Below are 60,948 nucleotides of genomic sequence, written 5' to 3' on the forward strand. Positions count from 1 at the left end.
TGACGTCAGTCGTGGAGATGTGTCACCACGTGATGTTTCCCTCTGCCGGGGCCGCCGCTCGCGGGCACCCGCTCTCTCACTGCGCCGAGCGACTCCAGCAGCAGCCAAGTTACTGGAGATCCACAGTCAGACTGGATCTGCTGTTTACTTATATGACACCTTGAGTGGTTAGTACATCATTCTACTCTACAGATTCTACTCTACAGATTCTACTCTACAGATTCTACTCTACTCTACTCATCACATATTCTATTCTACTATATTATATCATGCTCAGCTCATCACACTTTCTGTTCTATTCTACTCTACTCTATTCTATTCTATTCTATTCTATTCTATTCTATTCTACTCATGCTCAGCTCATTACACTTTCTGTTCTATTCTATTCTATTATTATGCTCTGCCCACCATGTCTTCTACAATATCCTATTCTATTCTATTCTATTCAGCTCATCACAGCTTCTACTACATTCTATTCTATTCTATTCAGCTCATCACACTGTCTATTATATTCTAATCTATTCTGTTCTGTGTGCTCTGCTCTGCTCTTTTAATTAACTTGAAAAATTAAATAATTAAACAGTAAGTTAATGTTGATTTGTGCTTCATGTGAACTAGACCACCCCCCATTTGCTAACTGTAGTTCGGGCCCAGGCTGATAAGCTGCTTTGGGATTTTGAGGCAGCCTGAGGCTCAGGAAACTCTGCACAGACAGAGGGAAGAATGGATTCTGCTTAATGTCAACAGATTTAGATGAAAATGTCTGCAGTCATTCAAGAAGTGCACGGGCATGTTGTGTGGAGAGGATTGCCTAAAAATATCTCTGAACTCTGATGGTCTGCAGGATGAGAGGATGAAAATTCCTAAAGGATGAGTTGAAAGTCTCATTACTGGTGACAGGATGTGATGTGTGCCAAAGAGGGTGTTAATGACGTGTTGAAACTTTTGCACATGCCACAATTTCTGTAATTTGCCCCCTATTATTATTTATTATTTAATAAAATAAACACAGTATTAATATGTGCAGAAAAGCATTGTCTAATGAATCAGTAATTCTTTTTTATTAAGAAAAATCTACAAAATAAGCTATTATTTAGCCAGGCATTGTCTTTTCTGTTAGTTATGTTGTATTTTTACTTTATACATCAGTATTAAAACTTTATATTATTGTGCCTCAATTTAAGGAACATTGCAAACATTTTTCAAAATCAGAATCATCTACCTCTTACCCTTTTTTTCTGCAAACAGCTATGGTGGTATTAGGGGGCCAGCTGACCATCAGCCTTTCCGAAGGTGGACCAAGAGCTAACACAGAGCGTTTCAGACAAAGGGTGAAAGTGGCACCACTGCAATGTAAAGTTTGAGAAAAATAATGTTTATTTTGAACATTTAAGCATGTTAATCTATTCTAATAGATTGTCAAATTAAAACGATCAATCTGTTGAAAGCCAAAGTATGTGCCTTTTAAAGAAGAAGTCATAAAATTAAATCATAGGAGTCTATTTCTAATAGGTCACCCTTTCTGACGGATTTATGGGTAATAACCCATGGCTTCAGTAACGGCTAATAAATAATGTACTAATTCTTTATAGATTTGCTTTATGCATTGAAGAAGAACAGGTGTTTGGTTAAATGTGCTTTATATTTGGCCATAATCCAATTACAAATGTTAGTAATCCACTTACAATAAATTCTCATATTACTTTGTAATAAAACACCATGTCTTGTTGATGGGTTACACTAGTATTAGTTAATTATATCTAATTAAATTACTGGTCATTGTTTTTAAGCAATAAGTAATACTAATGATACAAACTATAACTGCTAGACTTATTTATAAATAGTGTCTACAACTCCAAATGTAAAAAACCCGAAATGTGACCATAAATAAAGGTTTATGCAGACAGAAATCAATGGCTCTTTAATTGTAGGCTTCCTTCAGATACTCGTGTCTATTCGGATGCTGTTAGAGTTCATTAAACACCGTAAAGCTTATTTGCTCTTTACTCAGTGACTCAGCAATAAATCAGGTCAAAGGAATGTTGTGAAAAGTACAGAAAGCTCCCTCTCTGCTCCCGGCACAAAGCAGGTGGGACAAAAAAGAGGGTGGCACCACTATGACACAGAGAGTGTGAAGCAGTTTGAGAAAGAAAAGACAGACGGAGGGAGGGCAGGGAGAGAGGGAGCGTTTACAAAGGACCAGGAAAAGAGTTGCATGAGAACCACATGACACGTGACACAGAATAGATACGCACATGCTTCTTCTTCTTCTTCTTCTTCTTCTTCTTCTTCTTCTTCTTCTTCTTCTTCTTCTTCTTCTTCTTAGTGTGGTCTATTGGTGGGCAACCAAAGTCAAGGTGCATCACCGCCATAAAAACACACATAAAAGCACATGCTAATACGCAGAAAAATCAAAGTAAAACCACAATGCCATGCTTTGTTGATTTTCTTTTATTTATAAATGTGCTGCAGGTGACCATTAAGAAGTTAATTCAATATTGTAATTATCAGGTTCTGCATCTGGGTTTTTCGTGTTTATACTATCAGATGTCCACACAGCTGTGCTGGTAAATGATAAATCTAAATTACTGCTGATTGCCAGTGGAGCTTCCCTCTTCCCTTGTCTTCTCTCAGATTGAGAACCGGCTGAGGGGATTTTCATGACCAATTTGACCAATCTCTATAGGTCACTGGTGCAGTATCAGAGAGCAAAGGTTGTACCCACTCCTGTATTTGTGTGTGTTTCTGCTCCCATGGGGGGTAATCCTATGAAGCTGGTATGTGAAAGAAGAAATTAGGCTGCATCTAATTATCAAGCCACTGTCTGGTCTGCAACCAGAGACAAAGTTAAAACCAAATAAAAGATGACGGCTATAACACGTAACAGGTGGTGGACAGACTGCAGCATTTCATAACATGCACCACGTCATGGCGGGTGAGAGCAAACACCAAACATCCACCTCAGCACAGAAACAGACTCTCCGCTCCCTCAGTCTGAAATGTTAAAGAAATGCAAACCACATGCAAAATGTTTCAGTTGAAAGGTCACGCAATATTTTGATGCATACTCACAACAAAACCACACAGCCCACTCTACTCCTCATCTCGCTGTCATAACCGAACATCTCTGCCGGATGCCGTTTGAATATCGGCCTCACATGCGTGCTACATTTGTTGTACTGCTTGCGTGTGGATAAAGCAGACACAGTTATATAAACTGTGTGAGGAGATGTCAGCATGAGCTCACGTATCCGTGAGCAACCTGGGCCTGTGTTTGTCAAACAAGTTAGACTTTGAAAAACTAAACTATAGAACTTTGACTAAACACACTGTGACAAAAAGTAGTTGTTTTAAGAGACTGGTGCATTGAAATTGACTTTATTTGTCTATGTAACCTACTGGATTTAAAAAAACAAGAAATAATGAGGACTTTATAAATATAAATAAATAATGAGAATTAATCGTCAACTAACGGCCCACATGTGGGGTCAAGCTGTGAAGGTAGTTTGTGATGCCAAACCACAACACATGCAGATAATCTTTTTTGCCCCTGAAGAAATAAATAACAGTCTTGTGAGCAGGAGACTTGAAAAACATGTGTTGAATGTGAGTCAAGCCTCTTTCCACACAAATGAGTTTCACCGGGAACAACTTTTACTGGAAATGACTTGATAGCACACACACACACTTGTGATATTAATTGTTTGCTAAAGTCATGCATGTAAGTCACAGTTTAGAGTTTCCTGTAAAGAAAATAAAATACAGCCGTATTGTGAAGGTTCTCTGCGATGAAAAATACCAATGTGACTGACCAAGCTATTGTTTTGTCATCAAAGTTTATCAGTTGTGACTAAAAACAGGTGACTTATCTGACACATTTTTCTGTGCGCTGCTTGTTTGTTACCACAATGATAGAGCCATGCGTGGGTTTGCCATGCTTTAGTGGGTTTCTGGTGCTTTGTTGTCTAATGTGGGGGCACAAAGGTCAAGTCAAGGGGTATTTCACTCCCTGGTATCATTTATTTGAATTTTAAAGGAGTTAGATACTTTTACGAGGAACACATGGGTGTATTACAGGACTAAATGAGTAACACTTTTTACCCGTGGACCATTTGCTTTGTGGTTGCATCTTTACACCAGTACTGAAACTAATCGCTTCCTACATATCTGAACACATCAATAAACAGCAGGCATGCAGGGTTTGAAGAGAAGCAGAGATGAGATCAAACATCGACGTCTGGTAAACTGGTGTCATGTAATTATGACTATCTTCCAGATCTAATTGAATTCCAATGTCCCCTGGCTGCACTTTTCTGACAAAACATATCAGGGTTAATCTGGACTTGGAGTTCAAGATCACAAGACGGCAGAAAAGCCTTTGATGGTGAGATGTGTGTCTACCAAACAAGATTAAAGCTGGCACTGTGGGAGAGGAACAAATCCCATGTTTTAAGTGGGGCAACACATAATTCTTCATTAAACGTAATAGAAGCTATAGCTGACAGGTTATTTTTCACATCCACAGTTTGTTCAGCTTTGGAATCACTGCTTTTCTTTTCTCACAGTTACTTGTGTGTGACTTAAATTTCCAGACAAGCTTTTCAAAGTCTGTCCTCACAGAGACCTCTCACCCCTGATTGTAGAGACAACTGTGTCACACGTCCCGACTCTGAGCGTGATTCTGTGTAATTCAACATACGTACAACTTGACCTATAAGGAATCAGCTGTGACTGTTTCCAGTACATTATAATTTTATAATTTACATTTGAAGTGCATGGTTAATATTTGCAACTGCCTATTTATTATATTTATTCGTATAGGTGAACCAAAGTATTTTACAGGTTCAAATTTGGCCTGCTGATGATGCGAGAGGAGAAGTCGGAAAATAACTTAAAGCCATGCTTGGTAATAATGGAAAAGCTAGTAAACGCAGGCTACCCTTTCGAAATCACATCATGCACATCCCCCCATCTTTCATCTGCCCTCTCGTCAAAGCTACACCCATATGAACAAGCACTGCCTGACATCTGCTAGATGCCAACTTTTTCGTGAGTCACTTGCTAACTTTTGGCTTTTGTCATTGCTTCAGTGGTGTATGCTTCTCTGCCTTCCAGGCTTGTAAAGACTTTGTTCTTGTACAGTGCGAGCACGGGCAGGATGTGTGCAGTCAGGTAGGTCGGTTAGTGACACACAAGTACACCAGCAAACCATTTCATCCAAATCCTGTGGGGAACATGAATGGTTATGCCAAATGTCATATCAAGTGAACTAGTAGTTATTGGGTAGCTCAAAATCGCTAATATGAACCTCACGATGACACTAGAGGAAAAGTCAGGGGAGCATCAAAATCATTAAGAAACAACCTCATTGCCAAATTTCCTAGACACCCATTCAATTGTTCCTGAGATATTTTCAGTCTGGACGAATTTCATACTCCGAGATTGCCACCCATAGAGACAGTCACCTGTAACAGCAACTTACTATGACCGATACCTGCTTTTTATTGTTGGGCAAGTTCTAATGACCATAGAAATTATGATAGGAACAAAAACAAGGAACTCAGGTGACATCGCTGTAGAACATGTAGTCCATGTTAGGAGTAGGTTTGGGATGGAAGGGTTAACCAAATACGCCTTTGACCCAGGAAACCGCTCTTTGTTTCATGTTTGAAACCTATATTCATCACTGATTCCTAATGTCAACCAAGGTGTGCCGAAATGTAACCAAGCCTTGATTGTTCCATTAGCTTAACAGCATGTTTATTATTGTAACCATGATGAAGAAGGTCTGGTATGCTTGTTGCCTTTGGCATTCTATTTCAAGAAATACCCACATGGGTTGTATCAGAGGGGATGGACAAACGACCCATAGGTGTTGCGATTGGAGGATCTGTTGCATCCATGCCATCTATAGCATAATCACCACAGCAACACCCGTCAGCTGATACAACATTAGCAACTACAGTAGCTCTCAGTTCAGGTCTGCTGTGAGGTCACGGGTGCTTCCTGTTTTGCCTGTGTAATTTGCATGAGACTTTCTCATTAAACATAGAAATAAAATCTATATTCAAGTTTAATTTTGCTGTATATTTGTGAAACATTAGGCAGCTTCTGACGATTTAAAAGCATATGTACATACACATCACTGACAGACCTGGGCTGATGTTTCACTTTCTGATCACCCTCCATTTATCAATTTATCTTACTCCTTGGTTTTATGGCCCCGACAGTCTGTGAAAAGCGCCTTTGTCTGATCATTTGGTGTCATTGTGTGGTGCGGAGGACAGGAGGGCTATTCTTTCTCAGTAATTAACGCTGGTCTGTCTGTGCTTGTTGACTTTGGCAGGCAGGGCTGTCCTCGTGAGTTTGTGCGTCAAGCTATCATCCAGGAGGGCCAGCACCAGCCCTCACCAAACAAACAATTCCACTAAAGAGGTCTCACAGATTTCTCACCCACAAATACTCGCGAATGTCTCACATATTTTGGGGTTTGTGGTCAGAATTCCTGTATAAATGATATTTATCAACAATAATCACAGATATTTCCAAGGATGTCCCTACATCGAATTCGAATTCCTCTAGGTTGAACTGGAAAATCACTCTATTTATTACAGAAAACCCATTCAGTATTATAATGTGGTGGAAATACAAAAGTTCCCCGAGAGACAGGGATTAACTAAATTGAAATTAAATTATTGTAATCAAGTGATCATCTGGTTGTTGTTCCATAGTTTGGTGGTACAGGCCTCGAGGGCGAAGAGTGCTGGAAAATGTTTGATTTAACATTGAAAATGAACAACTATATTCATCTTACTTGCATTGTGAGCTACGTGCAAAGATAGGCTAGAAATAGGCACAAGTTATTTTTTCCCGATAATCTTTGAGCTAGTAGAGTGAGCTTGTTGACAGCAGGGCTGAAAAATTGCGGACATGGATAGTAGAGAGAAATGAAAGTGTTGATGTTTTCAACTGTAGCCAACAGAGCCTAAAGGTATGTTTGTGTTGGAGTTGTTGTCCCCTAATGTCCCCAAAAACCAAGTAAGTAGAAAATAGACATCAAAATACTTTATAGCCTCTATTGTATGAAAGCTCTCTATTAGTGCACATCTATAGGCTATGAACAGCTATCTAAACAGGTATGTTTTCTTTCTTTTTGCAGCCAATGGAGAATTAAATGACAGGAAAAAAAAGGCTTCGAACAAATTAATGTGTTGTCAGACCACTGTTCACATATGGAAAAGATAGTAATGTGGTGAAAAGGGAGGGAAACATTGACATCATGGCTCTTTTGCTAGCATGAATATTCAGGACCCTGCTACTTGAACAAAAAGATCAGAAAACATCATATTGATCCAATTTAGGAGATTTGAAACATTATTCCCAGATGCATAACCAAGCTTTGGAGGAAAACCATTTAAATCACCTAAATTAGCAGCTTTTGTAGCCATATTTGTTGTGTTGCATGTTTATAGCTGTTTATTAAAGCACTAGTTCCTTCGTGCAGGATTTCTATTTTTTTGTTTCCAGATTTTAAGATAAGCTAAATTAAGCTAAACTGCTAGTGATAGCTTCATTAATAGCATAAAGACATGCGAGAGTTAGCAGTCTGCTTTTGTAGGGCTAACTCTCAGCAAAAAGCAAACACTGTAATTCCCAAAATGACAAGCCTTCATGAAGCATTATGCTGAATTGATTGTGTAGATTTGATTTAGCAATGGAGGCTTTACCTTAATTTTGCCAAAGGTTTTTAAAGCTTCTGTAGAGATATAGTGAGTAAAAAATTCACAGTATCTCTGACTCAGAATCACAACTGGGCCGTGAACAGTTTTTCACCCTGTCGCCTTGTCATTATGTTCTGAGTAATGTGACGTCAAAGGGGCCAAAAGCATGCAACCTATTCCTTTTATTAGTTTAAAGCTAAACTCTTAAACACAAGACTCAGAGAATTGCAAATTAATCATTCGATGCTTCCCTGCTTCTTCGACCCCTGGTGGCTATATCGATTATCAGTGTTTTATGTTTACAATTCATGAAAGTAACAAAAGCCCTTTCTGCTATAGAATGCAGAGTGTAATGTACTAACAGCAGGGCCGCTGATACAGTAATCCTGTGGTGTCAGTTATCTCAAGATGTAAATACCTGGCCTCTGCCTGTGTCTGCACACCAAGTCACACAGAGCCTTTATGAATGCTTGTGTGCGCAAAAGCCCCTCCGGAGACAGAGCTATGTGCGTCATACCACGGATCAGCCTATTATCCCGGGCTGAGTGTGGCAGGGGAAGGGGATGTGGGGTATCCAGAAAGGTGACCGTATGAGTGACAATGAGAATGAAAGGAAAAGTAGATCAAGCACAGCAGTTGGAAAACTCAATGAATTGATCAAATTTAAAAGTATACAAAGAGAAAGTAAAAAAACAAAAATGGGGCATTTCGTATAGAAGAGATGAGAGGGTACAAAAACAGAGAGAGCAGCGATGAGGACACGAGGAAAAGGTCAGCGCTGAGTGGAGCATGATGATGCACCTCTTGTAGTGATTTAGTGATGTAATGCTCTTATTCCTGCTCCAAATACATAGAGAGTGAAGGAATAAAAAAAAAAATTCTGGGTCACTTTTATTTGCCTTTCTCTCTCCCATCTATCCACACACACACACACACACACACACACACACACACACACACACACACACACACACACACACACACACACACACACACACACAATCTGAACTAACAGGGGATTTATTGAATTGACTTGCTCACGATGAAATAGATTTGATATATGAGACAGTGGAAGATCGGTGGAAAGGCATGACCTGATTAAAATCGTGTATAAAACAATAAAGCCATCAAAGCTCTCATCAGCCTGCAGCATGTAGACGGGGGATAAAGGGATGAAACTGAGGGTATTGGGGATTGAAAGACTCTTCATGTGAACAAACAAAGCTAGGAGCTAAGATGCTGACACGGTTTAAAATGCTCACCATCTTAGTTTAACATATTAGCATGCTTACATTTACTTAGTGCTACACAACAAGTAAAAATGAGGCTAATATGTTTTATCTAAGTTAATCTGTCCCTACAACACATATAACATATTACCAGCTGTAATCACACTCAGGATTGACCTTTTTCATCAATGTGAGTGCATTCCCCTAAACTACACTCGATTATCTTTATTGCTTGGCCCATAGACTGTACACATAGATGGATGACATGTCCACGTACTTTCTCCCATTGCACAAAAAGGAAGCTGCAGGTGGCACCATCTTGCACTGGTGACATCAAATCGCGAGTCAGTCTTAGCTACCAATTAGGACGTTTCAGCCCATTCTCATACCATCAACTTCAAACCAAGCTTACCAGTGATAGGAGCTACCTAAAATGACTGAAACCATCTTAGAGAAAAATGTATTTGACGTCCCATTTGCTAACATGGAGGGGGCAGGCTTTGTGATCTATACTGCAGCCAGGCACCAGGGGGCGATTGAGATGATTTGGCTTCACTTTTGGGGAGCTGTCATGTCGTCCATCTTTATATGCAGTCTCTGTTTTGTCCGTTTCCCTTGGGAAGTATGCCATAGTGCATCTATTTTTCTTGACAGGCTTCATGATGCTAGTCAGTGATGACATGTATGTTTCCTTCAACATGACCGTGACCTGACACATACAGCCAGAAGGGCCCACCGTGAAGGACATGTTGTACTATATTATGTTGATTTCATTTATTGCAGAAAATAATAAATGGCAGTCCTGATATTTTTAATATGTTTGTGAGTTCCTGAGTCGAATTGTTTCACGAGTCAGATCACATTGTTTGGCTGGCTGTATACGGCCTGGGGGCCAGTGCTTCCACAACCCTGATATACATAAACATTTCTAATGTCCTGCCCCACTTATTACCTAACAAAAACATGAACAAGGCACCATTCGTTTGACTTCAACAATGATTGGAATGTATGAGTGTCCATTCATTTAAGTGCTGCTGTCAAGGCTGTTGCTGGCCGATTAGTCTGAATCTGTTAGCGTTGTCACGTTAACTGTCACGCTGTCACACGTCTTTTCATAACAGCTCAAGGAGGTTCACTCATTTATTTTTAAGGTCCCTAGCAACAATAATGCAGCATTCATGGTGTCCATTGTGTTAAGAGGTGTGCTCAGTATGTGTATTAAGTGCTGAAATAATTTCCCTCTGTTCCAATGAAGACACCTGTGGTGCGTGCATTAGCACAAACATATGCATGAGCATGAACACGGGGGGGTTTGAACATATGGTCGCCCAAACTCAGGGTATTATCAAAGTCTGTTGGATTATCTTTTAATGATAACTGTCTGTACTGTAAGGCTACATCCATTTTTGTTTGAAAACACACCAATTGGCTATGGATGCGCCTGGCGTGCATGCTACTCTGGATTTTAGAGCCGCTAAACGGAAACGTTTGGAAATGCTGATGGCCCCATTTTAGTTTGAACTCCAGGGCAGCACTATAAGTCTGGACGGACAGAAACTGAGATGTTGAAACACGTAGACCCTAAGAACCTCTTGCTGATTGGGTCTTGTCTGTCATGATGTAAAAACCCCTCTGGAAGAAAACAACCAGTATCAGCCTCGGCCACCAGTGTAGAACACAACATGGATAATCAGTTACAAGCGTTGCTGACCCTGTTCTCTTTGCTAACAGCTGTTGTGCAGCTAAATTCAGCATTTACAATGATACACCCGCTTACATGCGGGCTGCGCATACCTGCCTATGTACACCGGCACACGCATGACCAGTGTACATGAGTGGTAATGTGATATGCATTTTCAGGCGTGTTACTAAAGACAGGGAATAAAACTGATACGGAGCCAAAACACCTGTGTGGAGAGAGACTGTTATAAAATGTAGCAGTATGGATGTAGCCTAAGAGTGTTTGACTTGGCAAACCGCTATACAGACGTAATTCTCTGACGTAATTCCTTAGAGGAGGAGACAAACATCAGCGACTTGAAAGTGACACTGCAAGTCACTTGCAGATGGAAGGAAAGTCGTAAATTGAATCCCTCCAGGTGATGCTGCATCTTGTGCTGCTGACCTCTCTGCTCAGAGTCCATATGGTCTCTCAGCTGGCTCCTAAGTCCAACAACAGCTTTGGAGAAGGAAAAGTGTGGCGAGAAGTAAAGACACATTCAGCTTCAGGGCTTCAAGTTGTGGCTGATGTTTTTTAAAGGAAGCAACATCTGGTATTAATTATAGTTAGGTGATAAATTTGGATGCAGGGTAGGCTCCGGCAGCACTCATCATCAGTGGTTCATCATCAGTTACTCGTCCTTGTCAGCACTCATCCAAACCGACCACTCACTCTTTTGGTTTACGCTAAAGCCATTGCGTCATAACTCACTTTACTCATTTCCTCATTTTCTTTGTTAATGCCTACCAGTTGACCTCCATCATCTCCCTGCACAGTTGCCAGTTCGGAGGCGACCGGCAGAAACGCTCGGCGTGAAGCGTAATGTGTTTTTGATTCAGTGCTGGAGACTTTGAGAGAAGTCTGCCAGAGAAAAGACCAGCTAAGCGTGGATTAAGAGACCTAAGCTGGGTGAAGGAGGGTGTCTGAGAGGCAGGAATGACATCCAGGACATCTGTGTGTTCGCCTGCTCTGGCAATGTGAGCACTGGACCTTCCCGACTGCATGGGCAGAGCGGAGGAGAAAAGAGGGGGCGGGGGGGGTCCGCTTCGGCACCAATGCCAAAAAAGGAAAGCTAGAGCCGGGGCCGAAAGGTCATTCCTCGTGGTTTGTACGATGAGTTCTACTGGCTATAAGTTCTTCTAACTTTCCCTTATATCCCCTTTCGTCCAACTGGAACAAACGTATGTGGACACACAGTGGCGCAACATTCACAGACAATTTAATTACAGACTATTGGAAGATTTATAAGTTTATTCAATTGTTTTTCAAGCCAACACCAACAGGTTAGGTGTTGTCTCATTTTCTTTCTGTAAATGTTTTAGATGAATAAGATGATGTGACAGAATGTGATGTAGTCATTATCTGAGACTCACAAAACTTTAATCTTCAGCTTCTTTCTTATCTTCTGCACAAAAGCACTTATGCAATCTTTGCAACACACACATGCACACACGCACACACACAGTCTCTCTCTCACACACACACACACACACAACACACTGCCACAGCTGGTGCAGGACATATTGTTTGTTTCTCCTCGGCCGTATGCCAGTGATTCTGATGTGCCAGAACAATAAATCCAGAAAATATGTCCCAGCTTACCGTGGAGCTGCAGGACTGTTAGATCATTCAGTCTGAAACTGTTTTTTCATTGTTTTTATGTGCCATACTCACTGGTGGTATCGGACTCCACATGCTACTGCGCAGAGCAAAAAAGGGAAGAACACAGTGTACTAAAACCACCAGACACATAAAGTGTGCATTCGTGAAGCGTGCAATTACGTGTCAGCGTGCAGCTCTTTCACAGCTTACTATGTCTGAGTAACTCTTCATTAGCATTTATTTTATTAATTCAACAGCTGAGTTTACATTATGCAGTGAGAGCACGAGTATAGTCAAATTTAGTTCTTTAAACATAAAAATACTACGTCCTTTCCGAAGCTGATTTCAGACACGAACACGAACTCTGGAGAATGTCCAGGGAATTGGGTCTGGTGTTTCTCTGTAGATTTAGTTTTCACGCAGCAGGAGATTCTCTGCTCAGACGTGTTCACAAGGAAACAGAAGTCACTGGAGTGTTCAGGTTTTTGTTCACAGCACATCCACAATGGCGTTGGCCCGAATCGCCAAAAGCTCTCTCGGCATCTTCTACATGTATGGTACCGCTTTTTTATCTTTAGACATATTTCTGCTTTTTTTTGTGTACGTTGGACATGAGAAACATCATCAACACGCCCACTTGCACACAGTGAATCCTCCAGAGGATTTCATGCTGTTTTGTCACATGGGATCAATTGGACATTCTCCAGAGTTTTAACTAGGGGCCTGGCAGGAGAAACCAAGAGTCTCTCACTTGGTTTTCTTACATATAGCCCCTCAGGAGAATGCCAGGAGATTATCTGGAGTTCAGTGCATGGCCTGAAAGCAGCTTAATTTGCACCTTTACCAGAGGGTCTGTCTAAAATGTTGTCAGACACACTAACAGACAGGAAGTGTCGGAGCTGGCCCCTGTCTGAACCACGCAGTGTTTAGAGTTGTGTTTGGCTTTGTTGCTAAGGGCTGCCGTGAGATAAAAGGCGACAGCAGATAGTTTGCCACGGTTCCTCCTCTGTTCCCCCGTCCAACATGACCTGTTCCCTTCATCCAGTACCAGGCCACCCACTGCTCACTTTAATCATTAACCTCAGATTAACTGCAGCACAAAGACCCTTCTTTGTTTCCAGGCTTTTCAACCACCCACACCCCCATTTATTTCCCTTCCCCCTGCTTTATCTCCTCGCACTACTTTCTGCTGCAGCCAGTAAATGTCAACCACTTAGGGAAGAAAAATAAATATCCAAGAGTGCGGAGCAGCCAGAGGAGTCACCTGCCACACTACGCAGCAGCATCTGCTCATCCACCTTAAAACGTAAAATTCACAGTCAGACCTGATGCCATTTATAGCAGCAGGGATAAGAAGCTGCTCGCCTCCAAATCCGCACAAAACTCTCTTCCATGCTCTCTATGATAAACACGTGATTAAAGAGGATGTGACTGATTTCATCCATAAATTATTCTCCTTTTGGCACCAGCTACAGCATGCATGACGTCAGCCTCATCGTCAGCAGTCGATGCTGCTCTCTAGGAAAGTTTCTCCTTTTCATGTTATCCATGCCTCCCACACTATGAGTCAAGTATCATTACCTCAGCGTGATACTGTGTATAATTAACGTGAGGTGCATGCTGACATTTCTGCAGCCCTTAATGATGTTCTGGATTTATAAAAGATGAAGGAGTGACAGTATAAATATCCTGGTCGTGCAGGTTGGTGGGTGGATGAACGCCTCATACCATCAGTTTTTTTGAAGCCAGCCACAGCAGGACATCTTCCTCTCTTCCCCCTCCTCATCGTTTTTGGTTCGATCAAATCAGTTTCTTAATATTCTTCTGCCACAATATAATTAATTCAATCTATCTTCCATCACATCAGGCTTCTTCTTTCATGGATATGAGAGTCACTGTCACTGCTCTCCTCCTTTTCTCTCTCCCCCATCCCTCCACCTTCCTCCTCCTCCTCCTCCTCGTGGCAGCGAGCAGTGAGCAGACTGCTTGGTCAAAGAGACGTATGGGCAATGATGTCAGCAGCCTGCGTCAAAGTCTCAGGGGCACGTTTACAATCTTCTTAACCGAACTGAGCCTTCCATCGAGATCACTGCACACTAATCAAATCTGCACTGCTCGCAGAGTCTTTGTGCATATCTACGTCAATTTCCTCCTCCAGCTCAACCCCTCAATTCATAGAGAGGCAGACTCTGCACATGTGTGGCGCCTTTGGCTGAACAGACGCAAGCACACATATGCTCGAGACATGTGGGGAGAAATAGCATGTAACCTTGAAATGGCTCCTTTTCTTCTTGGTTGATCAGTGGAAGTGACTGAGGTGCATCAATCCATCATAGTTGACCCTGTGAGTCGAGGCTTTTTGCTGAGAAAGAAAGAAAATTCTCCCCATAACAGTTTTTATTGAACTGCAGAAGAGAGCAGGTCTTCAGCTCCATGTTTAGGATCCACTTTGTTGACTGCAGGCCACGGATAGTGTACGGTTGTTGTGCTGCTCGTGTTGAGCTTCCAGCCACTGAGTCAGATGTTCTGTGGTTTGCATTTGTGCATGACTGCACCATAAATTGCCATAAACACGACATGTGCTCAGGTTTGGTTTCAGAGTTGGTAAAGACAAAGGGCGGAGTGGAACGAATCAACAAGGTCGTTAAATCAGAGGTCACTTTATGGTTACATATGTAAGAAAGCCACATTTTCATCAGCAAGGATGTTTATAAGACTGGGTTTAATATTTATTTACCCAAATTGCGTCACTCTCAATCTATTACATCCAGCACATGGACTCTGTTCTTATTTACAGCATGCAGGAATGTGTAGACGGGATTAAACCAACAGGGAAGTCTGTTCCAGCTTTGTGATAATAAACCAAGAGGTGGTAGGTTTATACTAGATTTCCTTATCCATATATTCCCATGTGTAGATCTATATGAACGGATTCAGGATGGAAGATGATGATTCTCACTTGTATTTAGGGTTTTGTGGCATCGTAAATTCCATGTTCATATGCAGATAGCTGTTATAGGGATTAGCCAAGTTGTCTGGAGCCTAAACACCACGTGTCTCCAGAATACAACTCCATTTCCACGTCTCATGTTGCTGGTGGGACTTTGAACAGTGTACCATGAACAGAAGATGGAGTCTTTGCCCGGATGTCCACTTTCTTCGCCCCAAAATATTGGTCATAGCCCCCAGAAACTAATTTGTCCGAAAATGGGCTCCGAAATTGAATCAAGAGTATTAATTAAAATAAACTGTGTGTGTGTGCAAGTCTGACCTGCTGACAAGGAGCATGTTGCTCAGGAGGTTGTCCTCAAATGAACAGAAGGTCGGCAGTTCGTTCCCAGTCTCCCACATTCCGCATGCCGAAGTGTCCTTGGGCAAGATACTAAACCCCAAATTGCCCCTGTGATGACAGTGTGTGAGTGATGTTAGATAGAGTGCACATAGAGGCACTGTATGTATGTGTGTGTGTGTGATGGGTTAATGGCAAAACTGTACTGTAAAGTGCTTTGAGTGTTCATTAGGACTATATAAAAAACTATAAACACAGAGCATTTACATGACAGGTCCAGAACAAAAGCGGAAGGATCAACAAAGTTATCCGTTAAGTAAAGTTGTCTGGAAAACACAACTGTCACAAATGTTTACATATTTCACAGGGACGAATGCAAGATCTGACCAAATGCCTGGAAAATTCAACTCTAACAAATTACATAGCAACCCATCCAGTCATTGTCAGGATGGACCAAAATGAATGTCTGACTGAAACTGTCATCCCCTAGAGCCATAAATATTTAATGAGTCAGGGTTATTCTGTGAAACTTTTGAACCCTCCTTTAAAGAAACAGAATATATTATAAATCTGCTTTCACAGGCAGAATATTACTCCTCATGAGGAATAAACCGGACCAGTGGGTTCTGTCCCTAATTGAGCTGCTGCCATGTGAAGGTACAGCCGAGTGAATACAGTGACTCTTCACAAATTATCTCAAGCTTATGTGCCCTCGGTAGGCTGAACTGGCATCATTACAGACAGATGAGGGTCTATTACTGTTTTCCACTCCGGTCGTCAATGGGCTTTCAGCAGCTGCTCGGGCTCGACTGCGACATCCATCAGACGGTTCAGCAACACTGCAGAAGTAGGTTGTTGGGGAGAGGCAGGCAGAGTGAGGTAACCCATTAACTGGTTAGAGCTGTCAGAGGGGCTGTGACCACACAAACAGGGCATTTGTGCTGCATTTACGTCAGACAGCAGCTGTGGTTCATCCCTTCCCCCTGCATTACTACGAGAGTCGGCCAGACGAGCATGCACGACTGGGAAAGAAAAACACAGCAAGGGACCATATGTTTGCGTTTGCGGACAAGCCGATACACTCCACATTGCACACACACACACACACACACACACACACACACAACACACAGACACACTAATTAGATTAAAGTGGTTGCCCATGGTCTTTCCACTAAGGTGACAGAGAGAGATTCATACACATGCATACATAAAGCTTTCATAATCCATGACATCTGCTATAATCTTCCTTGGCATTTAGTGCACGAGGGCTCAGCGATTATAACAGGTGTCATGTCTTGTTAAAGACTGGATTATTCTGGCTTTCACCCGCATGTGTAGTACAGCAAACGCAAGTGTGCATGAGGGTGTGAAATCACCCGGCTGCTCATAAATGGCGTTTATTGTTTTAATTGGGGAGTGTGAGGAGTGACGTCTACTGTTTGACATTTCATCTCCCCTCTGCAGAAACTGGAGTAGAAAAAATTTAAAGGAGAACTGAAAGAAAATGGATTGTACTGGAGCAGCACGGGGTTAAAGGTTTCAGTAGGAAAATAAATCACCAGGAGAAAAACAGAAAGAGAAAGAAAGAAGTAGTCGTCTGCACCAACTGCACTTCACACTTCTCTCATTACTATTGTTTTCCTTTCCTCTCATTGACGTCAAAGTAGAATAATGTAATAGGAGAGAATATATAGAACACATTTTTTTTGCTGTGAGAGTCATTGATGTGTGAAAGGGTGTGTGTGTGTGTGTGTGTGTGGTGTGTGTGTGCCCCAACTAACTGGGTCAAACTCTCAGTGTGTAGCTCTGCAGCATGGTTACAGCATTGTGCACAGTTGTAGCTCAGTAAATGTAAGCTTTCAATGTTACATAAAGTTTACACAGCACATCTTTAGTCACACAAAGTTAAGAGGAAATGGACTGGAAAATGACATGAGGTGTTGCTGGTCTATTATGAAGAAAGGTCGTGATAAGACCAAAACAAATGCATTAGTCTGCCCCTCAGTAGTTTTCAACTTTCCCAGCCCCTATGTGTTTGTTCCTATTGAAGATGTAAATAATGAAAATGATGAAAAAAATATTTTAAAGATTTTAAATTGAAATTGATTCGTGCATTACTTTCAGTTTTATATTATAACAGATTTGATGCCAAAGAAAGTATTTACAGCCAAATAAGTGGCTCATAATAAGCTACAGTGGCCATGTTTATTATAGTGAAGGAACATATCAGCAGATGAGGGTCATTATGTTGTTTAGCAGCTCTGGAAAACAGTTAAAGTCTATGACACAGAGGGAGAAGACTTAAGAATAACACCATTTTTAATGAGTTTTTTCAGTTTAGTCGTGTTAATGTATAATAAAATTGTCACAAAATGTTCTGCTCACATCAGTTTCTAGGTCGAATAAATCAACTAAATTCGACATTGCAGCAGATTTTTTGCAACATAACATTTGCCGATGAGGACATTTCATATTATATCTAAAGTTGTGGAACACTAAATGCTTTATTTTTATGGATCACCTTGTACAATGTAGAGTGTAACAATATGACGGAAACACTTCTTAGGGACAGAAGATGTCACACCTTGTGGAGATTGTTAAGCCCTGTGAGGCAAATTGTGATTTGGGAATATGGGCTATAAAAATAAAAATGATTTGATTGATTTATTGATAAAGCGATCCATCCAGCACTTCCAAAGCAAAAAGGTAAACCGCAAACGGGCTCCTGATAGACAAAGGAAGGAAGACAACAGGTGTTAATTTTAATCTCTGAGTAAGAGCCTCTGCAGCGCTGGCGTCAGAAGCAGCTGATGTCACCTCCAAAGCCGCCCCTCCACACAATGCATCACTGCTGAGCCCGATGATCGCCTTACTTCTCCTGGGAGAATACCTCACTGAGTGCATAGTGACTAATGAACTCCTCCCAAAGGTACATCTCTGCAGTCCTGTTGTCCTTTTTTTGTCACAGGCAGAGACAGGTGCAGGGCCTGATGTGTTGTAACCTGATGAACCAGAATGCTTCAGTTGCCCCAGGTGCTCCACAGTCTATTGTGGACTCATGTTCTGCAGCTAAAGATTCATAGCCAAACATATAGGACATGGAACAATGCGCGTGTGTGTGTGTGTGTGTGTGTGTGTGTGTGTGTGTGTGTGTGTGTGTGTGTGTGTGTGTGTGTGTGCAACAGTACCATCAGAGAGAAGAGGAATTACTCAGATGCTTTACGTACATTCGGTCAATTTGGCTCCAACACATGCAGCTCTGAGATAAGGCCGAAAAACAATCTGTCAGCCACAGTGATTGAAGAGGATCTCACATTCCTGCACTAGTATATGTGGGGGAAAAAACAGTCATGTGGGAGATATAACATGATATTCTGCATAATGTCTATATAATGCTTACGGGAAGATATAAGGCTCATTCATTATATTTTATGATACAATATTTTTTTAGCATCTGACTGCGCCTACTGGCTCCTAATGGGTTCCCTGGAGTTGTGTTGACCGCACTGAATCAACGGTCATTAGCAAGTTTAATCAACTAACCACCAACTATTCTCACTGACGTCAAATTTTAGTATAAATAAATTCTAATGATATGTAATAAAACAGGCTTGTACATTGTGCATACAGAGTCTGCGCAGTAGCAATCAGGGGATGGAGCAGAACAAAGCTCCACTTGAACCAACATCAGTGTGATAAGAACTACATAAAATGACAGAAACCATCTTTGGCAAGAATGTGTTTAATGTGACTTTTGAGTTCAGTCCATGTTCCATCCACTAACATGGAGGATGCAGTCCATTCTGTAGAAGAATGTTAGATCAAACAAAAAGTACTGGAAAAAGCTTGTAAGTTAGGTTTAGGAAACTCTCTTGGGTCACTGTATTTTATGTCTTCCTTTTGTCTTTTATGGTGAAGTGTTTTTGTTACGACTTCTCTAGAATGACCTATCACATGTTATATAAATAAACAGTAGGCCATTCCCTCCCCTACAAATATGGGACTATCAATTCTCATTTTTACTAAAGCATTTAAACAGTATTTACACAAGCACATCCTCTTTGTAACATGACGCATAGTTATCAAGAGTGAATTGTGGGAACAGTTCAGTCAGGTACTGATAAACAGTCCGGCCCTGATACTTTCAGTTCTTACAACAGAGACAAAGAACTCTTGTTCACTTCACAAATTACACAAAAAAAGGTCAAATTCACATTAATGTTCTGAATTTGATATATGTGGCCTCTGAATATGTCCTGAATTGGATGTATTGTTGCAATAATAATAATAATAATAATAATAATAATAATAATAGTAATAATTTGTTGGTGTGGTTAAATGCTACTCTGACAGCATCAGTGTAAATAATGTCAGGACATGATGCCGTTGTTCAAATGTTACCTCCCATCTAACCCAAAAGGTGGAACATTAAACTCGTGAGCTTGTTCAGTGGAGTGTAAATGTTTGTAATGTTGACGTGTGAAACACTGGTCAGACTAAGGCTGCTGGGAAAAGATTTACAGCAGGAGGTAGCAGTGGTCTCCTGAGCAGGAGTTTTACCTTTGACCCAGATAAAGAAAGGCAGGAAGAAAGAAGGAAATGAAGCATATTGCTCTGGTACTTGTGTAATGACGAACTGAGTAAGAAGTAGCTTTCTTCCAGTGTGTGTTGGAAATATAAACACATACAAACATACATGCTGAAAACACAATATCTTTAAGATAGTGACATTTTTAAATTTGTTGACAGAAGAGCTTTGATTCTGGCATGATGGTTGCATACAAGCACATACAAAAGGATATAAGGTACTGACAAATGCTAGGAGAAGCACAGAAATATTTATGGTAATTATTGTTTATTTCATTGTAACTGTCTATAGAGATTTGAAAAAAATAAACAAAAGAATGGGTTGAAAAAGGAAAAATAAACAGAAAGTTGTAATAAAACAATTCAAATTAGCTCAGGATTGCATCATGACTCAGACAAACAAAAAGTCATTCACTTATAATTCACTTATAGGTCTAATTAATACTTGCAGTAAATGTAACTGAACGTTGTACATACTTGTTCATTCCGAGCATATTTCAACTATAACCCTAATTAATGAGTTCCTCTATATGACAGGTAGAGACCCAGAAACAAATACATCAGCAAATTCTAATAAAGTGGCTGTTTTTAGGAAGTTTTCATCAATTGTAAGAGCCACTAAGCAACCTGCATTTTTGTGTTACTAAATATTAATGTTGGTTTGACATGTCACTTGTGTTTTAAAGTTATTCAAGTTTATACAACAGTTAAAGTATATTTTGTATTGTGTATTTGCTAATATTTAATTATATTCTGCTTTAGGTGCAAATTTACGGCTTATTGTTTACGACAGTCGAAGATGCCGTAGTGCAGTTTAGTGCACATGCGTAGCTATATGTTATTGACCGCATGGATATCGCTGAGGAGCAGTTTTTGACTGTCAAACCGTGATACATGAAACGTGCAACGTGCAACGGGCAGTGTGAATGGAACAATGGGTTTGTTATGGATATTTTGGCTATGTGTGTCACCAAGTCGGTAATGGGCCGAGCTAAGGTGTGTTAATAACCGTTTTGCTGGAACCTTTCAAATAAACCCTCTCAAGTTTTTCGCCGACTCCTGTTGAAGTGTGTTTACATTGGGTTTTCACAACAAGGCCAGAAGTATTTCTGTTGAACACGAGTCAAACTTAGTAATCACTCTGCAGGCTAACATTAAGTGGCCTATTGGAATGTGGAACAAGGTAAAACGGCCATATGTCCCCAATATTTTCTATAATTCTAAAGATTTAATGGCTTATTTCTGTCTTAAGTCTGCTTGAAAATCTGATGCTGCCTTATAACATCCTCCTTTGGCTTTAAAAGGAGTGAGCGTAGGGCTCAAGCAGCGTGGTGGATTCTCAATAAAAGGTCATAAACCAATTTAAGTGACTCGTAAACACAGGAGTACAGCACATTACCATGAGGTTGAGACCGGCGTAGAACCCTGTGTGTGGTTTTGTCCATGTTTGTGTGTGAGGGAGGGAGAGAGGGTTCAGCTAAATCATCTCACTCACTTCCACTTAAGTCTGACGTCCATAACCCACCAGTCCCCCTTCTGTTTGCCAAAGTGATACCTAACACCTTTGCGTCATTCCGCTTTCGTGTGTGTGGAGTTGAGTCAGTGCTCTGTTATCAGACAAAAGCAAACAATCCTTTGAAACGTGCAAACTGAAGACTGGGGAGACGGTTTCGACAAACGGGAGCCTGTTAATTAAATGGCACAAAGAGGCAGGGATAAGTGAACTGAGCTAAGCTTGAATGAAGAGTTTCAGGTCAGTGAGGCCGAGCTGAGCAAACAGACAGCAGTCAAGTGGGATATCGACCCAGGCTGATAAGCTATCAGCGGACATTCCTGTGCAGATGTGTATAGTCAGAGCCACCTACAGACATCAGGACACAAGACTTGGCAACAGGGACGTAAATTCGCATCAGAGTGACGCATAATCAGGGAGAAAGAGAACTCATCAGAATAACTTGACACTCAACAGAACCGAGTGTGATTCACCCACTAAGAGGCTTCAGTTCATTCTTTTTTCACTATAGTGACCCAACACACACACACACACACACACACACACACACACACACACACGTTTGTACTTCTTGAGGAAACTCATCTACATAATACATTCGCTAGCCCCTTACCCTAAACTTTCCCATCCAAACTAAATGCCTAATCCCAACCCTAACCCTGACCCTAGTCAGGAACTTCTATGTGGTATTGCATTATACTATAAAAAGGTTGTGCGTTTTCCAATTTAAAAATAAAAAATTCTGTGCGAAATATTTCATTCTCGAAACGAGGGGAAATAGGCTGTTTCCCACTTACTGCAGCTCAGCCACACACATGGCTAGCTTGTTAGCTTCATCACCAGAACACATTGAAACCTGGGATAGGTGAGCCCGAGCAGGATCCAGCTCTTGGATCTGTTGTTGTAGAGACCTATTTGTTAGGGCCTTTGAAATGCAGCTTTTAAAGGATACAGATCCTGAATTAGAAAAAATTGATAGTGACTAGAAAATAGTTTTGGACTCTTTGGCTTTCCGTCCCCTCAGAGGCAAACACCTTTTAGACCATAGACAAACAGTAAAAACGTGAAAGCAGTCGCCATATTGGACTGGAAAAGATAAGAATTGCCTGTAAATTCACATAAGTAAATAGGGGAGCTGCAGTTTTCCTGTATAAAAAGAAGGTTTCTTTAATGTTTACATTTCTCAGTGGATTTTAGTGACTTTTTGTCATATACAAAGTTTTATGATCTTTGTAGAGCACAAAGAAAATATTATCTTCAGTTATTTAGAATCTGGATTGTTAAAATGTAATGGCTGCTCTGCATTAGGCTGCATGATATGAATTACTGACGTGGTGGAAAACAGTTCATTGTCATAAGGAAGGAATACCAGCATAACCAGTTCCCCATTCTGGGCCTGATTTAGTCAGACGTGTCAAAAAATGGCTTCCTTGGCAGAGTATGATAACCTGAACATTATCTTGCATACCTTAATCTCCAACTGAACTGATTCAATATAGTTGCATCATGGGTAATGTATGCACCAGTAATGTATGACAACAAAGGAGAATGCAGTGGGGGGGAAAAATAAATTCAGGTTCTTCTGCATCACTTTTGATCCTTTTTTTTTTTTAACGGTTCAACATTTGTCTGGTAAAAGGAGAGGAATATTAAAAACGGTGGAAAACGACATGGAGCAGATTATACCCATCATTTCCAACATTTTGGTGCCAAAGGGAAACCTGACAGAGGACTTAAGTCAACAGTAAATTTCCACTGTGCACCTTTTCCTATTTCCTATATTTCCAGTGTTTGTGTTTCTTTATCTCTTTTAAAATACTCCTTGTTAAATTGCAGGATTTGAACACAGTGTGACTTCTTCAGTGTGGCAATACATTCCATATTCTGTTCTATATTTGGAGCACCAGTTGATTTTTTTCGCCCATGTTCATTTAAGTGTGTGTTTTAACTGTGTGTGTGAGTTACACAGTATTTATGCATAAGGAATAAGGACAGTAGGGAGAAGGGAGGGGTGCACTTGCTGTGAACTGGTTCCCTGCTGCTTAAAACATATCTTGCTGGCATTGTGTTGCTTCATACTAATTAGTGTCCGAGTCCATTAATACTGACCTATATGTCACTGGTTGTGGAAAGGTGAAGGAGATGACTCGGGGGAAACTGGGTAATGGAGTGCCTCCCACAGAATGCTCAATGGTTTGCCGGTGAAGTGGAGCGAGATATCATCACAGTGATATCGGTATGACGCACCTCTCTGAGGTTCATTAACATTCTCTTCACTCCAAAGCTTTTCTCATAAGAGAAAACGGCTCTGCAGTTCACCCAGTGCAGGCACAGGTTGACCTGGTTGGTGAAAATGGACATATGGTTCATGGATGGAGCAAACAGAGCATGACGGAAAAAAAACTTTCCAACACTGTCTCTGAATACATGAGATACTTCCACTCATTACGTACAATGACCCAAATTCTGTACTTAGGAGCAATTTCAAGAGTATTTCTATTCGTATTTTATTTTCTATCTCTTCACCACTGCAATTCAGGGTGCAGTTCTAAAGATATACTATAATGAATAAACCAATAGAATGTTTCTCCAGTGCTGGATAATCACATCTTCTTTTTTTGTCTGAAACCTGATGACGATGAAAACAGGTAAATTAAAACTCAATAAAGCTGCAAACATAGTGTAAGATAATGGATGTGAGACTACACCTGGACTGACCCACAGACAGTGATATGAAATTAAATGACGTGATATCGACCCATAACCGGTTACTTCTGGCTCAGGAGGGAAATCACCAGTGACCCGCTGTGGTCAATATCTCCCCCTAGTGTACATAAATAACAATTTAACACAAAACAGGCACAGCTAGTAAATGGTTTGTCATTTCAAAATAGCATGTGCATTGTTACAGTGTGTTTGTTTCCTGCAAACCGTAAGATGAATGATAATTATACCATTAATATGAAAATAGTGGGGAAAAGACAAGCAGATATTATCTTTTGTCACTGCTTGCGTCAATCTGTGTCAGAGCCTGTGTGCCAATCTTTTTATATACCTCTATGGTCAGAGCTTGTGTTTGACCAGTTCTTGTTGTATACTCCCATCCTGTGGTAAAAAAGAAACATTACATTAGGAACTTATAAATTACTTGTTTGCAATCAATTAAAGAGGCTTATTTCCTTAAACATTCAAAGATTACTCACATTTTTATTACAAGCATTAATCAATACTCTGTGTGATTCAAGCCGCTGATAAATATTCTCTTTTTTGGTCACCGAGAGGAATCTGATCGTACAAGGGAGATGTGTCAATGGATTATGGAGTTAAAGTTATGAGTTACTAGAGCTGTAATGTTTTATCAAATCTAAAATAACAGTAAGACAGCACATACAGTGAGATAAAAAACATTTTTTAGAACAGGGAAAAGTTGATACTGGAGAAAGAAATATAACATTGGGCGTCAGGGTTATGGTTAGTACTCACAGGTGCATCCCTACTGTTAATGAAGAAACATCGCACAAATTATAATCCTATTGTGGCCAGAATAGAAACATAGGTGAGCAAAAATGGCATCACTTTGCATCTTTCCTTTTAAAAATCTTTTATGATTGGATAATTTCACGATTGAATCTTACAAGCTTGGAATGGTAGGAGAGGGAAATGGCACGATGTAATCTGCACCCTCACCACTAGATGTCACTAAACCCTTCACAATGGTCCTGTAACGAGGCTGTATTTAGGCCCTGTCCCAATTCCTCTCCCTTGGCCCTACCCCTAGATATGAAGTGGCCTTCGCTGGGAGCGTCCCCTCCAAACAGAGCCACAAGGGAGAGGGCTAAACAAATGTTCCCCTAAGAATTGGGACACCACTCGCTACGTCATCAGCAGCCAAACAACAACAAACAATATCAACTAACGTTATTATATTATTAACCACTATCAACCAACATTATAATAGGGACACAACTGACAACTGCAGAACAGACAGGACAGATTGATCTATTGATCAATACGCAGTCAGTCAACGTGTTTACATCGGTTATTTCAATGTATTGTTAGTCCCGTCCATTAAACTTTGCCCAGCACTGAAAACGTTATACATGAGCAGGGACGTTTTTTTCAAACTTCATATACGGGACATGGTTGTAACGAACATTACCACGTTACTCACGCGTAGAAAACACCAACAAAGATTTTAAGAGAGTTTGAGGTGATAAGAGCCGACAACGGGGTCGGGTGCTGTAAACATGATCACATGATCATGTGGAACAGGATTTGATGCTGTTTTGAACGCGTCTGTACAAAGAACCTCTGCATCTGTGAAAGGCCAGCTACGGGTAAAGTCCATAGCCAATTCTCCGGATTTTACCCGGAGGTCATCTCGGAAAATGCGGTGTCATAGAGAAATGGGACAACACTTCCCCTTCACAGCCCAAAGGGGTAGGGCCAAGTGGTGAATTGGGACTTTTATATTCAGTCTATGATTGTGGCAGGGCATTACAGTCTATGACCAGAGAGAGGAGGAGGAGGAGGAGGAGGAGGAGGAGGAGGAGGAGGAGGAGAGCAGTCCGGAGTGTGGAGTGGAGTTTCAAATCCAGTCCGGAGTGCTAAATCCAGTCCTGACTGTAAAATCCAGTCCTGACTGTCAAATCCAGTCCTGACTGTCAAACCCAGTCTTGACTGTCAAACCCAGTCCTGACTGTCAAATCCAGTCCTGACTGTCAAATCCAGTCCTGACTGTCAAATCCAGTCCTGACTGTCAAATCCAGTCCTGACTGTCAAACCCAGTCCTGAGTGTCAAATCCAGTCCTGACTGTCAAATCCAGTCCTGACTGTCAAACCCAGTCCTGAGTGTCAAATCCAGTCCTGACTGTCAAATCCAGTCCTGACTGTCAAACCCAGTCCTGAGTGTCAAATCCAGTCCTGACTGTCAAATCCAGTCCTGACTGTCAAACCCAGTCCTGAGTGTCAAATCCAGTCCTGACTGTCAAATCCAGTCCTGACTGTCAAACCCAGTCCTGAGTGTCAAATCCAGTCCTGACTGTCAAATCCAGTCCTGACTGTCAAACCCAGTCCTGAGTGTCAAATCCAGTCCTGACTGTCAAATCCAGTCCTGACTGTCAAATCCAGTCCTGACTGTCAAACCCAGTCCTGAGTGTCAAATCCAGTCCGGAGTGTCAAATCCAGTCCTGACTGTCAAACCCAGTCCTGAGTGTCAAATTCAGTCCTGACTGTCAAACCCAGTCCTGAGTGTCAAATCCAGTCCTGACTGTCAAATCCAGTCCTGACTGTCAAATCCAGTCCTGACTGTCAAACCCAGTCCTGAGTGTCAAATCCAGTCCTGACTGTCAAATCCAGTCCTGACTGTCAAACCCAGTCCTGACTGTCAAACCCAGTCCTGAGTGTCAAATCCAGTCCTGACTGTCAAACCCAGTCCTGAGTGTCAAATCCAGTCCGGAGTGTCAAATCCAGTCCTGACTGTCAAACCCAGTCCGGAGTGTCAAATCCAGGCCGGGGTTTGTTGCTCACTCTGGGTATCTCAAGTTTCACTCCGGCGCGTGCTCTGCCCTTTCTGCTTTGTGTTGTCAGGCAGAAAGTCTGCACACACACACACACACACTCACTCACAGACACACAGCAGGCAGGGTGGCCCTGATACACACACACACACACACAAACACACAAACACACTCACACACTCACACTCCACCATCCACCATCCACGACCACAATCCGCTTCTCGCTCCGTCGTCTGTTCAAACCGCGGTCAGCCGTCGTCGGTCATCTCTGCCCCCGCGCTGCGACCATGTCGGCGGGAGTGGAGTCTGGATTCTCGAGCGAGGAGGTGCTGAACAGCCGCTTCCCTCTCCACCGGGCGTGCAGGGATGGAGATGTCGGCGCCTTGTGCTCCCTGCTTCAGTGCACCTCCAACCCGGCTGACCTCAGCGTGGAGGACACCTTCTACGGCTGGACGCCCGTACACTGGGCCGCTCACTTCGGGAAGGTAGGTCGGGTTCTGGTCTTTGTTACAATGAGCGTCGCCGGGGAACGGTCCACAAAGAGCGGAGGAGCCCTCTCCGACGTTGAGCCTGGTCTCGGCCATTTCCTGATGTTAACTGTTCGCTGATGAGACCAAGCAGCAGCCATGGTTTTCTGGAGGCAGACAATGGACCATTAACACGAGCACTTCGCTTTCACAATTAAAACAACACAAAACACCGTGTTCTAGCCTCATAGGGTTAAGTAGCTAAAAGATTATTATGAGCGGGAAAATCCTAAACATCAACTTAATGGCCGTTTGATGAGATGTTAACAATGAAATTACAACGTCACGAGAAAAAACACAAGTTATCTTAAATAAATATGCGAGTTAACTTAGAATTAACCTTAGAATAGTTTTTTTTTAAACTAGTGAGAACAAAGCTGGAGTAATTACTTTTATGTACGTGTGTAGGCTTTTTATAGAAAACATGGCGGACAAAAACAAGTCCCTTCCATGATAACTTTATACGCTAATAACACGTTTGTAACGAACTGTTTATGGGCCTGAGCTCAACGCGCTCAGAGACTCGTAGTAAGATTAGTTTCACACTTGACTACTCTCTGGAAAAAGGGCAGGGCTATACTCTGCAGGAATTGGATCAATGCCTAAAGCAATAAAAGCCCAAAGCAGACACAGTGAGTGTAATGTTGCATTTGTGCCTCTAAGACACTTTGCTTGACTTGTCTCCACCCGCCCAGTGTCACGTCTTCTTCCAGAGCAATTAACGGCGATCACTGCAAACATGCTGTAATGTGTCGGACTTCCTCATTCATTCATTCTTCTTCCCCTGTCTCCGCACAGCTGGAGTGTGTGATGCGTCTGGTTCAGGTGGGATGTGGTGTGAACGCGGTGACCTCCAGGTTTGCGCAGACGCCCACTCACATTGCTGCATTTGGGGGCCACCCTAAGTGCCTGTTATGGCTACTGCAAGCTGGTGCAGACATTAACAGACAGGTAAGGCATCAGGCGCACACTCAACACACGATCTGCACACTTAGAAGCAGGTTTCAGACACCCATCGAGCTCTTGGACTCTTTCCCAGTTGCTTGGGACGTTTTGCTAAACTTTTCCTCCCAGCCCCCTCGTAAAAAGGTCCAGGAAATGTCAGGCTGTGGGAGAGTGCAGCAAGAAAAATGTCCAGAAAATTCACTTTGAGTGAGTTGATTATGTTTCTGACTTGAGACAGATGCAAAACTGGAAAAACAATGCAAATATCTCAGGATGAAAAAGATTTGTAATTCACGTAAGGGAAGGCGCCAAGCTTCAACAGTTTTTGGTGATGCAGGCCGATGTTGATGTGTGAAGAAAAACATGGGATTTCTGCAGCAAAATGTATCCGTCGGGTGTGCACCACCCACGGCTGAACGTGACGGACATTTTCCTGTTGTTGTGAATGAGCTTCACCCAGAAAATCTCTTCATTTCTGCAAGGCAAACTCTGGACAATGTCCTGACCCTATTATCTGGAGTTCATGTGTGAAAAGTTTCTTATACGCCAGAGAATTTAATAGTTCAGGCTGGTGCTTTCAAAATCACCCCGCAAGTCAAGAAAGTTCACAGGAATTTCCCTTGTTGACATTTCCCAGAGAGACTCGTGGAAACATGATCGTTCACATAGTTGTCTGACTAATCTGTGATGAAAACTGCAATAAACAGAATAACCTTTAACAATAAATCCCTTTTACATTAAAAACAGAACAAAATCTCAACTATATACTGGCAGTGGCACAAATGCTAGAGGGAAAAGAGCAGAGCTGTGTGAGAGGCTGAGCTCACGCTGATCCCATCAAAGAGGATCATTCTAACTCGAGGTCATGATCCTTAGCATGCATTGTTACTACTTAGTCCCCCACTTGACCTATATTCAGATTATGTGTGTCAGCTCGACTGCCCTTTGCTTGTGACGTCATTGCCTCCTCATGTATTTTCATGCTCAGACTCTGGGGGTGTATTTTATGCTGCGCTGCACCGCTGAGAGAAATCAGATTAGTAGGTCACAATGACATAACATGTTGTCGTCACTGTGAAACACATTGCTAGGGATTTGGCTTTGAATTTGCTCAGCATATGTTGAAACACCTGGTGAAATTCTAGGATTTCCCTCTATTGGATTTATGATATTTTGACCTGGCTGTTGGGACAGAGACAGAGTGTGTGAGCACAAAGCACAGCCCATATTGCTTTGTGGTTGGAGACAGCCTTCTTGGTGTGTGCTTTTGTTCTCTCCCTCCCTTCCATCCCTCCCCTTCATCTGCACTAATGTGTAACTGTAAATGTGCGTGGGTGGTGGTGAAGTCTCTGAGAAAAGTTCAGCCTGTGTTACACCCTGTCATCGCTCATGGAGTTTATTTTTTCTGACTATGGAAACTGAAGAGAGGGTGTATTTGATTAAAAAAACTTCTTCATACTCATAGTCTTAATGTTTTTTGTGTGTAACTGCAGTCTTTTGTCGCCACTCAGGACTATGTGGGCGAGACGCCCATCCACAAGGCTGCTCGTGCGGGCAGTCTGGAGTGCATCAACGCTCTCTTGATTCAGGGAGCGAAAGCTGAGTAAGTCCAGCGATGGGTCCTTTGCCCACATTTGTTTTTCCTCTGTACTGTCCAACTACTTAGTTAACACCTTTACAAGGGATCACCACCAAACTCAAATCACGCAAGTAACACAATTTTAATGATGGATTTATATGCAGCTTCTAACTGTTGTTAATATTTCTGCGAATTACCTTTTACAGGAGTGAGCAAATTTGTACACAAAGTGAAAAAGTTTAAAGAAATAAATAAACTTTTTTGATGCCATGGCTGTCTCACTCACTCAGCCAGAAAGAAGCTGCTTTTATTAATGGTAAATTAACCATAACTACATTAAAGCGGTATGCGATACATAATTGTAAGTGATTATTTTTTTTAAACAAGCATACTGTGCTTTTCTGGTGGTAAAATTTGACACTGGAAAATGTCAAGAAACATTAACATTTAGTTTAGTTTATTTCGCATTGCATTGTGTGAAATACAAAGTTCCATAGATGAAATGTTAAAATACGTATAGGGTGTGATAGAAACCAGTAATGGCTTATGTGAAAACCACACTCAAATAAAACGAATAAATAAAATACAAAATCTTCAGTATAGGTTGTAGATTGGTATAAAAGAGTAAATTGGACATGAAATAATATCCCATCAGTGTAAGTAATTAGCTGATGGAAGTGCATTTCATTAAATAGTTGCTTTTGTGACATTTTGTTGCAGAACGGTAAAAGACAAAATAAACAGTGTTTATCGTTCAACCACTTCAGCTCAGAACAGTCTGATCATAAGATGTGTTGTTAGATAGCAAAAGAATTGATGGTGCTCCCTTGAAAATGTGACAGATTTTGTTAATCCTTGAAATTGTTGTTTATCATTGCAACAATTCACATTAAGTTGCCCTCCATGTGTAATAATGTTAACAATCAAACTGAGTTCATAGAGAATGATTAAGTTCCTTTTTATTTACTCTCATTAAACGCCTTTTAAATTTCCTTTGTAATTTGAGGAAGGGCTGTGTTATAATACAGTTCAATAATTAACTTGGCACGGCACCTTGGATCTTAACTGGCGCCTGTAAATTCAGCTCGATTATTACTCAGACATGAGGACAACTTAATGTAAAAGTTGATAAACTGTTTTTAGACTTGTAGATCATTTTGCATGATCTTTGTTAAATCTAGAGTGATTTTCTTTGTTAACGTTTGTTTTGGTTATTGTCTTAAATAAAGAGCCTGACTAGATGACCAAATGCACATTGACTCCTTTTTTTATATAACCTTTTACCATCAGGAAGAAAAAGTGTTATTTCTGTTGCACAGAATGAAACTGTATTTATTTCACATTGGACATAGCTCAAGAACTGCAAGATCAGATAATTCTCACCTTTTTCAACAAATACAGTGAGATAAATATAAGTAAATATGGACTTTGAGATAATAAGCAAAGATAAATAAGCAAAATTACTGAATGAACAAAGGCATTAGAGACACGACTCATCTTTCCTGTTTCCTAAATTTAGATCCAAGACCTGCAGGGCGGTGAAACAAATATCGGTCATAATTATTATTCCCCGAAGGCCACACAAGTCAGTCAAGTCAATGAACTAAGCACTTCATTTTTACCCTTGTCAGAATTAACTATTTTATAAAAGTGTATAAACATTACGTCTGTACTGCTTTATTACTAGTACTCGAGCATTGTTTAATTAATCAATTTGTCTTCGGTTTCGCCAGATTAAAAAGTGTTTTTTAAATGCAGAGATGGTGAGATATTAAAAGATACAGCACATTTAAAGATATATATGTAACAGTTCTGAAGGTTGATCAACCGGTTTTTCCTTCTCGCATTACTTGCAGTTTCATTTTTTACAACAAGCTTTATGCCTTTTCTTTCTGATCTCATTCAAGTAGAGAAAGTCAAAACGAGCAGGGAGATTACAGATGCCAAGTTTATTGTGTGTAGCTTTTTTATGTTTTTATGCCACCATCAGAGAAATGGTCAATATGTTGTCAAATACATCAGAGTTTACCAGATATTGTCATTGAAAAAAAAAAGAAACATTAATACCAGTGTGAAATAATGGCTTCATGTCAGTATGAAGAGGAAAAGCATTTGTATTTGATGATAATAAATCAAATCTGAGAATAGTATTGTTTACTTTTGGCCTCTGGTTACCTCTGGCATTCAAGAAAGAATGCAACCAAAGCTAACACACCTTTAAAAGGTTGTTGAAACCCATATAATCTCTTCCTCATTGTTCCAGAGACCACATGTCCCACAGACGCTACATAGAAATCAAAGATATGCTAAATATATATTTAATGATTGAAGGTTGAGCCTGAGGGCTGAGTCAGTCAAGTCAAACTTTAACAGGGTGATTTGCTTTTTACTTCCTGTTTAAAAGTTGATTTCCCCCAGCATATGAACTCCCTGTTTGCTTTGACTGTTTCAAATGTACTGCAATGCTTTTTGCAGACATATTTTTGTAATTACTTACAAAAAACCTTTCTTGTGGACATCATGTAATGTGCATTTGGTTATCAGCTGATGAGTGATATTTATGATAAACATGATATGTGATTTTCTTTTCCCTGCAGATTACAGATACTGTATTTAGTTTAGTTTATCATTAAGAAACGTTTTTTTGTTGTGACACAGAAATAGTGGAGCTCAACTGGGAAGGAAGAAACACAAGTGGGAATGAGGCTCATGACAAAAAAAAACTAACAACCTAGCTTAAAAATGTAATTGTTGTCAAAGGTCTGTTAATGATGTTGGATATATTCAAAAAACATATCCAAATCCTAAAATCATCCGAAAGGCTATATATAGACAATGTTCTTTGTGATTTTTTGTTTTCCTAATAAAAATTAAATTAATATAAAAAAACAAGAAATTAATATAGATTCAATTTGGAGGCTCAATATGTTATTGCTTGTGTGAAAATTCATGTTTTCATGGTAAAAAAATACCGTATTCAATGAATGATTTTTTAAACATTTTTAATAATAAATTTACATTTAAATAATTATTAAAAAACAATGAAGTTGATGCAGCAATATTTTCACATAAGTCATAATCCTAAATACAGGACCATTACTTTCCTATTATGAAATTGCAATTTTTTGTAGTTACATACAAGACAAATACAGAAAGCTTAGTTGGTAATTGATAATTAACTGAGACGAGTTTACCTTTCCACCTTTTACAACCCATTTTGAATTGTTGTAACATTTCAGCAGAGCAACAATAAGCATAATAATCTACTGTTTATATTAGCTTCATTATTCTTTTGTATGTATATATTTTTCCTGGCCAGTCAGAAAAACCTGGATCAGGTTTTGAAAGTGTCCTTTTTAAAGTTGACATTAACATTTTACTGGACACTTAAGATCTTTGTCTCTGCCACAATAAAAATCGATGACATGAAAACGATGAACAATCTTTGGTGTTATAACCAAGGTTAATTAATGTTAACCTGTTATAATAATGTTAATTTCTAAAGCTAAAAAAGAGCTAAGTCTCCTTTTGGCAAATTCTTTATATCTGCTTGTAATGTTGGTGAACGCCAGGCAAAAAGCATTCTGGCTCCCACTGTGGCTGAATCACAGACAAACAAATACAATATTTATTCGGTATCCAGTATTTCAGAAGATAAATTTCCATTTATAGTTCTACAGCTATTAAATGTAAAATATTTGTCTTCTCTAATGAAACTCTAGCGTCAACATTATCAGTCATGTTTTCAAATTGAAATCATATAACCTATATAACTTATGTCACCAAATAAAACAGTGGTATTACTATTTATATTGCTGCACACAGATTGGAATTGTAGTATCAAATGTAACGATATAAACTTAGCGCTCGTTGATTTCCGTTGTGAGGATTCTTGAGTATAGAGCTATCTCCTATACTCTTGCCTTGTGCCACCACATGCCTGCTAGTATCTTCTGTTTCCTTGGAATTTGAGGAGGCTTTGCCACCGGGACTCCTCCGGTTCTTTTACGAATCATCAAAGTGGGTGGAAGAAAAAAAGAAGAAGCCAAGTCGAAGTTCGGAGAAATCCCACTATTTTGATTCATCTCTGATTTATTAGGCGGAACAACAACAAGTCGACCATCTCTCGCCATCTGCCTCTGCCACTGATTCAATGCACTCAGTTGGCCGAACATGTGTAGAAAGACTCACTGTGGATTCATTTTATTTTCCAACAGCACCTGATGGCTGACCGTAGGTTTGTTGAGATCAGGGATCTGACACCTCATCTGTTTGGAAAATTTGAATGTATTTCATCATCTAAAATATGAAGTAAAGCTCTCGCCCTCAGATACTTTAATACATTCAAATGAAACTTCAGCGACAGAATTGTTAAACATTTTTTAAATTGAACAAGTGGTGTCATGGTTGGAAACTTTTTTCTTGAGTGGACCATTATCCTCATTTCCTCTGGCCCAACCATCTTCTTGCACTCTTCCACTGCAGAGACCTGGTTCTGGACTGAGGAATTAATCTTGTTCAGTGGCAACAATGGAAGACTCTCCTCATCCCCATGTGATGCTCATCCTTCTCCTATTACTGTAGATAGTGAGTCCAGCTTTCCATTGGGACAAGTATTTCACATCTGCAGTATCTTTAGCTGGATGAGACTGGAACCTACTTGTGGTCTTTCCCGGCCTTCATAAAGAAACTTGTCCCATTTGCCCACTTCCTCCTATCTTTTCTCCATTTAGTCTTAGTGACACAAAATCCTCATGCTGAAAAATCATCGAAAGTCATTGTTTCTGGTTCTGGTTCTTGTATCTGAACTAAATTCAAATTAAATCTTTAACAGACCTTAAAGGAATCTTTCCCTCAAACAGAGAAATATTAAAATCCATTTGAGTCAATGGGACAAAAACAAGCTTAACTTTATCGCGTGATTTTAAATACAAAATTTAAACCCTCAATATTTAATACATTTTAAAAGAATATCTAAACTAATAATTTTGTTTTCATCCAAAGATCTCACTTCATAACCCATCGCTTCCTAGATGGGTTCAAACAATTGTGGATTTCTAAAAAATTCACTATTTTCTTGAACTCCACCAAATATCAACATTTGGTCACAACAAAACGAAAAGATTTGATGTATTTGTCATGAGCCTCAGAGTGTAAAGGTGGCGCTCTAGAGAGCTAGCAGCAGGTAGGACAGTGTTTAGAGGCTGCCGGTGATGAGAGTAGTGCAGAGACAGAGGCTCAGGGCAGCTGAGTGAGATGGGTTAGATTTGCCTAGCAGCATGAACTGAACTATTAACTGTTTAATGCTAACACTCATCCTGTTGCAATGGTTATTCACTGTCATTTCACTGTACCAAGTATTTTTTACTTTCTACTTAGAAATGTTTTGTTTTGTATGTCACAGTATTTATTAACCCTATACAGTATCACAGTCTGTTTTCACATCTAATCTTTGTCACCTTATTCCTTTATGAAAGTGACAATAAGTTACAAAAAACGTTTTTTACACTGCTAACAGAAACAGAACCGTACCTCTTAATGTTTTGCAGCCATTGAATTGGAAATGACTTGGTTTTTTCAAGTAATCCTAGAAAGGGGGAGAATAGACACTGCTGAGTCTGCCCCGTTCCCTGGGATAGCCGCACTGTTGTGGCATTGAGTGTTCTCACTATCGCTTCCTATCTACACACTGGCAAACTGTTGAGGTATTTCTTGCGGTGATTGGTTTTAATGCTAGGTTTTTTTATGAATCAAAACTGAAGTTTTAGACCTGCATGCTTTGCTTATTATTCATAATTGTTCCTGTATCTAGTGTTTTTTATTTTTGTTATTATTTTATGATTTGTTTTTGATTTTGTGAACTAACCATAGGAGCCCTTTATATGGACAGGTTTAATCACGTGAGTCCCATATCAACATGTAGCATGATAATAGGCTGCCTCTGGAAGGTTAGACGATAGTTAGAGAAGATACATAATGTGTGCATAGGACGGAAAAGCAAAGCATACCAGGCATTTACAAAGAATTAACGCTTCCTTTATAAATTTCAACATTAAATCTTGATTAATTGGTGTTATTCACAGTTATCCATATTATTGGATCAATTCATACCGTAGGTGTCAGGTCTCACTAAAGGAATATGTAATGTAATTTTTGCCATTGATTTTTTTGTAGTTATCATAAAAGGTATTGGTGCATTTCAATTATGCAAAGGTCTTCTAGTTATTAAAGCTAAAAGACGGCAAAAGAAAGGTGAGTTGTGAAGAGGTAAATTAACAAAATAATATTGGAATTTAAGATGCAGATTAAAATGGAGATTATTGATAAATTTGGGGATTTACAGTAGACATGTACTGAGAGTGAAGAGAGATTTGCAACTGTGGGATCTGTAAGCATACATTTTACCACAGATTATGATTTGTCAGTGATTTAAGGTGGACACTCATGGACATTTTTAAATCTTAATTCATATTGTCCAGTTTGTCTCTTTTGGAGTCCAAAATGTTTGAAAACCATTATGACTGCAATAAAGAGTCTCTAGGAGTTTCTACAATGGCTAATTGGTCAATTAATGTGACGTATTTGATTTACTAAAATTGAGGAAGGGGGGCTTTAATGGCCATTTTCAAAATAAAATTCCTAAGTGTTGCAAAACTATGACATTAAATATAAGTGACAGCAATGGGAAGGTTGTGGTGGACTTTGTTCCGAGGTCAACACACATGTTGATGCTGCTTGTTTTACCACTGTAATTCCTGTGGACAACATGCACAACAATCCTCATTTAACAAAGAAATTATTATAAGTAACGTATCCGCTCAAATAATAATAAAATACTGAAGCAAATCCTTAAAACTGTTTTTTGCTTATGATAATTTTTGTATTTATTAATGCCTTTCTAGAGCGATACATTTGTGTTACTAAATTGTTGACCTGACCAAAGATTAAAAAGTAGCTGATGACATTTAAAAAGGAGAATTTCTATTCCTTGAAGTGAGACAAATTCATCTACCTTATCACAAACTGGTTCTCGGTATAAATGTAATTTCTTGGAAAAAACAATCCCTTGGAAGCGTTAATTTTGAAGGGGACGGGTAATGTGCAACAAGTTATTGTGTGATTATCTTTTTACTTTTGTTGCTTTTCATTTAAATCTTCAATTCTTTATGAAATGTTTTTCATGTGCACTAGTTTTTGAAATGTTTCTTTTTTGCACAATTGTTTAGAGAAAAAACTGCAGAGAAAGAACTAAATCTCAGCAAAATGAATGATCGAACAGCAACAGTGCATCTGAACTGAAATGTCTCATTGTGTGGACGTCAATGTACATGGCTTCAGCAACATAAAAGCAAATATTTCAATTAAATAGACCAGAATAAAGCAGGACCCACCAAGTATGGCAATGTATTCACTGCAGGTTGGCATTACTTATCCTCTAGTGTATTTTAATATTCAATAATTATTATGACGTATGGAACAGTTTAAATTATTTTCTTCACATTTTTTATTAAAAGTAGAAGCTTAGACATGGACCAGGAGTCCCACTTCTTCAACAAAGACTTGGCTGTTTGCTTTGAGAGCTCATTTTGCAGTGTGATGGCATCTAGGCTCAGAACAAGCACAGCATTGTTTTGTAACTGACCAATGGAGAGAAGTCTCATCATTAAGCTTCACAGGAATCTATTGGTTGTGGGATATTTTCCCTCTCAATCGCTGACGAGCAGATTTCACAACAGCAGGAGAAAATGGACTGTTTTTATCCAGCACTTTATTTAATAAATAACTACAGTAATAATATATAATTAAAACGATTATCCTTATGTAGTTTTAGTTGCATTGATATGACTAGTAATTGATTTTATTATCCAGTGGAGTTCCTTCCATACTGTACATGTACAGGTCTGAACATTGAGAACCGATGACACTGTATTGTTCGCTCATTCATTATTGCACAAAATCCACCTATTCCTGCTGCAACTGGATACGATTAACACAACTGTGTCTGCACAGCCTCTAATTAGAGTTATAGATGGTTGAACAAATGCCTCCAACAGTCACACACGGTCTCTTATCATTTCATTGTCTTCTTCATTTTTCTTGAATCAAGATGAAGACTGGGTCTTGGGAGTTTCATCTTCTTTGGAGACACATCTGGATTCCTGAAGTTTGCAGTTAGTTCTTTCTTCATGCTGTATAATAACCACTAACTCTGTGGTGCTTCTTCTGAAGATACAAGTGTGTTTCATGCTGGCTTCCTTCGGATCAAGAACATCTGGATCTTGTACTTGTTTGGAAGAATTCAACAATCTTGCCGTGCTGTGTCACATCACTCTTTCACAGATACATGTTATATTCGAGTGTATCCCTTTCATCCAATGTCTTTGTACACATCGTACAGTCATATGCACAAGTGACCTTGCTCCCTTTGTGCAGTACACATTTGGTGAATGTCAAAACCATTACTTGGAACTTCGATGCAGAAATTCTTTAACAGTATCACTGTTGGAAATCTGAGTGGACCGTGAACTTCAACTCCAAATCCTTAATGGTCTTGTCTTTCTTGAGCTCGAGGTCTTGTCACCTAGAGAATCGATCTTCTTTGGATGAAATCATCCTCTCCATGTTGTCGTTTCAGGTTAAAATTAACAGGTGCATCCCCACAGATGTCTTAGTCATGTCCTTTTGCAGCAGACGATTCCCCAATCATTTGGAAAGAGTAGTTCTTTGGAAGATCCAAATGATCCAAAAGGGATCAGTCGTCATCTCTCACGAAGATGACGAAGAGGAGGAGAGGTGGTAGAGCAGCACAGGCTATTTCTATACATCTGTATGTCTGTTCATTTGTGAATGTTTGCTTTATGAGTCTGTATGTGTGTGTGTGTGTCTGTGTGTGTGATTGGACGTGTCTTGTTTTGTTTGTTTTGGATTTGTGTGAATCAAACGTACAGTGCGAGATTCTAACACTCCCTCTTCCCGTTGTGCAGTGTGAGGAATGCCAGTGGGCTGACTGCTGCCGACCTGGCCCACGCCCAGGGATTCCAGGAGTGTGCGGAGATTCTCTCCAATGCCCAGAACTTCCAACAAAACATGGTTCTGTCCCATAACGGGACTATTCTGAACGGCATGAGCCAGAATGGTGGCCACATCCAGGGACGCAGCTTCATGAATGGCGTCCCCAACAGAAAGAGGTCATTCGATGGCATGGAAGCAAACCCAGGGAAGAAGGCAAGACCTAACGGTGGGTCACTAAGCCAATCAAATGTCTGTTTAGTTATTTTTCGATTTTCATGTCTCTGAAAGCAAAATAATATTAGTATGTTGACGCTTAAACATGCACCTAGGATGGTTTAAAATGTATTTTTATGCAGCCTTTATGTAGACTTAAAAGTAAATTAGTAGTATGAAAGTACGCAACTCTGCTCAACACAGTCCAGGTAAACTATGAATGTTCTATTATCGCTCTACTCTCTACTCTCCCTCTAAATAAGTATTACATATTTTAGGATTAGAAAGTGACTGTAAAATGCAGAGATTTTTATTGTACTCATTTTAGGATTAGAAATTGACTGTAAAGTGCAGTATTTTTATTTTCTAAAGTAAGAAAATGGATGCAGGAAGAACAAAAGATGAATTTAAAGCCATTGTGACCTAGTTTTCAGCAGACTTGTTCATTGATTTGTTTGCATGTTTCGAGAAATAAAGTTCTTTTCAAATATGTAACATAGCTTTATTTTATACATTTCTTTCTCTTAGGTATGAGCATGCCACCAGAAATGCTGAATGGGAGCAGGCCACTGGGTGGTGCTGGAGAGACCCAGATGGAGAGCATGAACATGGAGCTGATGGCAACTGTAACCTCAGGTGGGCCGGGACCCTTTGCTTTTGGGCTGAATGGGTTTGCACCTCTAGGGCCGGGGCCCATGGATCAGTTTGAGTGCCAGAGGGGCCTGGACAGGATGATCCCCGCAACTAAAGAGCTGGAGGTCATCACCGTGGCCCCAATGCAGACCCCGTGTCGCTGCACCAACTCTTATGCCTACCTGTAGAGGGCATGTGTGTCCATTCACACATTCTAATGCTCCTGTTAGTGCAGGGGGTCTTTTTGGTTTCGCTTAGCATTTCTTTCTATTATACATGAATAACAGAAAACATTTGTTTTGATTTGGTGGTAAACTACATTTGAAAGATGTATAGCTGTCTGTGCTGTATTTTCTACTTTGTGTACTCTGTGTACCTGATTATACTTGGATCGTTAAAAGTATTAAGATTTCTTTGTTTTACAGTTTATACTTAATGCATCTATCCAGTTATACAGATAATTGTGTGATCATTCTTTTTTAGATTTAGAATAATAAGACAAGTTTTGTTTTGCACAATAACATCCTAGATATTACAGAGTTATTTGCATTCTCTCAACACAGTTTAATCCTCTGTGAAAATGTAGGTCATATTGGATTTACAGAAAGAATAAGTCTTTGTTGTTGCTTCTCAAATTGTGCATTGTTCCATTGCAGTGTAGGAAAAGGGGCTAAATGATTGGTCAACTACAGATGTTGTCATGGGCCTTGTGCTGAAAAGTGGTTTTCAGTAGCATTTCTCATGTCACAGGTTAGAAAAAGATATGTTTCCGTACAGTTCTGTTAAGAGAGATGGCCAAGAAAGAGCTCCATTAATACTCACATAAAATCTAATACCTAAATGTTGAGTTGAAGGTTTTCTGTTCTTTTCCCCCCTGCTGAGTTGAATTGCTCTAATACTCTTGATTTGCAATTAACGTTTTGATTGAATACATTTACATGAACAACAATGTGTGCCTCAGCACTCTTTTAATGTACACTGGGGAACGTCTCCTGATGTAAACTGCCACCATGTATTAGCTGATGCCGTTTTATATTCCAGAATTACCTTATGCCAAAGCATATCCCAACATGAATGTAGCCTGTAAATTTTAAATTATTCACTGTGCAGCTTCTTTTTGTTTTGTAGTTTGTTGATGTCATGTACTAAGACATTGTCGTCCATTCATTCTGGCTATGTGCTTTATCGATCCTAAAGAGTGGTGTAAGTTTACTGTGTGCGTGTTAGCAACGTTTTTTTTTTAAAGGAGCTAGCCGGGCTTGCACATGTGTTATATTATACGTATGTTATATAATATTAATGATAATACCCAGTCTGATTTTGAAACAGATTTTTGGCCATTTTACAATCAGTAGTTGCGATTAAATAGTTCTGCTCAAGAAGAAAATTTGCATGGATTTCTAAACTTTGCAAAAAGCCTTATTTCTTGAGATGTATAGAATAGTTAGAACAGTAAATTACTGTATGTTATTTTCAACTTTTATAGCGAGGGAATTTCTTTCTGTATTTTGTAGTACTTCTCAACGTTCAAGGTGGTGTCTGATCATTTTGTTTTACGTGCCAGGTTTGAGTGTATAGTTGAATTCGCTTGGAGCATTCAGTGCTTAGTGGTGCACAGGTTTAGCTTTGTACTTGATTGTATGAATTTATTAAATGTTGATCAATTTTATAAACGTGACTGTGGTCGGCCTGTTGTTTTCCTAATGTGTTCTCATGCATCTGTAAAACCCAGTCCTGTTGGCATTTTTGCTGGTGTGCAAAATACCAAAAAAGGAGCAATTTTTTTCGAATTAATGTAAAGGAATAATTATAAACATGAAAATAATGTGTTTTAATATAAATCCCCTTGCTTGGTTGTGTGTGTTTTTCGTTAATGGCAAGCCAACACGTCTGGAAGATTTTCTTAGCTTAAATATCTTTGTGGATAAAGAACTAGCTCACTGTGTCATACAGCCCTCACTGTATGCTGAAGCACCCAAAGATAAGAATGTGACCTATTTAGAACCAGTTCTCGGGTCAATACTTATACGACTTAACACTCTGCAGTGGTTTCAGTGCCTTTAATTGATTAATATGTAACTTCTAGTGTGTTGAAATCTGGCCACAAATGGACCTTCATAGTTGTGCAAAACAAAATCAATCCACTAGTATCTTTTGGTTGCTCCTGCTCCAAAATTGTCTTGACAGAAGCAGGAATATGGTCACAAGTTAATTCTCTATGTGCCTTTTGACTATTGTCTCATTTTCAGTGGCAGGTGAAGGACCCTGCAAGGATCTTTGGTCAAACGGTCACAATGAACCGCAGCCTCCTCTCGGATTTGACGTGGCAGCAGAGATCCTCTACGGTGACTGGCCTGAGATCAACAGCTCTGCAGGCAGCCTGGTGGAGCACTGGAAGTCTGTTAAAGCACAGCAGCTGTATGACCAAGTCTTCTTCAGCACCATGCTCCTGCACCCCGGATCATAAAGAACAAAGGAGCTAGCTGGCTGTCCTTTTGTTGCTTGAATGTCATGTCAGCTTAAACAAGAATTAATTTGCCTTAAAAGCCAGAGTGGTCCAGTAATTAATTGATCCATTTATTTGTTGTTGTTGTAAAGGGCAGGCCCGTTGTTGTGCATGGATCTGAAATGTTTAAGTGATGAGGTTGATTAGCAAGTGGAATTTTGTTTTCGTAGTTTTTAAAAGTTTGATTAAACTGTAAATAACCTTGTTCTGATTTACACTAAAGTTGTTATCTAAAACACTGCCAGGTCTCCTGATTCTGGCTCAACTAGAAGTGGGGGTGATTCCTCTCTTGTTAACAGGAACAAATGCATCCCATGTTACTCATTGATAATAAAAAAAACGGTTTGCAAAAGTTAAAGCTTCCTCATTCTTCATTTCATCTATGACTCATCATCATATCTTATCTCGCCAGTGATCCATTCTAGGGCAGAGTTGTTTGTCTCCTTCAGGTCTGTATTCAAATGGGACCCAGTGGGTGGATGTGGTGCATCAGTCTTGCCACAGGGAAACTGAGCATTGGTGTTGATTCCCCCACTTTTGTAGATTGTCCCCGGTTTTGCCTACTTTTGCCCTTGCTCTGTGTAGTGTTGCTCAGTCCTTTCTGCTGAGGGTAGTCTACTAGAGTGGACATTCAATTTCACATGTGGAGCAGTCAAAAATACGGAATACTTTTTTTTTTTAACCACTCCATATGTACAGGCAACTTAAAGGGATAGTTCACCGGAAAAAGGAAAATTCACTCATCTACTCACCACTATACCGATGGAGGGGTGGGTGAAGTGTTTGAGTCCGCAAAACATGCACTTTTGGAGTTTCAGGAGTAAACAGCGTTGCAGCCAAATCCAATACGATTGAAGTAAATGGTGATCACTTCTTCAAACGTAAAAAAACAACAGAAAAAACAAACATAAAATGCCTCCAAGCCCAGACATTCATATTCAATTCGAAACACCGTCATTTACACCATGTTTTTAGCCTAAATGTCGTCTGATGTCACTTGGATGACACCACAGGAGCAGCATGGAGGCATTTTATGTTTTCTTTCTGTTGTTTATTCACGTTTGAACAAGTGGTCACCATTGACTTCAATTGTATTGGATTTGACTGCAACACTGTTCTCTATTTCTATCTCTATCTATCTATAATATATATCTACTTCTATATATGTCATTGGCCTCATAGGAAAGAAAGCAGGTATGTTCCCTCTCACTGGGCTCCACTGGTTTCCACACTCACGGGTCTCGCAGCCTGTTTGTCTCCAGTGCTCTGACCAGCCTCCCCCTCCTCGGCCTCGCGTGTCGGGGCACAGCTGCTGTGGCTGAACCCAGCTGTCAATCACCTGTCACCGGGTTCGACCTTCATCACTGCGCTGCTGCACAAACACCACGTCACTGTGACCACGCCCCGCGACACACGACGCCCTCAACAGGGAGGGGGGGAGGGGATACTGGAAATTACAAAAAACAATATAATACATTCGTGTATCTAATTTGTGCGTGATTTAATAAAACGTTTTAACATTTTGTCGCATCTGAACTACAAGCTTGCGCTGGTATTCCTATATGCAATTTTTGTAAAACGTGGCTCTTCTAAACCTCCCCCCCTCCTCTCATGACATGGTATGGTCCGGTAAACCTAGCTGGGCTAACCAGAGATTCAGGATAATCCTGAGAAACAGTTTGGCCGCTGAGGTAGAATAACAAACAAATAACACGTAATTCCTTTAAAAAGACAAACCGCCGACGGACCGGTGTTGTCACTACATTTATTCACAAGTTAAACCATGTCCACCCCGGCCAGAAGGAGACTTATGAGAGACTTTAAACGGTGAGTCGATGCTGAGAAATTACGCCGATGTTGTTGCTCTAGCTATGATTGGCCAAAAAAAAAGAATGGCATCTAGCATTAGCTTAGCTCGGCATAGCTAGCCAGTATGTATGTTGTTTTAACTTTGAATTGGCAAATTCGCCGGACCCCACAACAAACCACACTCTTAGCGTGAACAGTGCGTTGTTATCGTGTGTGTTTTCACGAACCTGAAACATTTAAGTGAAACAGTGTTAATCTGCGAGAAGCGCTTCGCCCGAAGCTAGAGGCTAACGTTGCTAACAGGAAGGCAGTAGCCACTGTTTACGACTGCTTCACACCAGCTTGTGTTTAAATGTGCGTGACAAGTGACCGATCGGCCAAACTATCCCAGGTCAGGACACATTTAATGCCACTTGTCTGATGTTAATGTAACCCAACATCACCTTTTCATGTTGATAGATGCTAATGAGCATCGAAGTTAGCTAGAAATGAGAAATTCACACGGTCTTCACTCATGTTAGCCAGTCAAAGTTTGGTAGGTGTAAGTTACTATGGGCGGATTTATTCTTAAACAAAGGGGCAATATCATAAAGTATTATCATCATATCTCATATGAACCAATTGTGTTGATTGTGAGAAATAATTCGCCACAATAGAAGCAGTAAATACCACACCATATGGTGTTCTTGTGACCAAATGTTTATTACCACATATTTACTGAGTTCAGCATCAAATACACCTTGTCCAAGGAAGAGGAAGTTAGCTTTATACTAAAAATCAAACCACCCTGTGTATCTCTGAGGAAATTCATTTCTCTATATCTCGGAATGTGGGAAATGATTGTTATTTAGAACAGAACTGAAAAAGAGACTAGTGACAGTCATGATTACGCAGATAGGTTTTTACAGTGTGTTGCAAAGGGTTTTAGTGATGAAAGTTTTCTATCCCTTGGGGTTAATATGTTGAGAGCCTTGATTTCTCTAGCATTAATACCCAATATTTCAGTGTTTATTGTTGTAGAAGGTAGCTCATAAAAACAGTACTGTTACTGTAATCGCAAGTTTGTGACTAACTAGTTTTATAATGGCATAAATGTACAGCACATCTCCAATCATAAAACTATAAAGATATTAGGTCATAGATAATTAGAACATTTAATCTGACAAATGGCATAACCAAGGAGGGAAAGTAACCATAATTCTTCTTTCATTATCATTTTATTAAGTCCACTGCCTCTGTGACCAGCCATGTTAGGGAGGTTGAGTTATGTTTATTTGAAATATAAAATTTGGATGTAAAACAAATAAAGATTTATTCTGGCTGAAGGAATCTAGGTCAATCTATCATAATTAAACTTAGAGCTCCTGTTATAATGGTTTGTTTTTTGTCATAAAGATTACAAGAGGATCCTCCAGCTGGTGTTAGTGGTGCTCCATCTGAAAACAACATCATGGCGTGGAATGCAGTCATTTTTGGGTAAGACATTGAAACACAGCCTTAATAATCAGTTCATATTAATCATAATATCCATTGACTAATGCAAATCAAAAAAGTGTGTGTGTGACAAATTGAATTAATGTGTTTATTTTCCCTCTACCCTCACAGCCCTGAAGGAACTCCCTTTGAGGATGGTGAGTAATTCAATGTAGTAAGACATAGCTGGCTAATTTAAAATGATGAAGTGAGTGACACAGTGGGAGAAAGTGAACCTATTTCCTGGAACTTAAATTCCAGAGGCAGAGGCACAACTGTAATCTGTAATTCATTTTTTGATGAGTATTTGTTTTAAAGTGTCACTCAACCCAAATCTAATTTAGTTTATCTTGTAAAAATTACCATAAAATTTGAATGATATGAAAAACATTTTGAATTGGCAGCAGGGTGATGCACAGTGGAATATAGTGGAAACGCGACAGTTTGTGAATGCACGTATTGGGAAGAATATCAACCGAAAAACCCACTTCAGCAAAATTAGGTTGGTTAAAAGTTATAATCCATCCACGGTTTTGATACATTTTTGGATTAATTGCCCAGGCCTAGTTTGACTATATACCTTCTTCTTCTTAATGAGACATGGACATAAACTGTAACTTGACAGAGATCTACAATCAAAAGTCAGTAATTCAAGTTAAACCTTTAAAACAAAACTTTTCATGGGTTTTACTCCGGTTCGGACAAGTCCCTCCTTCGATACACCTTTTCTGCCTTGAAAGATTATTTTATTTCTCCTGAACCAAATAGACAAGTTTAATTGTTCATGTTTTTTCTTCTTTTGTCTATGTCGCAGGTACATTTAAACTAATTGTAGAGTTCACGGAAGAATACCCCAACAAACCCCCCACAGTACGATTTGTGTCAAAGATGTTTCATCCAAATGGTAAGAATATTTACTCATGTACTTGCACATTAATGTTCTAGTGTTATTTGTGGGTAGATTATAACAGTTTTTATCCTCAGTCTATGCAGATGGAAGTATATGTTTGGACATCCTACAGAATCGTTGGAGTCCCACCTATGATGTATCTTCTATTCTTACATCTATCCAGGTAAGAAGTGTCATTATGCCTTATTTCTGTTTTATAACCAAAAGTGAAGGAAAACAAAGATGTTTCTTACTTTTAAATAATGTGAATCTGAGAATATCTGTCAGTGTATTTTTCAGGGTTCTTATTTTTCCACATATAAATGTATCAGTTGAGCTTTAAACAGGAGTCAAACCCTAATTGCTTGGGTGAGAATTCTGTGCTTGACCCATTCAAGCACCGTGACCTGCTTAGTAGGCAGACTCTGTGGTTCTTTATAATGCCTAAACTGATTTCTATGAACGCCTTCATTGATATAAATACATTTGTTGCCAAAGAAAGACATGACAGTAAGATTTTACATTAGTTGCTAACACAAAATACATGTCCCCTGTGTTTAAAGTACATGTAAGAATTAAAAATCACCTGGAAGAAACGTGAAAGCTTTTAGACATAAATAGACTGTGATAGTGGTGCACTTCAGCCTCTAGTGGCCAGAATTAATACTACAGAAACACAGTAATATATCTTGGCTCTTTTTCTCAAATGGAAAATCACTCAGAAAAATTCTCTTAATTTCAGGGAAAATACCTGATAAAATGATCAGTGTGAAAACAAACCTGAATTACATCTGAACTTGCTACACTTTCTGCAGTAATAAACATAATAAATAGTTCAAAATTAGCTTATTTACTTTACTTGAGAGGCTGGCATTTTTCTTTTGTTGTAATAAAAAAAAAGTAATAAACAATCTTTGCAACTGTACTATGGTTGTAGTAATAATGGTGATATAGTAAGCATTTGTTGAACATTTTGGTAAATGACCTTCACAGAGTTGAACTTTGAACAGAAATTCGATAGTCACAGAAGTCTGGTGTAGAACGTCAGCACAGAGCTGTTATTGCTTAATGAACCGTGTGTCTGTGTGTCTAAGTGTGTGTGTCTGTCTAAGTGTGTGTGTGTGTCTAATATGTCGATGCAAGTTTGGATGTTTTCCCCTGAAACACTCTCACTTTCAGTGTTTATCTTCTCATCCTCAGTCTCTGCTTGATGAACCAAATCCCAACAGTCCGGCCAACAGCCAGGCAGCTCAGCTCTACCAAGAGAACAAGCGGGAGTACGAGAAGCGTGTGTCTGCCATTGTAGAACAAAGCTGGAGAGACAGTTGACCTGACAATCCTGATAGCGGCTCTCTCCATTGTAAAGCTGTGTGTGCTACAATTTTTAGTGGAGTACCTCTTAATTTCTGGTCCCCTCAATCTTTTTGATTTAAAGCTTTTATGCACTTTACCTTCAACCTCCCTTCATAGAATGTCTTTTTGTTTTCTTATCCACCAGGAGGGATTTATTTTTTCTATTCTCTCCCCCTTTTCTAGTCCATCAGGGGAAATGTGCTGAATCTTGCCTTGATGTTTTGTCAATATGGACTTGTGAGCCTTTACCCAAAAATTCTGGTGCGTTCTAACATGCTGTAGTAACTTGTGACTAATTATGTGAAACATCTCAGAGGGTGTCATCAGTTGAGTCGTCTTTTGTTGTGCCCCTGATCTGTTTGTGTTCACAAGGCTCCAGTGAGATCCCCCCCCCCCACCTTTCCTCGGGAGAACGAGCAGCCTGAGTGTTTTACGGACTATGACGAAATCAGACATCTTAATACCGTGTATTTTGCTGTGTTGTGAACTCTGTTACATGCATGACAGTAAGAGTGTATTCACGTTCCTGTTCAGTACTCATGTATATAAGGAAACCTGCAACTGAATTTATGTACAGATTTTGCACTGGTTGTCTCCCATGTCATTTTTTTCAGCACTTGTAAATAAAAAGGCAATTTCATCCTTATGTGCTAAGTTGTTTTTATTTTTTTGCAAATTAAATGTGACCTAAAAGAGTCAGTGTAGGGAGTTAATCAGATTCACTTTATCCTGAGAAATTTGGAAGAGCATGACAGTTATGTTTTTAAGTCTTTTATTGGTTAGTTGAGTATATATAATGGCGTGGGGCAAGTGAAAACAAAGGGTTGGTTACAAACATGCAGTTGTACTGTACTGTGGCAATTCTTTACAGAATTTAGAGAGAGCAATCATGTTTCTCAGCTATGCAGCAGCTACAAAAATAACTATGTACAAGACCCCTCTTGTCAATGTTCAAACAGTGTTAACAGTAAATGGAAACCAAGACGAGACATAAAATAAAATTTAACGCAGCAGTGTTCGTAGGGTCGGGCAGAACGAGCTACCTGTTGTATGCCCTCTCCTTTTTGGCCCGTTCTAAGGCCTTGTCCATGGTCTTCTCATTCTCACCTCTACACTTAGGGCAGTACCACTTTCCCTTGGGCTTATGATGGAGCCCGACGCAGGAGAAATGAAACCACTCAATGGGACATTCGTCGTTATCACAACCAATCATTTCGCCGTAGGACACCTGCTCACACAGGCAGTATGTCGGCTCATCTGGATCAATGGGCAGGTCTGGAGGCGACACTTCTCTCTCAGACTTTCCTTTTGACCGCTTCTTCTTCTTGGAGGATGTTTTGGCACGTTTTTCCCGAGACGCCCCCACTCCCGCCTCTTCAGCTTGATCCACACCCCCGTAGCTTTCGCGAGTTTCTCCATTTTTCTGGCGCCTCGAGCGTTTCCCTCCGGATTTGTCCGCACTACCAGAGCCCGGTGTCACTTCATCGCGCTTCTTGTCGAGGTGGCTGGGTTTGCCTGGAGTGATGGCGGCTGATGAAGTGGGTGTCATGGCTGCTGCCGTGGTTGTCATGACTGTTGCTGTGGGAACTTGGCTCTCTGGGACTTCTTGAGAGGAGAGGAGAAGCTCAGAGTGCCAGTCGATTTGTCGTGTTCGATTTTCAACCAACTCCACCTGAAACAAAGCACGGTTAAGTTTTACTGTGAATGTCTCTCTTTTGATTTTACACAACATAGATGTAAAGTAGAAGGTTTATAGTGGGTCAACCCCAGTTTGAGGATATTAACCACTTCTTTGGGAGATAAAATGAAGTTGGAAGTTAAAATAAAATGAAAAATGTAACTATTAATTGTAAGCATTTAACACATAATAGACAAATCTCATTTCAACATCTCAGAGGAGAAGGTTAAATACGGAATTTTATTTCTGATAAGTTTTTAGTGTGTATCTGAAAGTGGATTCAGTGTTCACTATTCCCTAATAATGATTTTCAGTGAAATCCAAATGGGAAATATACAAGACACAATACTATTCAAATAAAAACAAAAAATGTCTCTGCTGAAGAAGCTGCAGGATGTTGTTGCTTACTCACCATCTGACCAGCAATCTGGATCTTTTCATCTCCGAGCTCTTGACTGCGGATCAGTGCCCTCTGAATCGATGACTGAAGCTTGCGCCTCTGAACTGAGTCGGATTCCCTGCGATACCGTTCGTAAGCATCATCAAGCTCCTTCAGAACATCTGCCAGGAAAGATGGTGGGAGAAGGAATACTTGAGTTTCAGCATTAGCATAAAAGGTAAAAACACGAATAAGGTCCTGTAGCTTATTCCTTGTCATAATGGATTCATTTGCTGATTACCTATTGTGATGAATGAATGGTGCTTTGATAAAGCCGGATACCACAGCGCTGCAGGAAATACTACTTGATTCAAATAATGCTTTCGATATATTATTAATGTTGATATGGTAAGCACATGCTAATTTGCATTGTAGTACCGAGAGCAATTGTTTAGCATGCATAAACAATTCATGTAAAATTGCAATGCACATCTTCACAGGGAAACAGATCCCATTGCATTACATTACATGTTGAACACTCACAAACATTCACTAAGCTACAGTGGGATTCTTTGAAATCTGCAGCAAGTCTTCTTCTATGATAAGTACCCAGTTAAAGGGTATAAATAAAAATGTACTATCTACTCACCACTATGCCGACGGAGGGGTGGGGGAAGTGTTTGAGTCCACAAAACACTTTCAGAGTCTCAGGGGTAAACGGCGTTAGAGCCAAATCCAATACAAATAAAGTAAATGAAACAAAGTTGTTTCCATCATGTTTTTAGCCTAAATGGCCGCTGTGATCCACACACGAATGTGACTGCAGATGAAATCCGAGGACATTTAGGCTAGAAACATGGTGTAGATGATGTTGTTTTGAGTGGAATTTGAATGTCAGGGCTTACAGACACTCGGATGACACCACAGGAGCAGTATGGAGGCATTTTAAGTGGGTTTTTTTTACGTATTAGATTTGGCTGCAACACTGTTTACCCCTGAAAGTGTTTTGTGGACTCAAACACTTCACCAGCCCCTCCAGCTGCATACTGGTGAGTAGATAATAAGTGACTGCCTTAAAACATCTATGTTTGAGGCTTTTTCTATGTTACAGTATAATATTTAGTATTTGGTGTACTGTGATCCACTGTGTGACTTCTTTACCTTGATACCTGGCATCGATCTCCTTCATGAGCGACACACTCCTCTGCAGGTCAAAGGGAAGCGATTCCACCAGGTCCAAATACTCCTCAACATAATTCACAACAACGTGGCCTGGGTCACCATTGGTCGGGTTCAACATTGCGGATCCCCAGGACTCTCGGACACATGCACCTGTTAAAACAGAAACGGTTATTAAAATGTGTGCCGTCGATGTAAAGTCACTCTGCAAGCTTTTTCACAAATGTGTATTTTCTTTGCAACTTCAACTTAATTCCCTTGTATCAGATGTCTTGTGTCTCATGTGTACATACAGCAGCTGCTGGCACAGGCTCCCTCTAACCATGCTCAACAATATTTAGAAAAAAAACCACACAAGCAAAAAAAAAGTAATAAAATATGCAATTAAATATAAATTATAAACTAAAATAAAACATTAAACTAAGTAGATAAATATAAAATATAATGTAAGTAATACATAATATAGAATGTAAGTAATACTGCGGTGCATCTCATGTTTTTGACAGGACTCACAGATGGTTTTGCAGTTATCTGAGATCAGTCTGGAACAAACGGTGTGTGGTGAAAATGTGAAGGTCCGAGGGAGCAAGTGTTCTGCAGTCAGCCATCCTGTACATGTAATAATAATAATCATCTACCGATAAAACAGAGTGCAAAGCTAGTTCGAGCAGAATTTAAATAAACAGCAAGTGATGAATACGCTCGGGGGAAGACAGCGAAGCTACTAGCTAAACAGTTAAGCTAGCTACATTTCCCGGTTCGCTGTAGCGTTAACGCGGATGCGGATGAATCACAACCCGACATGCTAACGTGAAAAATAGCCCAAACAGCCCCAGTGCTCAGCTTCACGTTACCAGCACTGAGAGACTTTAGCAGCAGGGAGCTCCATTACTCATGATTACGGATGCTAACTGCGGCTAACGCAGCCCGTAGAGTTTACGCTAACGTCAAGTAAACGCCAGCCAACTTTCTCCTCTATGCGAGTTTGAGATTTAAACCTTGATTTACTATTTGAATCCAGTTGTGGTGTTGGCTGCCAACGTTAGCGAAGAGTTCACACAAGCAACACAGAGATTTGACAAAGATTTACGAACACTTAGATTTAAAACGTTGCCACAACCGTTTCGTTCACACACAACGTAAACAACCACACACAACTTAAATCCACCCACTAATGTTACACACACAACTTGCGAGCTGGAATCATTGTAAATACAGTTTACAGTATTTAAAATGAGCTTTTAGACTTATCTCTACCATGTTTACTACAAAGTGACTGCTAGCCAAATTAGCGTATGCTAGCCGTTGACGTATAGAACCCGACCACGCTATTAAACGCAACAAAAACAAACAGTAAAACACGCCACACTTGTGTAGTTGTTGAAAAAGCAACTCGTGTAAGAACTCACCGGTTTGTCTTTAAGTGTATTTTTCCTGCAGCTTCTCCGTCGCTGACGTGATCACCGAACACTGCGTGATGCTCCTCTCGTTGTTGGCGCTGGCGCTGGCGCTAGCGCTAGCTCGTGTGTGTGTGTGTGTGTGTGTGATGCTAGCCCCACAGTGGCTAATGTTAGCTGTTGGCTAAAGTGCCTGAACAAATATCCATCAGTGCTAATGTAACTGCCGATGTAGACGGCTACAATAGACCCAGGCTGAATGAATTAATGAAATAACAAATGCTCCTCCTGATCTCTGATAGTGAATTTCAAACTGTTGTTTTTAGGATCACTGTTGTTACAGAATTATCTCCGCTTTACCACTAACGAGGTTTCTCTCTGGTTTCATAGTGACAAGTGTTTCCTTAAGTCAACATCGCCACCATGAGGCAACAACAACGAACTGTTATGATGTAGATTGTGTTGAAAACATTTGTTCAAAAAAAGCCACTCAAAACACAGATTATAATTTATTATTTATTTCAAAGTTCAAACAGGTTTCTGGTTTCTCTGTGTCTTTGATGGGCATGTTTGGTGAATGCATTAATAATTCTACGTGACGGACGGAAGAGATATTGTTGGTTCGTTTGTTTCCTGTAATTAATGAACCTCTTTCAACAAGTGAGTGTGTGTGTTGTATTTCCAGCGCTGTCTTTTAAAAGGAGACAGTCCACGCCTCTGCAATTCTCATTCAAATTCAACTAAATGACAACATCCAGTCCATCCACAGGCTCTACTACCAGTTTCTACTACCAAAGGAAAACTGTGTATGGATCTTTAGCTTTTTAACAAGTTTGACAGGATAAACATTGACATTGATTGTTTTCAACTTTCAAATAACTTTTTAAAAGCCGAGCCAATCTCCGGGATCATGTCCGAGGTGGTGGTGGATCTGCCGTGTCGCTGGAATGCTTGACTGTTGCACTGCCTGGTGAGTGAACAGGCTCCGAATGCTGCAACCACTGAAGGATTCATACTGCAAGAAGACAACAAATTATGGTTTAACTTAACATAAAACAACACAAATATGGAAAATGTATTTAATTCTACAATATGACAGAAAGCACGTTTGCATGTTTCGGCCGCCAACTCTCGATTTGCAACTCAACAAGATTCCTACGTGACAATAGCAATGTATTCGGACTGAAACTGGAGATTTCAGTTGCTTTTTCCATAGTATTCTTGAGTAATAACTTTATCTATAAATGTCAGAAAATTGTGAAAGAGTTTCCCACGGGGTCTTCTTTAAATGTGTCGTAATTTCTTTAATAAAAAAAAATAAGGACAAGCATCATCCTGATTGTTTGGGCTTGAAAAATGTCCTTTATCAAAACAGTTTAAGATAAATTCTTTGTGGATCAACAAATAAATCATTTAATCTCAGTTCCAAAATACACAAAATATTATATAGGATTACCAACTAAGTTTAAAGACGTAACAATTTGAGTTTCTTAACATAGCGAGTTGAGTGGAAACTAATGGATGCTGTGAAGGTATGTAGAAAATAAACCATTTGGAAGTAGTTACCAGAGGTTTTTAGTTTGTTCAGATACAAGGTCATGTTCTGAAACATGTACAGGCACTGGTATGGGTCTTTAAATGTGTTATATGCTACCATTAAAAGTTTGTAATGGTTTGTAAGATTTAGGTGAAAGGGATCGATTAGCAGAAATTGAATTAAAAATAATCCCATTGATGTTTTCTCGTGATTTTAATCTAAATTGTACGAATTGTTGTTTTCTTTATTGCAGAACGAGCCTTTTATATCTAAATTATTTTTATTTACATCAGGATCTCTACGGAGACTGCCATGTTTTTTACAGTCGTCCAAACTGGACAAACTCAACACCTTTTGAGTTTTTATGACAACTGAAGGCTGCCACAGGTTCTCTGTCGTGTTTGGAAGGAGAGGGTGAGGTGAGGGTTATTCAGCCGCAACATGCAACTTCACCAATAGATGTCACTAGATTCTACACACTGAACCTTTAAAACACAGAGCACACACAGCCAAACAGGTCTTCACCTTTTGACCCCTCCGGTTGCAGCAGCAGCATGAGCCCAGTGAGCCAGCACTCCCATAGATCCAGACAGGAGGTCGCCCTGTCCACCACATCTTCTCCCACTGCCCTCAGCACTGCACCAGATCACTGAAAACAACAAGTGTCAACTTGAGATGACAAAAACAAGAGTGTCTAATTACACGTCTAAGTAGTGATGGAAAATCTTAAGATCTGCTGGAACAGTTAAAAGATGGTCTGATGAGGTTGTGTTTGTACTGATGTGCTTGATACTAACCTTTACTGCCATCTGTGATGAGATCCTGTTCTCCTTTTAGCACCAGAGTGAGGTTGCCCATGGCTACACTGAGCTGCAAGGCATTGCGTTGATGGTCACTACTGTCCATGGGTTCATGGTGCTGGGACAGCGACACACAGAAAGCCACACACACACACATTAACATACAGAATCATGTGTTGATTGTCTGCTAGTGACCGACTGTACTCTGCTGAGAGACCTACCAGTGCCTCATATAGTCGGGTGAACTCCATTAGGTTAGGTGTGAGGATACCCTTGGCATACCCTTGAATAACAGATGGTTGCTGTGCAACAAGCCATAATCCATCCTGTTAAAAAAAAAAAACACGAGACACACACACACACACACACACACACTCAGTGACTGCATCCCATGAATCCAGTAAATCCCATCTGCTCAACAGCTGAAACATGATTTGATCAACTTACCGCATCGATGACTATAGGAATATCTCTCGCTTTAGACTTCTCTATCACCTCCTAAAAGTTTGGGAAAAATGTTTATATCAAGCCCACAAACTTTCTCCTTAGGCTTAACAAAATATTTCTGTATGAGTCACATTCCACAACAGACTGATGGGTCAAAGCTAAAAATGTCAGCAGCAGAGTTTGTGTGCTTCTTCCTCAAGCATATGGAATCGTCATCTTTCTCCCATCTCTCTGACAATCCCACACATCTACATAGTTAGTAAACATGTGTGCTCTTTGCTGAGGTTTTTCTGGGAAATCAAACCACACTTTCCTCAGTTATAAGTCACACTGCATCATAATATGTTATATTTTGGTGTGCAGGTTAAAGTAATCACTGATTTCGCTAACAATTCTTAAGCAGTTATGTTTTCACCCCAGTTCATTTGTCAGTAGGATTATGCAAAAACTACTGAACTGAAATCCATGAAACCTGATGAAAGGACGGGACATGAGCCAAGTAAGGACCCATTGCATTTTGGCGTGTCTCCCAAAAAAGGGGAGGATGCAGGAATATTTCAAATACTTCCTTTAAAATATTTAAATAGGGTATTTTTTTGACATTTTTACTTGATAAATAATACATACATCTTGATGAAAAACATCAGTAATGTTTTGGGGACTGTTATCTATGAGTGTGTGCAATTTGGTGAGGATCCACAAAAATCCGGATTGAGCAAATGTGGTTTCATCATCCGCTAAGATAATGATTTCGCGATCTGCATTGTTTTGTTGGCATAGCTATGAGGGTTGATTGGATTTAAGGCTGCTTGGTGGAGGTACGTGCTCTACTGAGTGCCATTCAAGTTGAAGATATGCCATGTTACATGCACAAGTAGCTAAGAGGCTGTTTTGAGTGAAAAAGAAAGAGTGAATATTTCCCACGTGCCTTAGCTGTTTTCAGTAATAAGTCTTCTCTCCCTAGACCTGGTCCCACCACAAGGCCATGCAGTGTCGGGAGCCATTTTTCAATCTCCTCCACTGCATTAGGACTGTCCCTGGATAGACACATACACAAACACACAAACGCACACATATTAGATGTGGTTGAAAGCAGACATTATTGTGTATTACCCTGGTTATGTTCTTATTCCCAAACGTTATTCACTTTCCTTCTTTCCTTTGTGTATAAATAACCTGCTTTTGTAAAAACAAACACTGATGGATCAACGTTACTATGACAACCATTGTACAAAATGCATTTTGCTGACTTTTAACAACAGTCATGAGGAATAAAGCATCTCCTGTCACTTTGTGATGACAATGCATGTGTAGTAGAAAAATTAACTAAGTATGGTTGACAAACTATTTGTATTTAGAAAGTAAGTTTTTGCAGCCTTGTCTAAAGACTTTTATGATCTGTATCTACATATATAAACAAACTGTCCAAATGCTTTATGACCTGAGCTGTTTTATGGTCTGAACTGTTTATGACCTGAATACTGCCAGACCCTTTTGCCACTTATTTACCCTCCAAAGAACGGAATGTATGTCTGCTTATCTCCTTAGGAAACACATGTAAATCAGTTGTTTAGATTCCTCTCTCTAGCTGCGCCTACAGAACCAGTCTGGATTGGTTCAGAGAGACAGCCCTCAGTTCTCCTATATAAGATCCTTGTATTTGGCTGTTCTCCATCTTCACTCTGAGATCCTTGTGACTCTCTGTGTTGATCCTTTCTGCAGAAAGCCCCTATTAAAATACACATGGATAACTTTGGTGTTTCCAGCCTCTTGTATTTCCAGATTTCCATCACACATGTAAACTGCAACGACTGAGGACTCAACAGTCTTATTGATTTTCACCACAAGGCGTTGAGTCATTTGAAAATAGAACTCATATGGAGTGTGTGACAGAAATGCAAACACAGCTTATACAGTAGGTATTGAGACAAGCGATATCCAAATTCTCACCATAATCTCATTATGAGATTATGGTGAGAAAACACCATTATGATCAGCAAAAGCCGACCTTTTACAGTTTAATAATCCTACTTATTCCTTACAACTGTTGTTATGACAAATAATTCATAATGATGGTTTACAACAACTCTGATAATGTATTCCCGAAAGTAACTTAATGGTATCTATACTTCATGATGAATATAGGCATCATAGAAATAGTTACCACACTTTTATTTTTAACCAAAGTTTTAATGTGGACAGCACTGATGTAAAAAAACTGATGTAAAAAAACAACAACACACTATTCCTTTTACTAATGATCATATTGTTGTCAGAAGTGATCCTGTACTCACAGAACAGGATGAACTATGAGCTCAGGGCTGTATGACTTGATTACAGTCGCAGCATCTTTGGTGCAGAACACATGAGACAAGTCGGCCCCCTGGAGACGAGAAACAAAAACGCAGTCACAGCATCAGAACCACACGATAACTTTAGACTCTGTAAAATATTTATGCCAAATCTGTATTTACGAGTATTTACCACTTTCAATGCAGAGATCGCAGCAAAGTATGGGGCTCCAGTATAGCTTCAGGGGGTGAAGAGAAACAGTGTTGGGACAAATGTTCTATAACAAATGAGGGATGTTTCTATTGAGGAGGATTTGGTCTTTGTGTCACATACTCTTGGCATCCTCCAATGATCCCGATTCGTCCAGCTTGTCCCTTGTGCTTTTTGGAGGTCAGTGGAGGGACTATACTCTTTACTAGGGAGAGGAGTTCATCGTCCATGCCGCTGTGTGAGGTAGACCCCAAGCCGTAGTAGCGTTCAAACACTGAGGACATAAACAGATTAAGAGTCAGCAGATAAGCGATGTCTTTACCTTCCATGGACACACGATGAGAAAAGTTTGGCAGCAAAGACAATGAAAACACAATTAAAAACAAACTAATGTACTGTAGAAAAAGGATAAATTAACATGTGGCGTGACTGCTCCATCACTGAGTGCTCACTCGACAGCTGACATGCCTGTAATTTCAATTTCCTCTTCACACATTCCACCTCCCCGCTGCACACATGACACCAAAACCAATACCTAATGCCTGGGGATCTGGTTCCAACAGTTGACTCTGTTGGCTGTAACAGTCTGTCTGGGGTAAAGGACGTCTGAGATGACCCGACGGGCCACGTGCACACGCCGGGGAGGCACTGGAGAACACAGGCGTGCGGGCAGGGACGGAAGCCTTCTTGGAGGGAGTGCTTGCGGAGCCGGGCCTGGCGGAGGAGGAGGAGGAGGTAGAGGAGGAGGAGATGCTGGAGAACATCTGGCCAAGCATCTGTAGCATGTGCAGCTCCCTGGCGTGCTCGGCCTCTCTGCGGCGGTCCTCTGCCTGCAATCGCTGCTCCTCCATGCGGTAGAAGTTGTCCTCGGCCTGGGCGCTCTGCTCCAGGAACTGCTCCATCAGTTTCTCCATGGGGAAGTTCGCACGCCTCTTCCTCTGCCTCTTGGGTGCTCTGAGTGGCACGTTAGTAGTCGACTGGGCGCTGTTGTGGGGTCTCACTGAGGTGCCTTAAGTGGAGAGAGGGATTGGGGATTATGTGATGCATCAGATAGTCGAGGTATAAATGATTCAAAACACACTGTCTGCACCCATGTAACAGAGAAGTAGAAGGAGGGATCACTTACTGTTATTTCCCACTGTCACTTTAACTGGAATCGGGATGGGAATAGTTGGGTATTCCAGCTTCACTTCAGTCTCCGCAGGGTAAGGACACTCCCCTGTGCACTCAGAGTAAACATCCTGGCCATCCTCTCCATCCTCCTCCAGGCCATCCACGGCCTCCTCTCCTCCCATCCCGCCGTCCATGAACTCCCGGGGGTCAAGAGCGGGCCGGTTGCTCAGGATGCCGTCCATGGCGTCATAGAACTTGCAGATCTTGTGATACTGCCCGTTGTTGCGCAGATTGCCCTCCTTCGCCAGCAGGTACTGCCTCTTGAGGCTCTTGATGCGCACCCGGCATTGCTCCGGCGTCCTCTCGAACCCCATCGCCCCGAGCCGCCGGGAGACGTCGCGGTACACGAAGCTGTTTCGGAAGTTTCCGTCCAGCGCCGCCTGGATGTCCTGCTCCCCCCAGATGTTGAGCAGGGTCCTCGTCTCCACGTCCGACCACAAGAAGCCCCGCGTCGTGTTCGCTTGCATGGCGGAGCCCGTGAGTTATCACAGCCCGGACGGAGGTGTTGACACTGCGGATTATGACGGACGTCTGGATGTTGGCGCTCCGCCGCATCAAAGCCGCGGGGCGCTGCCGTCCCGAGCCCCGTCAACACCGCCTCACCGGCCCGCTAGTCTTCTCCCAGAGACTAAATACAGCTAACAACTTGTAAAGCATCACATTAACCTGCACACATCAACTCTTTGTACGCTAGCTAACACCTATTCCTCTGCGTGTGTCCTTTTACGACGTTAGCTAAATACGTCGCACGGTACTTGGAGATAAACCGACCGGGGATCGGCTTCCTGAGCGCTGATCGCAGCCTTCACCTCCGCTGGGTTGGTTTAGAAACTGACCTCTGATCAGTCCTGAGAGGGGGGGGGGGGCACTTCACCTTTCTCCCCCGCCCATGCCCGGTGTCTGCGGGGTCCTAGAGACCCACACCGACCCTCCACCAACATGCAGCTAACAGACGCTAAGCTAACTAGCTAGCTATGGAATAAAATGTCGGCTCGCTCCCCTGTGTTTACCTCTCCTGTTCAAACAGACGTATGTGGCGATAAGCGACAGTGTGAGTGTGATGAGGGTAAAGGTGAACATCTGGATGTGTTGTGGCATGTTGTCATCTCTATCTCCTCTTCCTCCTCTTCCTCCTCTTACCTAACCTGGATCTGAGCCTCCCCGCTGACAGCTGCAGACACACGGTTCTGATCATGAGGCTCCACGGTGCAGGGGGGGACTTATGGTGCCTTTACAGCCTCCTCGGACACTCCACGATCCCACACTGTTGAGATCTGTCAACAAACGAGGAGCCAAACGGAAGTCGCTTAACGCTGCAGTTCCTCTAATGGCCTCCATGTGTGCTGACTCCAACACAATGCAACAATCTTCCTTTTTTAAACCCATTTATATTACTTACATGAGACTGAATGCACTCAAACAAGTAACAAACACTCCGTTTTGTGCAGTCATTTTTTTAGACACTTTAGATTTTTCTACGGAAGCCCCTGAAGACCCAAAAGATCTTTCAATTGTTCTATCTCGTGCGCACAAGATAACTATCTAGTGGAAATAAGATATTTATCTTGTCAAAAATGTTTCTCCTTTTTACCACAGGACATGAACGCAGCACATGAGTTAATGAAGCTGGAACTGGTTTAAAAGCTTAGATCTAAAATCGAAAAAAGCTGCATAGAAAAGGCAGAATATAAAATATAACGCCCCACATTAATAATACTACTACTACTACTACTA

General features: G+C 40.5%; 4 protein-coding genes across 8 annotated transcripts; 2 read left to right on the top strand and 2 right to left on the bottom strand.

Annotated features, from left to right (window-relative positions):
- Positions 1 to 27,382: 27,382 nt before the first annotated feature.
- On the top strand, positions 27,383 to 42,953 carry ankrd10b (ankyrin repeat domain 10b). The gene is made up of 6 exons (XM_034573893.1): positions 27,383 to 27,668; positions 28,509 to 28,661; positions 30,167 to 30,258; positions 39,219 to 39,472; positions 39,988 to 40,095; positions 42,342 to 42,953. Exons 1-6 carry the CDS (start codon positions 27,471 to 27,473, stop codon positions 42,557 to 42,559), a joined length of 1,023 nt encoding a protein of 340 aa, XP_034429784.1. The 5' UTR covers positions 27,383 to 27,470; the 3' UTR covers positions 42,560 to 42,953.
- A 1,288-nt stretch (positions 42,954 to 44,241) lies between these two features.
- ube2al (ubiquitin conjugating enzyme E2 A, like) lies at positions 44,242 to 48,766 on the top strand. 2 transcript variants are annotated; one of them, XM_034573659.1, is made up of 6 exons: positions 44,242 to 44,425; positions 45,803 to 45,883; positions 46,013 to 46,038; positions 46,695 to 46,784; positions 46,865 to 47,033; positions 47,103 to 47,487. In XM_034573659.1, exons 1-6 carry the CDS (start codon positions 44,382 to 44,384, stop codon positions 47,110 to 47,112), a joined length of 420 nt encoding a protein of 139 aa, XP_034429550.1. In that variant the 5' UTR covers positions 44,242 to 44,381; the 3' UTR covers positions 47,113 to 47,487. The 2 variants fall into 2 exon arrangements, with proteins under 2 accessions (XP_034429550.1, XP_034429549.1); XM_034573658.1 differs by lacking the exon at positions 47,103 to 47,487 and adding an exon at positions 47,970 to 48,766 and having other exon boundaries at positions 44,245 to 44,425; positions 46,865 to 46,953.
- Positions 48,471 to 53,170, bottom strand: ing1 (inhibitor of growth family, member 1). Its single transcript, XM_034573656.1, has 4 exons — positions 52,768 to 53,170; positions 51,341 to 51,511; positions 50,213 to 50,361; positions 48,471 to 49,794 (listed from the first exon to the last, which is right to left on the bottom strand). The coding sequence occupies exons 2-4, from the start codon at positions 51,477 to 51,479 to the stop codon at positions 49,162 to 49,164; spliced, it is 921 nt and encodes a 306-aa protein (XP_034429547.1). The 5' UTR covers positions 51,480 to 51,511; positions 52,768 to 53,170; the 3' UTR covers positions 48,471 to 49,161.
- Positions 53,171 to 53,259: 89 nt separating this feature from the next.
- On the bottom strand, positions 53,260 to 60,509 carry naxd (NAD(P)HX dehydratase). 4 transcript variants are annotated; one of them, XM_034573652.1, is made up of 11 exons: positions 59,168 to 60,503; positions 58,577 to 59,050; positions 58,165 to 58,315; positions 58,024 to 58,069; positions 57,834 to 57,922; positions 56,468 to 56,576; positions 55,540 to 55,590; positions 55,314 to 55,418; positions 55,090 to 55,210; positions 54,818 to 54,941; positions 53,260 to 53,770 (listed from the first exon to the last, which is right to left on the bottom strand). In XM_034573652.1, the coding sequence occupies exons 1-11, from the start codon at positions 59,679 to 59,681 to the stop codon at positions 53,620 to 53,622; spliced, it is 1,935 nt and encodes a 644-aa protein (XP_034429543.1). In that variant the 5' UTR covers positions 59,682 to 60,503; the 3' UTR covers positions 53,260 to 53,619. The 4 variants fall into 4 exon arrangements, with proteins under 4 accessions (XP_034429543.1, XP_034429545.1, XP_034429546.1 ...); XM_034573654.1 differs by lacking the exon at positions 58,577 to 59,050 and having other exon boundaries at positions 60,355 to 60,509; XM_034573655.1 differs by lacking the exon at positions 58,577 to 59,050 and having other exon boundaries at positions 60,360 to 60,500.
- Between the last annotated feature and the right edge of the window lie 439 nt (positions 60,510 to 60,948).

Source organism: Hippoglossus hippoglossus, chromosome 21 (genome assembly GCF_009819705.1).
Source record: "Hippoglossus hippoglossus isolate fHipHip1 chromosome 21, fHipHip1.pri, whole genome shotgun sequence".
Lineage (NCBI taxonomy): Eukaryota > Metazoa > Chordata > Actinopteri > Pleuronectiformes > Pleuronectidae > Hippoglossus > Hippoglossus hippoglossus.

Bases quoted from the DNA above. Each gene is read 5' to 3' on its own strand.
- naxd (XM_034573652.1), bottom strand. From the start codon at position 59,681: ATGCAAGCGAACACGACGCGGGGCTTCTTGTGGTCGGACGTGGAGACG. The intron at 57,923-58,023 runs GTAAATACTCGT...TCTCGTCTCCAG, and splicing joins CGATCTCTGCATTGAAAGTG to GGGGCCGACTTGTCTCATGT. The intron at 54,942-55,089 runs GTTAGTATCAAG...TGTTGTTTTCAG, and splicing joins CATCACAGATGGCAGTAAAG to TGATCTGGTGCAGTGCTGAG.
- ube2al (XM_034573658.1), top strand. From the start codon at position 44,382: ATGTCCACCCCGGCCAGAAGGAGACTTATGAGAGACTTTAAACG. The intron at 44,426-45,802 runs GTGAGTCGATGC...TTTGTCATAAAG, and splicing joins CTTATGAGAGACTTTAAACG to ATTACAAGAGGATCCTCCAG. The intron at 45,884-46,012 runs GTAAGACATTGA...CTACCCTCACAG, and splicing joins TGGAATGCAGTCATTTTTGG to CCCTGAAGGAACTCCCTTTG.
- ankrd10b (XM_034573893.1), top strand. From the start codon at position 27,471: ATGTCGGCGGGAGTGGAGTCTGGATTCTCGAGCGAGGAGGTGCTGAAC. The intron at 27,669-28,508 runs GTAGGTCGGGTT...GTCTCCGCACAG, and splicing joins GGGCCGCTCACTTCGGGAAG to CTGGAGTGTGTGATGCGTCT. The intron at 30,259-39,218 runs GTAAGTCCAGCG...CCCGTTGTGCAG, and splicing joins ATTCAGGGAGCGAAAGCTGA to TGTGAGGAATGCCAGTGGGC.
- ing1 (XM_034573656.1), bottom strand. From the start codon at position 51,479: ATGTTGAACCCGACCAATGGTGACCCAGGCCACGTTGTTGTGAATTAT. The intron at 50,362-51,340 runs GTAAAGAAGTCA...CTTTCCTGGCAG, and splicing joins GATCGATGCCAGGTATCAAG to ATGTTCTGAAGGAGCTTGAT. The intron at 49,795-50,212 runs GTGAGTAAGCAA...GCTTTGTTTCAG, and splicing joins TCCAGATTGCTGGTCAGATG to GTGGAGTTGGTTGAAAATCG.